Genomic DNA, 72,089 nt, shown 5'->3' on the forward strand with positions numbered 1-72,089 from the left:
CAGGACTGGCACAGTGAGGAGGGATACGTCACATGGTTCTACCGGGTGTCACATCCTCTTCTGAGACCCGACATTCCTGGCGCTCCTAGGCCAACACACGAGGAGATCCTGGAGAACCAGCAGGCCGAGGATGATCACGCCATTGATCTCATGCCGATCTGCCAGCGGATATCGATGCTTGGGCGGGACGCGTTGGGTCGAGGTATCATGGAGCGGGGCGGTCCAGAGGTAGTCGCCGTGATGGAGATGATCGTCACTGATGCGGACCGTGCGGCGACATACAGGCGGCAGAGGAGGTCTCAGGGCGAGAGGTTTAGGCACACCTAGTAGTGGTCGGGTTTATATATTTTTTGTTATCGGATTGTATCTTTAGCACACTATTTTTATTTTTTCGGTTTGTATATATTATTTTCATCGGATTAGTATTTTTTTTGTTTATTTATCATATTAGTATTTTCAGTTTATCTATTGCTTATTTTATTTGGCGTTTACGTTTAATTAAAATGCGAGACTATTTTAGAAAAAACATAAAAAAAAAACACAGTTTCTGCATAATTCGGAAATGAACTTCCGAAACCCCCCAAAATCTGAACAAAGGTGTTTTCGGAAGTTCATCTCCGCAGACACCCCCCATGAGGTGTTTTCGGAGATGCACTTCCGAATTAAGGAAATTTTTAAAAAAAAAAGCGCTTCGGAAGTTCATTTCCGAAGCAGGGGTATTTTGGGATTTTCGCTGGGGGTCACCCCCATAGGGAGGTGGCCAAAGAAAAATTCGTAAAAGAATTTGATTATATTTATAAATGTTAAACTTTTAATTAAAAAATTTTCAATTAAAATATTATTTTAATAATATTTTATTTAATAAATTAAATTTAACTCACATAAATAATATAAATATCACAACAAATTTTAAATTAAACTCATAAAATATATTATTGAATTATCTCTCACATTAGGCAGCAATATTATGCGTAGGAATGGCAAAACAAACTGTGGCCCACGCACCCGTCAAAATATGGCGGGTTGGGTTGAGATTTTGAGTCCGTTACCCACCAAAACCTGTCCCACCAAAACTCGTCTCCTGCCAAAGCCCGTCATGCCTATTCGTTCAGCCCGTCCCGCCTTAAGCACACACCTTTTTTTAGTTAATTCTATTAATTATAATTCTTGATGGTTTCATTTTATACATTTATTTGTGAATATATGCAATATTTTTTAAAGTAAAATTTGATAAAAATATGCTATATAAATATTTATTCTAAAAAATAAGTGAAAATTTTAATTGGAAGGTAAAAACCCTATTATTCTATTAAAAAAATATGCGGGCAAGACCGCCGCCCGCCAACCCGCCAATTTGGCGGGTTGGGTTAGATTTTATGCCCATTTTCAATTGGCGGGCTTGTTCGTCCCGCTTTTTTTTTTTGCATGCTTAAGGCGGGACGGGCGGTCCGTTTAACCACCCTAATTATGCGACACACCAATAAAATGTCACAGTACACTTGAAGTGTCTAAATATTTATTACTCTCTTTCAACTTTTCTCTTCTCGAATGCTTAAGGAAAAATCCACCGCAACTAGAATTTAACAAAAGTTTCAAACACCGCTCTGCTGACAACCACTAGTTTTCACTAGAATTTTTTTCACGGCTGCTTCTTTGTCTTCCTTTCTATTTCTCCTCCCCTCTCATCATGGAAGATCACCGTCTATTTTCAAAAACATGTTATAATCTCATCCCTATTACAAAGGAGAAGAAATAAAATCATCAAACAATAAAATCTTTTGTGCTTGACATCTTTAACAATGTTTGTGATATACCTCTAAGTCAACTACCAATCCCTCGTCTTAAAGGTGATAGACTTGCGATTAGAATACTGAAAGAGGAATACAACTTAGGGGTTGAAGCCTACAAACACCACCTTCATGGAAGAGCGCTTTGGCCCCAAAGGGCCAACGCCATTAACGGTTGCACACCTGAAGCTCAAACTCACGGATCTATGGCCTTTAATTGGGCAATAAGGGGTTTTACGTCATTAGGAAAAGCTTTCTTTGAATTTTCTTTTCCTTCTCTAGAATATGTTTCAAGAGTGAGTTCGGTTAATTCCTAGACCTTAAATCAGGGAATCCTCGCTTCTCCCTTGGTCTAATGACTTTGTCCCCTCTATGCTTAAACAAATTTCTGCTCAAGATTGGATACAGATACACAGTCTCTCCTAAGAATATTGGAGGCCACACATAATCTTTGTTACTGCAAGTAGTATAGGCACACCTATCTACATTGACTCTGCTTCCAACAAATCCTCTTTTGAACGACCATTTGGATAATTTGTGCGTGTATTGGTTGATCTTAACTTACTAAAAGAATTCAACTGCAAAATATTAGTGGAGTGTGTGGGATTTGATTTCTTCCTTGACATTGAATATGAAAAGGTTCCTAAATATTGCTCCTTTTGTTCAAGTATTGGTCAGTCAATAAGCAATTGTAAAACAAAGGATCAATATAATGGGAAAGAAAACGAGCCAGTTCATAAAACAGCTAAGTCAATGTATGTTCTAGTTGGAAGAAAATAGTCCATGATGAGGGCAACAAAATTGTTATGGAACCTATTATTCAGGATAATATAGAGACATAATGAATTATAAACACGAGGGAAATTAACAATGGTGGTGCCACCCTACACTCCACAGCAAAATGGAACTGCCGAAAGAAAGAACAGGACCATCACGAACATGGTGAGAAGTAGTGGAAATGAAAGCACTTACCTAAAGAATTTTGGGGAGAAGTTATGTCAACTTCAACATACATTTTTAACAGATGTTCGACGAACAAACTAGAAGGAATTACGCCAGAAGGATGTTGGCCTAGTGTAAAGCATAACTTAAGTCATCTAGATGTATTTGGATCCATAGCACATTTACACGTGCCTGATTAGTTGAAAAGAAAACTTGAAGACAAGTCGAGTTAAATGATCCTAATAGGATATCATTTGACTGGTGGATACGAATTGTTCGACTCAGTAAACCCTAAATCCTAAACCCTAAAGAATAGGACTGAAATGAAAATGTCAAGAAGGATTCAATAAGAATATTATGTGAAGAACCAACTACTGACGTTAAAAGAGAAGTTTGACAAGAAGAAATCAGAGGTCAAGCAGGCACAAGCAAACCTCAAAGAATAAGAAACATGCCTACAAGGTTGCAGGAATGTATGATTACATCAGATGATACTATTGATAATGAAGGTGAGCTGGTACACTATGCTTTCTATGTAGATGTTGAGCCATTCAATGTAACTGGGGCATTGAAGGACTGATCCGCTGTCGCGCGCAGATCAAAAATGAGTTATTTTGAATAAAACCGTAGATAGCGACAAGTGACTCGAATATCGTCTCACAAGGATTCTTAGTTATTACTAACCGACGGTAAATTGAATTAAAGGGGGGTTTAGGATTGATTTAATAATAACATAGTGAAAAAGTTATTAAAATAAGTGATTATGTAAATAAGCTAAAACGACAATCCTACTAATTCGGTTACCGACTTATCATTGGTTCAATAAACTTCAATCCCCTAAGCGGATTCTATTCCCCTACTGATTACAACATCAATTAACAAGCGAAATTGACATTATAAGATTTCATTCCTATTTTCCGAATAAAGCAAACAGATTAAGCAGAATCACGAATTAAGCAAGCGTGATTCTAACATACACACTTTAACGATTAAGCAACGATAAAGTACGATAAAAGTCAAGGAACATAAATCAATCGGTATAAATCAATAATATTATATATAACTCGAATTAAGCAAACAAGACATATAGATTAATATCGAAAGGGAAAAGAAATTGGATTAAAGATTAAAAACCTCAAAGTATTGGAAACCGTAACCAGCAGAAATTGCCTTCGGGGATCAGTTCCTCATCATTCGTACAAAGCTTTCAAAATTATTTGGTGAAAAGTAAAAAGTGAATAGTGATGACGATGAACAGTACCGCGGCTGCTACCCTAAGGGGAAATAGTACAACTCGTTTTACAAACCAACTGGGTCAAACATACGACCCAGGCCCAAAACTAATGACCCAAAACTTAAATAAACTAGTGCTGCAACTTCAACGAATTTTCTGGTCCTACGACAGTCCGATTCTGACTTTGACTCCAACATAATAATTGTAGCTCTTTCTCTTAGCTTTCCGGCGATTATTAGAACGCCTCAATTGGACTCCTAGAACTCCAGATATGATCGTTTCCGTGCAGACTGCTAAAGCTGAAAATTAAATACGAAAATCAAATAACAATAAAAATAAATTAAAATATAAAAACATTATAAAATACAAAAATAAGACAAGCAAACCATGGAAATGTATAAGTACAAACGTAGAGGAATGTGCATCAAAATGCACCGATCAAATTCCCCCACACTTGAACTTTTGCACTCCGAGCAAAATGAAAAACAAAACAAAGAAAGCACAAATACATCAACAGTTACTCATCCTAGGCTACAAATCTTCTTTGGGTAAGTTTGCATCGACAGGTACTAATCTTGCACACTAAGGACATCGTAAGAACACTAACCATAGTTATGCAGACATAAGCCTCCTAAATACACAAACCAATTCAAATCATATTATTATACCATAGCCTAACTTACTCATCCTTTTTGCTCTTTTTCATTCAGGCGCAATCACATTAAACCTGTTATCTCCACACACTTATAGCAAGACGACCGGTTAGTGAGTCTGATCCTTTTCTGCACGGGGTTCTGGTACTTACGTGGCATAACCCTTTGTTTACGCAGTTGTAGTTGCGGGGGATCGGATCGTAATCCTCCCTACCAAGTTCAGCACCAGAAACCGCTGAACCAACTAACAAAGAGTTTTGAAATATTTTTTTTAAGGTTCCACAACCGTTGGGTTAAGTGACCGGGTGAGGATCACCAAACTAAGAAGGTGCATTACCTTTTTCTTTTCTCTTTTTTTTTCTTTTCGAAACATTCACTTATATTCATCGGCTTCCCTGCGTAAAGTGTGTGAGAGATGGTGCCGACTGCTGAAATAAACTACTCAAGAGCTGTCAGAGAATGAGAATTTAAGGCTAAAACATAATAAAAAATTCAAATCGATTTCCATATGCAGGAGACTTACGGTGTTAAAACGATATCGATCTTGTGAATTTTTCCCAAGTCTCCGCAAACTCGACTCAAATCAGTCTATAGCCTAAAACTTTCAAAACGATGCATATTTTTTTATATTTTTTTAAACTGAAAACAAAACAAGAAAACAAAAAAAAACAAAAAATTTGAAAGAAAACAAAACAAGTAAATGATTCTCTCCCCACACTTAAGACATACATTGTCCTCAATGAAAGAACATAAATATAAAATAAGAGTGAGAGAAAGGAAAGAACACACCCGAGGAGTCATGGAGGATAAGTGATCACATAAGCAGCCTTTCCAAAAGAGATATCTTCTACATTCTCTTCTTCCAAAATGGGGATCTCATGGAGTAGCTTTGGGTAATGCCCATTGAACTTGGAATTTATATTAGTGTCTTCGCCTTTTATTCCAGGATCAAAGAAGAATCTTCGATAAGTAAAAGTTTCGAATGGGCATATGATCTTCTTTTCCACAACCTCAGAGATCAAAAGATTCAGGGGCTGCCTCACTACTTTTGTTTCACCTTCAACTTTAATTGAGACCCTATGCAAAATCATGGACGGGCTAATATCGGGAATTTCGGTCAATGTCGACCCAATCGCCTTCTTATGCTTCTTCAAAACCTGCAAAAGCTTATTTTCGTGATCAAAATCAAGGTTAGAAGAAATTATAAGTGGTAGCTTCTCATTCATCTCTAAATAAACATATTTTAGATTTTCAGGATTTGGTTTCAACTCTTGGGAATGTGGTTGTTCGATGGATGATTTGTTCCGGGCAGCTGGGGTGTCAAGAGCTTCAGCCGCATAAACGACTTCATGTATGACTTTATCTGCATGAGAAACATCAACCTGCAAGGCAGCCTCAATCTCAGCACAAACAGAGCAAATTTTAGTGTCAGTACAAACATCACAAAAGTAAACATCATCAAAATCGAACAATGATGGAAAATCATCTGCAAACAAATCTGTACAAGTTTCATCAACAGTTTCAGAAAGCAACTCTATTTGAAAAATAGATTGCTCTTCCAAGGGTTGTTGGTTTGATCCTTGAGCTTGTTGCATGGCATTCATCAAAGTGGCAAGCTGTCCAATCTGTGTTTGCAAAGTCTGAAGAGTAGAATCTATTTGTTATTGATACTGGAGATTATTTGCAGCCATTTGTTTGACAATATCCTCTAGTGAAGGTTCGGAAGGTGCAGAGCACACAACCTGAAATTCCTTCAGATGCTTATGCGAATCCTCAGCTGCAAAACCATTAAACCTAGGCAACAAATGTGTTAAACCATATTCCAATTCAAAAGGTGCATCACCCGCAGGATAGTCAATACATAAACTATTATAGTTCACATTAGGGACAGCCAACTGCGTCAAAGTTCTTTGTTCAGCCATGGGTTTAACAAACACCGAAATACCGATTATGTCCCATACAGGCAGAAACGAATAGAAAGAATAAAAACGATTAAACTAAATTCAGAAAAATATAAAAACACAAAATTTAATCTAAGTAAGACAAATAAGAATTTTGGGAATTTTTTTGGATTTTTTCAGCTCTATGAAAACAGTAAAAAATTCATTAAAAATAGAAAAACGATGAATTTGGAGATTTGAGGTTGAATTCCCTTACTCTTCAGGTAGGATCAAACTCCGTCTTCAGGTAATAATGTATATGTTTTTTCCTTTTTCTACTTCCAGTAGGCAAAAACTTTTTACAATCGAACACAATGTTTTTCAAAAACTGAATTTTTCGACTCTAAACGCGGATTGGCCAAAATCGTGAGGAAACTAAGGCCTAAACGCGAGAACACTAAACCTATGACTCTAAAAACGATTAATAATAACAAGAATCCCCGGCAACGGCGCCAATTTGATCCGCTGTCACGCGCAGATCAAAAACGAGTTATTTTGAATAAAACCGTAGATAGCGACAAGTGACTTGAATATCGTCTCACGAGGATTCTTAGTTATTACTAACCGACGGTAAATTGAATTAAAGGGGGTTTAGGATTGATTTAATAATAACATAGTGAAAAAGTGATTAAAATAAGTGATTATGTAAATAAGCTAAAACGACAATTCTACTGATTCGGTTACCGACTTATCATTGGTTCAATAAACTTCAATCCTCTAAGCGGATTCTATTCCCCTACTGATTACAACATCAATTAACAAGCGAAATTGACATTATAAGATTTCATTCCTATTTTCCGAATAAAGCAAACAGATTAAGCACAATCACGAATTAAGCAAACGTGATTCTAACATACACACTTTAACGATTAAGCAACGATAAAGTACGATAAAAGTCAAGGAACATAAATCAATCGGTATAAATCAATAATATTCTATATAACTCGAATTAAGCAAACAAGACATATAGATTAATATTGAAAGGGAAAAGAAATTGAATTAAAGATTAAAAACCTCAAAGTATTGGAAACCGTAACCAGCAGAAATTGCCTTCGGGGATCAGTTCCTCATCATTCGTACAAAGCTTTCAAAATTATTTGGTGAAAAGTAAAAAGTGAATAGTGATGACGATGAACAGTACCGCGGCTGCTACCCTAAGGGGAAATAGTACAACTCGTTTTACAAACCAACCGGGTCAAACATACGACCCAGGCCCAAAACTAATGACCCAAAACTTAAATAAACTAGTGCTGTAACTTCAACGAATTTTCTGGTCCTGCTACAGTCCGATTCTGACTTCGACTCCAACATAAGAATTGTAGCTCTTTCTCTTAGCTTTCCGGCGATTATTAGAACGCCTCAATCGGACTCCTGGAACTCCAGATATGATCGTTTCAGTGCAGACTGCTAAAGCTGAAAATTAAATACAAAAATCAAATAACAATAAAAATAAATTAAAATATAAAAACATTATAAAATACAAAAATAAGACAAGCAAACCATGGAAATGTATAAGTACAAACATAGAGGAATGTGCATCAAAATGCACTGATCAAATTCCCCCACACTTGAACTTTTGAACTCCGAGCAAAATGAAAAACAAAACAAAGAAAGCACAAATACATCAACAGTTACTCATCCTAGGCTACAAATCTTCTTCGGGTAAGTTTGCATCGACAGGTACTAATCTTGCACACTAAGGACATCGTAAGAACACTAGCCATAGTTATGCAGACATAAGCCTCCTAAATACACAAACCAATTCAAATCATATTATTATACCATAGCCTAACTTACTCATCCTTTTTGCTCTTTTTCATTCAGGCGCAATCACATTAAGCCTGTTATCTCCACACACTTATAGCAAGACGACGGGTTAGTGAGTCTGATCCTTTTCTGCACGGGGTTCGTGTACTTACGTGGCATAACCCTTTGTTTACGCAGTTGTAGTTGCGGGGGATCAGATCGTAATCCTCCCTACCAAGTTCAGCACCAGAAACCGCTGAACCAACTAACAAAGAGTTTTGAAATTTTTTTTTTTAATGTTCCACAACCGTTGGGTTAAGTGACCGGGTGAGGATCACCAAACTAAGAAGGTTCATTACCTTTTTCTTTTTTCTTTTTTTTTTCTTTTCGGAACATTCACTTATATTCATCGGCTTCCCTGCGTAAAGTGTGTGAGAGATGGTGCCGACTGCTGAAATAAACTACTCAAGAGCTGTCAGAGAATGAGAATTTAAGGCTAAAACATAATAAAAAATTCAAATCGATTTCCATATGCAGGAGACTTACGGTGTTAAAACGATATCGATCTTGTGAATTTTTCCCAAGTCTCCGCAAACTCGACTCAAATCAGTCTATAGCCTAAAACTTTCAAAACGATGCATTTTTTTTTTAAACTGAAAACAAAACAAGAAAACAAAAAAAAAAACAAAAAATTTGAAAGAAAACAAAACAAGTAAATGATTCTCTCCCCACACTTAAGACATACATTGTCCTCAATGAAAGAACATAAATATAAAATAAGAGTGAGAGAAAGGAAAGAACACACCCGAGGAGTCATGGAGGATAAGTGATCACATAAGCAGCCTTTCCCAAAGAGATATCTTCTACATTCTCTTCTTCCAAAGTGGGGATCTCATGGAGTAGCTTTGGGTAATGCCCATTGAACTTGGAATTTATATTAGTGCTTTCGCCTTTTATTCCAGGATCAAAGAAGAATCTTCGATAAGTAAAAGTTTCGAATGGGCATGTGATCTTCTTTTCCACAACCTCGGAGATCAAAAGATTCAGGGGCTGCCTCACTACTTTTGTTTCACCTTCCACTTCAATTGAGACCCTATGCAAAATCATGGACGGGCAAATATCGGGAATTTCGGTCAATGTCGACCCAATCGCCTTCTTATGCTTCTTCAAAACCTGCAAAAGCTTATTTTCGTGATCAAAATCAAGGTTAGAAGAAATTATAAGTGGTAGCTTCTCATTCATCTCTAAATAAACATATTTTAGATTTTCAGGATTTGGTTTCAACTCTTGGGAATGTGGTTGCTCGATGGATGATTTGTTCCGGGCAGCTGGGGTGTCAAGAGCTTCAGCCGCATAAACGACTTCATGTATGACTTTATCTGCATGAGAAACATCAACCTGCAAGGCAGCCTCAATCTCAGCACAAACAGAGCAAATTTTAGTGTCAGTACAAACATCACAAAAGTAAACATCATCAAAATCGAACAATGATGGAAAATCATCTGCAAACAAATTTGTACAAGTTTCATCAACAGTTTCAGAAAGCAACTCTATTTGAAAAATAGATTGCTCTTCCAAGGGTTGTTGGTTTGATCCTTGAGCTTGTTGCATGGCATTCATCAAAGTGGCAAGCTGTCCAATCTGTGTTTGCAAAGTCTGAAGAGTAGAATCTATTTGTTATTGATACTGGAGATTATTTGCAGCCATTTGTTTGACAATATCCTCAATTGAAGGTTCGGAAGGTGCAGAGCACAAAACCTGAAATTCCTTCAGATGCTTATGCGAATCCTCAGCTGCAAAACTATTAAACCTAGGCAACAAATGTGTTAAACCATATTCCAATTCAAAAGGTGCATCACCCGCAGGATAGTCAATACATAAACTATTATAGTTCACATTAGGGACAGCCAACTGCGTCAAAGTTCTTTGTTCAGCCATGGGTTTAACAAACACCGAAATACCGATTATGTCCCATATAGGCAGAAACGAATAGAAAGAATAAAAATGATTAAACTAAATTCAGAAAAATATAAAAACACAAAATTTAATCTAAGTAAGACAAATAAGAATTTTGGGAATTTTTTTGGATATTTTCAGCTATATGAAAACAGTAAAAAATTCATTAAAAATAGAAAAACGATGAATTTGGAGATTTGAGCTCGAATTCCCTTACTCTTCTAGAGTAAGGGAGTATCAATCTCACGATTTTTCTACTTCTAGTAGGCAAAAACTTTTAACAATCGAACACAATGTTTTTCAAAAACTGAATTTTTTGACTCTAAACGCGGATTGGCCAAAACCGTGAAGAAACTAAGGCCTAAGCGCGAGAACACTAAACCTATGACTCTAAAAACAATTAATAATAACAAGAATCCCCGGCAACGGCGCCAATTTGATCCGCTGTCACGCGCACATAAAAAACGAGTTATTTTGAATAAAACCGTAGATAGCGACAAGTGACTTGAATATCGTCTCACGAGGATTCTTAGTTATTACTAACCGACGGTAAATTGAATTAAAGGGGGGTTTAGGATTGATTTAATAATAACATAGTGAAAAAGTGATTAAAATAAGTGATTATGTAAATAAGCTAAAACGACAATTCTATTGATTCGGTTACCGACTTATCATTGGTTCAATAAACTTCAATCCCCTAAGCGGATTCTATTCCCCTACTGATTACAACATCAATTAACAAGCGAAATTGACATTATAAGATTTCATTCCTATTTTCCAAATAAAGCAAACAGATTAAGCACAATCACGAATTAAGCAATCGTGATTCTAACATACACACTTTAACGATTAAGCAACGATAAAGTACGATAAAAGTCAAGGAACATAAATCAATCGGTATAAATCAATAATATTCTATATAACTCGAATTAAGCAAACAAGACATATAGATTAATATTGAAAGGGAAAAGAAATTGGATTAAAGATTAAAAACCTCAAAGTATTGGAAACCGTAACCAGCAGAAATTGCCTTCGGGGATCAGTTCCTCATCATTCGTACAAAGCTTTCAAAATTATTTGGTGAAAAGTAAAAAGTGAATAGTGATGACGATGAACAGTACCGCGGCTGCTACCCTAAGGGGAAATAGTACAACTCGTTTTACAAACCAACCGGGTCAAACATACGACCCAGGCCCAAAACTAATGACCCAAAACTTAAATAAACTAGTGCTGCAACTTCAACGAATTTTCTGGTCCTGCTACAGTCCGATTCTGACTTCGACTCCAACATAAGAATTGTAGCTCTTTCTCTTAGCTTTCCGGCGATTATTAGAACGCCTCAATCGGACTCTTGGAACTCCAGATATGATTGTTTCCGTGCAGACTGCTAAAACTGAAAATTAAATACAAAAATCAAATAACAATAAAAATAAATTAAAATATAAAAACATTATAAAATACAAAAATAAGACAAGCAAACCATGGAAATGTATAAGTACAAACGTAGAGGAATGTGCATCAAAATGCACTGATCAAGGACTCGAAATGGATGCAAGCGGTGAATGAAGAATGAAAGTCAATCGAAGTCAACAACACTTGATCATTATTCGAATTGGCCCAAGGCAAGAAGGAAATCAATGAGAAGTAAGGAGAAGTAACTCGACGCAAGGCAAGACTTTTGGCGGAAGGATTTCTTCAGAAAGAAGGAATCGACTTCGACGAAGTTTTTTTTTTTGTAGTTTTTCGATTTTTGGATCGGTTTGCGATTTTTTTGATTGATTTGGATTTTAACACGCGTAGTATGCATGAGTGGTTTTTGCTGTTTGTTGTTCTTTTTGTCCTATAGTTGTATTTTGACATGCCTTGCATCTTTTATTGTACTTTGGTGTTTTTTCACCCCTTTCTATGTAATATTATAATATTAGTTGTCAATAAAAAAATAGTTGCATGGACAAGAATTCAAGTACATATAAGCACGTAATTTAACTTTAATTCAATCTCGATCAAGCCTTTAAATCTTGAGTTTATACCTACATTGGTTTAATATCAATTTAATTTTGATTAAATTGGTCATGTAGTTCAGTGGATTATAAATGAAATGTCGGAGATTCTAATCTGAAACCCTACGCATGATGTTTTTCTACAACTATCAAGTGAGCTAAATTAACAAGAAGTTATCAGTAAAATATTATTATAATATATAGTTTTTTTGAGGAAAATATAAAATATAACCATACATTTGTTTTGTATAATAAAAATACAAAAAATTTGAATAATGAATAAGAATAAAGTGATTTAATTAAAAAGTAATAATTTTACAAAGAAAAGATAATGGTTTAGCACCGCCTTATTCCGCAAATACCCGTTGTTGCGCCCTAATCCGCGAAGCCAAATAATTATAAATAGCAACAAACAACCAACAACAACCAACAACAACAACGTTGTTTCTCAATCAATCTTTCTTTCTCTCTCACTCTTTCGGATAATCAATCTTTGTCTGCCTCGTTCTCTTATTGCCTCCTGGTTGTGATGGATTCATCACCTACTCACATTTCATTTTCCTCGCCACATTCATCACCATCTTCTACTCACATTTCATTTACGTCACCCACACCTGCACCAAAACCTAATAAGAATCGAAAGATACACTTTTTAGATGATGACATTCCTCCTCACATGATCACACTGTCATCACCACTGCTGAAAAGACACTTAGAATTCATGGATGAAATCATTGAGCTTGGTCAGATGCGTTTGGAACTGTATCGTCTCATGGAGGAGACACAAGAAGCCATGGATGCTGAAAGAAAGAGTAAAATTGCAATCTTGATGTCATTTAGATAGTAACTAACAAATTATTGTTCCTTTCAATCCATTATGCATTCTTGATTATCTGGTCAGGTAAGGTATGTTGGTGTCACGATTAGGGTCAAAATCAGTCATCAGGTAAGCAAAGGTAATGTATTTGTGTTTTCCAGTTTGATTTGCTTCTTTTCACAGACATCCCATAAAGCTCAGTGTCAGCCTTTTATTTTCCGATTCATCTATTACAATGCTTGTGTCATGATGACTATCAGGTAATTACAGGTAATGTATTTCCGTTTACCCTTTACTTTTCTTCAATGCAATTATTAAATGAACATGTTGTTGTTTGTCTAATTTCAATATTTTTATTCATTTTGGCTGATTTTATGCTAATCTCTGATCTCTAGCATTTATATTGAAATTAGCAATATTTACCCTCAGTGTTTATACGAATCTCCATCTTTTGTTTTAGTCTAAAAAGTTACCCTTAGTGTTGCAGGTACCACACCCTTGCTACACTCATGTCATGAAGGGGTCAGAATTAGTCTTGAGATCATTAGAGGTAACCTTTTCAATAGACTACTACTAGATAGCTGATTGATCATATTCTATCATGTGTCCCTTTTGAATTCTGTAATTTTCTGTCTAATTCTAAGAAAATTTCTCATATCCAACATTATTTGCTTGGCCTTAATTATAGGTCCTTTTCTTGAAACCTCAATTTTTATAAGACCAACCAATCTCATTTTATGTTTGCTTAACTTAGTTTATAGTTTGCTGCTAGATTTTGATATCATTATACCATGTTTGCGTAACATGTAATGTAACACTTGGCTTGTTTTTACATGAGCTTGCATGCTAGTATTAACTAGTGCAAGAAGCATCATGAGTGATCATGACATGATTGACGTTGTTTTTCGTTTCACTGTTTCTCTTGGTCATATTTGATAGGGACAGCCATCAGTTGAGATTCAAAGGAAAGCGTTGACGCCGCAGGACATTCAATTGGTACAGTTTCGGAGGCTGTGTTCAAACTTAGGAAGGTTCTCAACCCCAAGAGTGTGATCAAACCAACATCACTGGCAACTTCAGCTCAACTGAAGGCAAAGAGATAAGTAGTTATACACTAGTTTATCAGATATAATAGGGAGGGATAATCCTCACATTAATCAATGAATGATGTGAATCTAAATTGTAATGTAACAATCTGATTTAGTTCAATCTCCTACTCTCTCTTTATGTCATTAATAGAAAGCAATTAACTATACTTGTTTCCATTGTCCATGAGTAACTACAAATAGAATAAGGCTCGCCACATGTCATCTACTTGTTTGCATTTTCATTGTATGTGGCCATTGCTAGCAATTTTGCTCGAATAGGTTATTTTCTATTTACCCTTAGTTTTATTCATTGCGATGATTAAATGTACTTGTTCTTTCTATAGTTTCAATATATCTTCCATATTAAATCAGGCTGCCTTACTTTTCTTGTTCAGTTCATTTTTCTGACTTTAAGGTTATCTGTGATTGGCTCCGTGATATTTACAAATTGATGCAGGGACACTTTTGAGTTACGTGGCTAGTCATGCTCAACAAGCTGCCAAAGGGTTCAAGGACCTAAAATTCCCCCGGTCTACCCTATTAGCAGCACAATCTGGTCTTTAACTCCAACTGTGAGTGGATGAGTGTCATTGAAATGGGGGCCTGCTGGAACATTGGAAATGGGAAGAGGGTGAAAATCGGTGCCCGGCCCCCGGGTCAAGCTGAGTTTGAAGTGAGGAGGCATGCCACAAATTTAATTTATAGTTCACCCTAGTGAATCCGCTAATTGTTGCTGAAGTAGGCTGGTTTGACAAATCTGACAACACCGTCGGTTCGTTAACTTCACACATCATCAGCTATACTGCCATGGTCAAGATCATAATTGCTGACCGCATGTCTGTGATTATGCACTGTGTTTCCTCCATACTTATAGCAACAGTTATTATCATGTTTGTCAACTGGAGAATGGGTTTGGTGGCATGGGTTGTGAGGCTCTGCCACTTCATAGGTGGTCTACTACGTATTCAAACCTATTCTGCCAAAGGATTTTTAGGCTACTACCCTACTACAAATTCAGACCTTGTCGTTCTTGCATCTGCATCTGAGTCGGCAACCAACACAAGGACTATAGCATCATTTTGTCATGAAGTACAAATACTGAAGAAAGCCAAAACATATCTGGACATCCAAAGAAAATGTACAGGAAAGAAAGTATCAAGTATGGGATCATCCAAGGCTTCTCCCTTTGCTTGTGGAACATTGCACATGCGGTTGCTTAGTGGTACACTACAATTCTGGTCGACAGACGGCAAGCCTCTTTTGAAAATGGAATAAGACCATACCAAATATTTTCTCTCACAGTTCCTTCTATCACAGAATTATACACACTGATCCCAACTGTCATTAGTGCCATCAATATGCTAACCCCAGCATTCAAAACCCTTGACCGTATAACTGAATTTGAACCAGATATACCCGATGACTCACAATCCGTGAAGATTGAAGGAACTGTCAAATTTGAAAATGTAAATTTCAAGTATCCTTTAAAACCTGCAGTCAATGCCCTTGACAATTTCAGTTTACAAATTGAAGATGGGTTTAAGGTGACTTCTGTAGGCTCGCCAAATTTTTAACATCCTCAATTCTTGGTGCCCTTCAGTAGCAAAAGACTCTAGGTTCTACAAGGTTTGGTGGTATCAGATGCAGCTACTATTGTGGTAAAGTTGCTGCCCAAGCAAACTGAAGGATAAGAGATAACTAGTCACACTAACAAGAGAATGAGCATCTCCTTATACACACTAGTTATCTTCAGTTCATTTTTCTGACTTTTAAGGTAATCTGTGATCGGCTCTGTGATATTTACAAAGTGATGCAGGGAGGACACCTTTGATTTGGGTTGCGAGTCATGCTCAACAATCTGCTAGTGTTCAAGAACAAAAACTTCCCTATTGGATGCACAATCTGGATGGGGTCTGTTAGTCTGGTAGCTTGCAGACCAAATGAGTTTACAAGATTGTTGCTCTCTTACCTCTGATTTGTGATTGTTTTCTTATATGATAAGACAAAGAGTGTAGGACTGTCATGTTTTTTCAAATATCGTTTGGTTTCAAATGTACACAATCAACATATTATTTCTTACACATTTATTTAGAAGAATGTAATACAATATAAACATCACAAAGAAGCATTGTTGCTTATTACATGAAAATTATTTTAAAATTGACTGTCAAGCGTGTTTAATCTTACTATCTTAAATATAATTCTTCACATTTTTTATTTCATAGCAAAAACTAAACACTGATCATAATGATGTCTTTTCACCACGAGGAAAAAAGAGACTAGAAATAATATCATCTTGTAGAAATGCCAATCTCACAACAGGTTCAGCACCTTCATTAGAATTCTAAATTAATTTTTAGAATTTATAACACATTTAAAAACATATTTTAATTAAGCCTATGCAACACACGGGTTATGTTCCTAGTATAAAAATAAAGGAGGATGAAATTTCTAAATTGTGACACATGGGATTTTTGTATGACGTGGAACAAACTAAATTATTTTATTAAGTCTTCCACGAAAACGCAGAATTAGACTCTAAATTGAGTTCTGAGTTCTGACTCCAACACGAAACTTGTATCTTATGCTTTCAGCTTTCTAACGCATATTAGAACGCACCAAACGGCATCCCGTAACTTAAGTTATGACTTGCAAAGTGAGAAGTGCCAAATTAATTTTTATTCAGCAAATAAGTAACAGAATTAAAATAAAAACAAAAATAAACTAAACTTGAAGAACACATGAAAAAGTAAAAATAACATTGAAAACTTTAGAATTTTCGTGACACAATAGTAAAAGAGTGTGTATCAAAATACACAGATGATCATTTGTAGATTTTGTGATGAAGCAAAACTTCATCTTGCTTCAAGGAACAATGGTGATGCACAACTTCAATCAAGGCCTAAAAGAAACAACTCTGAGTATTTAAGGTTGCTTCTGGAGAGTGACATTATTCATCATGGGATGAAACTTGGATCGCAGTATGAATCTCTTTACCCTTCTGAGGGAAGAGAAACTTTTTTCTTTGGCGATGACTTTGTTCGGTGAGTGTATCTTTGTGCATGTTTCAGTTTTTCACAAAATACACATTGGTTTAATAATATGGACTAAAATTACGTGCATAATAATTTTGTAAGAACCAAAACATGCCATTTACTTTTATAGGGACCAAAAACAAAAAGTTTGATATTTTATAGGGACCAAAAACATATTTAACCCTGATTTATTATTTATAAATACCCATGTTAAGGCTCCCACGTTGGACAGTATAGGGTCATATAAATACCCATGTTACGTAAAGGCTCCTGACCCTAAACACGTAGTTATAAGTGAGAGTATTCTTCATTTAAAAGTCGATTTTGTAGGTATAAGTTTGACCCAACCTACATAATCTAACATGGTATCTTAGTCTTGTTTAAGATTTCTTGGACCACCCGCTATCAAATTTTTGTTATTGGGTCACCTATCATTTATTTTCACGGTTTAGATGTGGAGTCCTGGGTGTGAGGGAGTATGTTAAGGCTCCTACATTAGACAATATATGACCTTAACATTGCTTATAAGTGGGACATTCCTCACCTTAAATCCATACCTATCTTAGGGGTCATTTTTTAAATGTACGGATTGAAGTCATGTGATGTTTTTTTTTACAAGATCAAAACAACAAATATTTATTTGATTAAATGACTAGAAATATGCGAAAAGTTGAGGTTGAAGAAGGTTGTAAATGAGATGTTGGGCCTAATTCTTTATGGAATTTCAGGTTGCATAACACATGGATTTATATTGGGACTCCGAATGTTTCATTTCTTGTTGCATTGGACACTGGCAGTAATCGGCTTTGGGTTCCTTGTGATTTCATTAATTTCCATGAAATACAAATTCCAATATTTCATTAATTTCTAAAATAACATGACTTCTTCTCATTGTAGTGTAGTGTGGTTTGTCATCATGCATAAACCGGGCTAATAATAGTTTGCGTTTGGTACAGTTTGACAAACAAGTACATGCAACCAGGGTTATCGCTCCACAATTCCAATCAGATTACTGCTATTATTCTAGGTTCGATACTGAATGATTCGGCTTTTAGGCTTACATGATTCTTACATCATTATAACTCGGCTGTTTTTCACATGACAGTTCGCACGAGTTGATTAACAATCCTTCGATGAAGTTCACTTTCTCTAAGAATCAATCTTTTATAATTCAAAGCCATTAGTTTTTATCAATCAGGTAAGTTAAACTTCCAACTCCTAATTTCTCTCATAACTTTTGAATATAAAGGTAAGTGTATTTTGTTGCAACTTTTGGCTCAGTATGTGGTGAGTAGTAGTACTCTTGCAACTTTGGCTTCTATTCATCAGAAGAAAATTTATCTTTATGCTGAGGCTGAATTTTTAGCAGCTTGAAATATAGGATATATGACATGGCGATACACTACACATTTAAAAATATAGGATATGACATGGCGATTCGCCTATTATTTAAAAATATAGGATACAATAACAAATATATTATTATCATTGAGTTTTCAAATCAAACAATGATGTGGATATTTTATTTTCCAGTTACAATTTAGTAACATTGTAATTAATGTTGAAAAATACCCATATTGTAATTGATTTGAATAATTCATGGGCCGGATATGAATAAGGTACTTGATTAAACTCTGTTCTTAAAATTTAAAATAGTTCTTCTTGTGAAATCTCTTTTATCTTCCCAATATCATTTCCCTATCTTTTTTCATGATTTTGATGATATACAAACTAGTTGTGCAGGGTTGTTTGGCTGTAGTACAGTCTGATTACGACGACTACATCACCATTGGACGAGAGAATACGGTATCCCACTGCATACCTTACATCAAACACAGTTTCATTTTCTTTCCCCATGCACAGTCTCTTAATTCGTTTCCCTTTTCATATTCTTTTATTGATTTTATACTTCTCTCCTTTTTTCTTCTCTATTATTCAGTCCAAGAAACAAGTTTGAGAGCACATGCATGTTTGCTGACAATGATTTTGTCTTTAATTGATATTTTTGTTTCAGAAAACTTCTTGATGGGCTATCATATGTCTTTGATAGGGAGAATCTAAGCTTTTGGCTGGTCTAGATCCAATTGTGAGTATTTCTCTCACTTTAAAAAACTCATTGGTTTTCTGCTCATTTAGAATGGATTCTTATTGAATTATTAATTTTTGGGCCATTTGCCAAAGATAGCCTTTCCTGTTTATCTTTTCTCTTAATATTTATTTAGGATTGTGGGGTTACCTTATATGTTAAATGTCTTCTATAGTTTATTCATTTGTTTCTATTTCAAGCAAACAAGGACACAAATAGTAGTATCTGCATTGTTTCTATAATTTTCTGCCCTGTGTTGTGACTGTTTTTCATGGTAATTTCTGCTTGATGCTAATGGCTAAGATTGCAGGTCAAGATAGCAGCATGAGAGCACACCAAATTTTACATCACTTTGAGTATGAGCAAAATAATATATCTGAACCATCCAACTTTTTTTAAGAGATTAGGTATAGGATTGTATTCATCAGCCATAAAATCAGCACAGCAAATATGAGATTCATATACAAGTATGATCAATTTACAACAAGATATTACTGAATTGTTCAAACCTCCGTAAATTTCTATGTTCAATACATACCAGAATCTTGAAGTGATCTACAGTATTCTGATATCTTTGAGGAGTTTCTAACCTGGTCCCATATTTTGGCTGAACTTTTTAGCCATTCATGCTCAGACACAGGTCTCATGAAAGATGATCGATTCACTGATAAAATCTGACAAAACAGGTAAACATATCATAATGAGTCCTAAATTCTATAGATTATTAAAACGAACTGGTCTGCAAGAAAGGAGGCAATATATTTATAGCAACAACAAAAACTTAGTAAATCATATAGGGAAGTATTTGTGGGATATTCATTCCGCGCATGTGGCGTTTGCATGGAGATAGAAAGAGTTACCTGATCTCGTATTTTCCTTAGAGCAGAAATGTAACTCTCAGCTCTGGGATTTTCTTTTTTTTCTTTACATGGGATCGTAAACAAATTTAGCGTGCTAGAATCTGTATCCCTATTAGAAGATGAAACTTGCTCATCAGAATGGTTTCTAGTAGTTTTTGTAACAAAAGAGGATGTTTTGAAATACTGCATGAGCTCCTTCCTCAGCAGCAAAATATTTTTAGGAGTCAACTCTTGATCTCTTAGCCTGTATTAGTAAACATAAAGTTAATGTGAGTGCTTCATTATACAACAACCTTATTTCTATTAGGTAATGAAGTGGATCCATACAATGTCAAACAGTGTAAACTTACAATCTGATTCGGATTGTAAAAATATTTCGATTTGATGACTAATTTATGCCAATTCTTTTCTGCAAATATATTCAGGCAAAAAGAAATTTCTTACTTTGTGCGTACAAAAACAGGAGTAGCGGTGTATTCCCTTTCAGGAACTTTGCTATCTTTCTCAACAAGCCCTGAGCTAGAAGACAGTAAGGATGGGTCTGAAATGTCACCCTTCAGCAAGTCAGCCTATATTATAACAAGCACAGCATGGTTATTCCTTTTCAATGCATTAAATAGTATAAGATGAAACCAATACCGTTGACACAGGCATCAAACACAACAATGAAGCATCTGCAAATATCATAAGCAAACTAAGAGCATTGCACATACCGTTGACATCAAATGCCACAAGTCGTCATCATGGACTCCGTCTGACACCACCAGCAGAATATGACATGTGGATGCTAGAAAAACAGCAAGCTAGAAAGATTCTTTTTAGCATCCCAGCATGATCAAATTGATCAGACACAGCGGTCGGTAATAAGTTTAAAAAAAGGACAATTGTGATCATGATTGGAAGTTTATACACAGAATTATATTTTCATTGAAAAAGTATTCTCTGCTTGGAAGTTTACCTGAATAGCCATAATCTCTTGAGCCAATTCAGCTGACAAAGATTCTCCACTCATCACCGAAATTGTTGAAGACCCATCAGGTTCCATCATCTCAGCTAAAACAGAAGCACTGAATACAGGCTACAAATACAAGGAATCAAGTGATTACACAAATAAGAAAATGAAGAAAACATTTAGAGCATCAATTTATCATGGTTAAAACCTGTGTATCAAGAAGAATAACACGTTCAGCCGATATCCTTGGTTCAATGCCCTTAGAACAATGCCTTGCCGTAGCTCTTTCCTCTACAGATTTGATGACAAAAGGTGGTAGCATCTCTACTACATGCCCAGATATCAATCAAATCAAAGTTAACAAATGTTCAAATAAATAGAAATACTAAAGTAGAGTACAAACTCATTCTAGTCCATAGAAAAAAAATACATAACATAGTTTACTCCTCAGAAAAAGTCCACAAATTATCATAAGAATTTAGGGGTGATCAAAACCAAACCAACCCAATAGAAAACCGCAAACCAAACCAAACCAAACCGAAACCGCAAAAAACCGCATTTGGTTCGGATTAGTTTGGGTCATCTATTAACAAAACCGCATGGTTCGGTTTGGTTTGCGGTTTGTAATTTATAAACCGAACCAAACCGAATCAAACCGCATTATGTTACAACCTAACTTTTACTTAACTCACATCCAACCCAAACTTAAATCTATAATACCTTAACCTTATGATTACGAACAATTTTCTCATCCTTACACATGATTTTAGTCCCGATCTTCTCAAATCTCTAATAGCATTATCGCGTCTTCTTTGCCACATACATCTTTCCTCTTTTTCTATAATCTATACTCTCTTATATTCTTTCTTTTTCACCTTCTCATTTTTAGGCAAATGTTCCATATTTTAGTTTCATTTTTATCGCACATCTTCTTCTCTAATCTCTCAACTCTTTTGTTTTTTCTTTTTCACCTTCACTAATCTCTAGTATCTTCTATTTTTTTGTTTCATTCTAATAATTTTTATATTGTTTTATACTATTATTTTATGTTTATTATTCCACTTTTGTCTAATTTAATTTTTACATATTAAATAGAAAGTTATTGTCAAAATATGACGGATTTTGTTGTTATTTAATAGTGTATGAATGTCTAAATACAAAGTTATGTTATCATCTATATGTATATGAATGGTTCAATAAAATGTTTCTAAAAAACCGAACCAACCGCACCGAACCAAACCGCATTAGGTTGGTTTGGTTTGGTTCGGATTTTTTTTAAAAGTCAACCGAACCAAACCAAACCGCACGATTTTTTCTCTTGCGGTTCGGATGATTTTTTTCGTCAAAACCGCCCAAACCGCACCGCGATCACCCCTATAAGAATTACAAAATCTTGAAGGACACATTAATAGTGGTTATAACTCAATAGCATAGAACAATTTGAACGAATCTATAGCGACACAATAGCACTATTACGTGTTGCGTAAAGGCTTTTGCGATTTTGGTTATTACAAATGTTGCGACGCTGATTATAGTTGTTGCAGTCTGAATTAACCACAATTTGAATATATATTCTAAAATCATTTGTGTGTAAAGAAACTAAACTAACCCGAAGAAGTTGAATCAAAAGCATAAAGTTCATTCATTATAGAGGACTTGCCAACTCCAGGTCCTCCAATCACTCCGATCACAGTGAAGTTCGTATTCTCAGTCAAAAACTACACAATTGCGAAAATCGAATATCAAATTACGGTTAATCTTTATAAACTTCGAATTGTATATGTTTTGATTGAAAGAATTATAAAGCAGAAAGTTCATACAGGGAGAAAGCGATCGGGTTGGAAATTCCAAGAATCGGAGAGAAGGTTGAGGGATATGGCGAAAGGGATACCGGAGTGGTGCTGCGTGGTATTTTTTCGTTTTTAGTTTCTAATTTGAAAATTACGATTGCAAGAATGTGACGTAACTGTTTAACTGTAAGAATTTAACAAATGTAAGTACAACAAGATTTTTTATAGCAAGCTTGAGAAAATTGTTCACCAATATAACTTGTAATACGAACAAAAAAATGAGAGAAATATAAAAAAGTTGGTAGTGATTTTGTGAGTAAATTTGGTTTTGATAAACATTACTTATTTCATTCCATAAAATATACTCAGGCCCTCCCTCATCTTTTTAATTGTTATTTTTTATTTATTTTAGGTATATCAAAAAATTACTAATTATTGTTATTTTTTAAAGAGAATATCTTACCTCACCTTTTGGTTTTCTCTTGCATCATGCGGCAAATTTCTTAAAATGACCTTGTTTATGTAGATGTATTATTGGAAGTACTTTTTTTGTTTAAACATTTTGTTCCGTAGATACACATATGGAAGCTTCCGTAAATGCACTTATGGAAGCATTTAATGTTATATTCGCATTAGACTCACCTCCTCCCCCATTCTTCATTTTTCTCATTCCAAACACTCAAACTCTTCAAACCTCAAAAATCAAACTTCCACAAAACTTTTTTTTTCTCTCTCGAGTTGGCCAATAACGTCAACATAAATTATCAACACATTCCAACAACTTCAAAACTTAATTTAATTGGGAAGTCTTTTGACTTTTCGAGTTATTTTAGAGTAATTGTAATAGAGTTAGAATTCAATTTTTAGGTGTAGAAATGATTGGATAGCTTTAAATATAGTTTAGAGACAATGTAGGTACTGTTTGATGTGTAAAAAGAACGATCAAGCCACAAAAATGGGGTTTTTAACCCTCTGCATGAGTCACCAGACGCCATTGTTGCGTTTTTGAGGTTTTCGAACCTTCCGTAGATTCATCTACGGTAGAATGAAATGTTGGGTCATTCTGTAGATGCACCTACAGAAGAAACTCAATTTTTTGAAACGAAAGGTACCTCCGTAGATGTATCTACGGAAGAACTTTTTTTCTTTACTTCTTATAGCTACAGTGTATGTAACTCGATTTTATTTGTATCACAATGCAGACAATATGGCCGACCAATCAGACTGTATTATACATGGGAGGACTGCACAACATGCATCCGTGCGGCATGAACAAATGCATGTAGTATCACAGGTGACTGATGGAGCTGTCGTTCCACTCGGGGGGCCTTCTCCATCCATTCCAGCTAAGGGCCTTCTCCATCTACTACTTCATCACGGAGGCCTCGGGATGACGCTGAAGGTTCCTCACAGATGTCCTCCGCAAACGTCGACGAAGAAGTTCTTCTACTTTTGTGTCTGTGCCAATGACGATCGATGCATGATCTTCGGTGCCACCTCCTTAGTTGCACGTGGATGATCTGGTGTCGGAGCTTGTCTGGTACCCAGGAGGTCCTATAGATGCATCCATGTTGACAGGGTATGCAAATCATTTAGCCACATATCTAGGAGAGGGAGGTAAATTTTCTTTGGTTATTACTTATTACTTTTTTCTTCAATTTCTGACTTTTCTTATTAATAACAGTGTTTTTTTTGGAAAATTTTAGGATAGGGATCCCCAGAGGTTCTACAACCACTGACAGAAGATTGTCGCTCTCGCGGAGCTTGACGAGTTGTAGTTCCAGGATATACTCGCAGCTTCTGGCCTGAGATACCTCTGTCGGGTCGGCTTCCACACAATACATAATGGAATGTTGATGGCCTTTGCAGAGAGGTGGCATCCAGAGACTTCGTCATTTCATCTTCCTCATGGTGATATTACCATCACTCTTGACAATTTGGCATGCCTCTTGCATCTACCTATAAGTGGTACCCTCCTTGGTCACGGTAGGTTGACGAAAGATGAAGCGATGGAGATGTTAATTGAGGAGTTGGGGCTGATCCTGATGACGCGTTTGAGGAGATAGAAAGGACTTGCGGGATGCACATGAGGTTTCACTTCTTGCAGCGGATATATGATGTCGAGCTTCTTGCGGCACATGAGGTTGCTAATGACGAGGAAGAGGTAAATAGAGAGCGAGTGCTGAGATGTTACTTCCTATATTTGATAAAAACTTAGCTCTTTGTGGACACGAGCTCGTCGTACACAGACGTCGCTTACCTGAGGTACTTATCGGATACCGCACGTGTTCATGAGTATAACTAAGGAGCGGCTACACTAGCGTACGACTACCATAGACTCAGAGAGTGATGCCTGTGGAAGGCAAGGACTGTGGCTGGCAGTTGTACCCTCTTAATGGTAACAATCTTATATCCTTCTAGGTTTTCTCAAAGTTTATTATATATTTATGATAGTATGTTTGATTTTCCATGGTTGGATATTACAGCACTACCTAGACATCATTGGCTGGGGAGAGGTGCCAGAAGGTGGAGAAAAACACAAGAAAGGGGGGTTTGAATTATGTTTTCAATAATTTTCCCTTTCTTTTGTTTCTTGCGCGGAAGCTTAGGAAGCTCATATTTATCAAAAGCTTTCCTTTATGATTTATCAGAAGCTTAGTGTTTTTCAGAAGCATTAAGCTTTCTTCAAAACCAGAGTTCTATTATCTTTTGACTAAATGATGATCCAAGTAAAGTAAGCAGAAGCAAAAAACACACGATATATTCTGATTCACTTGAGAAATTCTCAAGCTAGTCCAGTCCACCCTTCCGAGGTGATTTCGCCTTGAACTCAAGGTCTTAATCCACTATAACCAAACTGATTACAATTACACGAGCAACCATCGGTAACTAAAAATCTTACACGGAGCACTTTGATTTTTTTTATATCTGTATTTTGATTTCATTTATGTACGTTAATTTGATTATGTATTCGACATGTTGGCTGACGATTTTTACGATGTATTTTTTTGTGTACATTTTACTATTTCCTTTAAATTGCATTACTGTAATTTACTATAATTTGGTTTTCCCTTTTTGTTATAAAAATTGACTTCTGGAGTGAAATATATGTGATTTTAAAATATTGCAGAATGTTTTGTAGGTGAGTACTTTGTTCTTTATTTTACCTTTGTATACTGAAAGAGAAGGAAATAATAATTTAGATTTTTTTTAATTTAGAAATTCATTACCTGCGGATTTACCTGCATATTTACCATTCCTGTGGATTTATCTGCGGACTTACCAGCAGAATTTACAGCGGATTTACCTGCGGATATTTTCCTGCGGATTTACCTGCGGAGTTTCCTGCCGAAAATATTACCCATGAAGGTTTTAGCTGGGGACCAAATACCGCAGGAAAATCCGCAGGAAACACGTTTTCTGCGGAAATTTTGCTCAAATCCGCAGGAAAACAGAGTATTTCTAGTAGTGACAGTTTTGTTAGTTAAATATGTACATATGTCTATTTTATGTATATGTTCTAATTTTAAAAATGGATATGACATTCTACAATGCATAGATTTATTTGTCAATATTTATTCTAATTTAAGTAAACTTGCAACCAGAGTGGAGACAAATTTGTTGTAAGGGTTAGAGTTTCAAGCTTTTCAGCTGCTCGTTCGTGCTTCTCTTGTTTCATCTATAAGCAACCAAACCAAGAGGTTTATTTCCTTAATTACACTTTACTATATTTACTTTTGCACCATATTATGAATATATTTCTTAAAGTTTTGTGAATTTGATGACAACCTATTTTGGAAGTAAATGGCAAAGTGGTGTATCTTGACAAAACTTATCGTCCTATTCGTATTCTGGCAGATATGAAGCTTAAAATGGTTAACTTCATCAATGGCGAGGACTTTTAATGCATCTTATTTGTTATAAAGAATAAGATATGATATCCAATAGAACTTATAATTAGAATAAAAGTCACACACATTAAATAGGCTAGAAAATAAGCAAAAACTTATAAGCTAAACAAGTTTATGGCATTGATATGGCGGTGCTAAAATTGCTAATTAGACTGTAACTTAATTCTTACTAGTTAAATTAAGTTAAAGAAGATGTTTGAATTGATTAATTTAACAAGTTTGAATAATACCATGTCTTTTCTATATACTCCCTTAAATCAAGTTGTTAAATTAATCAATCCAAACATTTTCTTTAACTTGTAAAATAGTTCAATCTTCACAATCTTTGTAAATATATCTGTAATTTATTCTTCAGTAGGACAATATTCGATTAACGGTTCTTTTTTAACTATCAACTCTTTTATATTATGAAACCGAATGTCAATATGTTTGGACTATCCATGCAAAGTTGGATTCTTACTCAGTACAATAACTAATTTGTTGTAATAAAATATATTTGTCGGACTATTTTTATTTTGGTATATCACTTCTAAAATCATTCTCAACCACACTGTTTGAGTAACACAACTAGTTGATGCGATATATTCTTCTTCAATTATTGAAAGTGCATCAATATGTTGTTTATTCGAAGAACACAATATTGCACCAGTACCCAAATGTAATGCACATCATGATGTGCTTTTTTTTGTTTCTATATCGCTTTTCCAATCACTATTTGTGTATCCCACAAACTTCACATAATTATTATTAACATAAAAAATACCTCCGGTCAGAATACCTTTCATATAACGAAGAATCCTCTTTGCTCCTTGCAAATGACTAATGTGAGATTCTTCCATGAATATCTAAGCAATCCAACTCCGTATATTATATTTGCTCTTGTGGTAATCATATATCTTTTAATTCTAATCAAAATTTTATATTGGGTTGTGTTTACCCAGAATTTTGGTAAACAATGTAAAAATGCGAACCTTCTAAACTACAAACAATGCTGCTCATATATCTTTTAATACTATATCTTGACTAGTAACTACCGTAACGGTAGACTAAACACAGGCTACCACATGTCTAAACCATGCAGCCTTCGCCCATTGAACCTCCACGTGTTTTAGAAGAAACTGTATGATCTTATCCATTAGCTTCGACTTCGACAAAATCTAATTATAAATAAAACAACCAAGTTTCTCTAAGTCTTTCTCCTCTAAGTATAAAACACATATGAAACTTCGACCATATCTTTGCCCTGTCGAAAGTCCTTCGACCAGAGATAGCTTTTTGGACCACTTCAATTTATAACTCGATCAACAGTTAAAATTGGTATTTTGGCATTAGTCCTTTACATTATAGGTTTATACGCCCTTAGTTTCTACTGTAAGTAGGGTAGTGGAAATTTATGGATAACAGGTTGAGTCTACCCTCTTACCATCATTTCCTCTTGCCAACTTCAACTTTTCTTCAACGGGCATGTTAATTGGCTTTGAATTTTCCATCTTGAGCTTCTTCAAAATAACACATGCATACTTCTTTTTAGAAATAAAACTCCATATTTTGTTGGATGACTTCAATGCCAAGGAAATAGGACATTAGGCCCAAATCCGTCATTTCAAAAAAGCTTATCATAACCTCCCTAAATGTTGTAGCCATCCTTGAATTATTTCTGGTAAAAATTAAATCATCAACATACAGGCAAAAAATAAGAACATCTCCATGCTCAAAAATATTAATATATAACATGTGTTCAAACAAACATCTCTGAAAATTATTCCACACAAAATAAGAATCAATCTTCTTCTACCAAGCTCTTGGCACCTACTTCAAGCCATATAATGCTTTCTCCAATCCGTGACTTTTTCTTCCTTTCCTTTGACTACATATTTTGTAGGCTACTCAACATACATTTCTTCTTCCAAATTACTATTAAGAAATTCATACTTGACATCCATTTGATATATTTTCCAACTATTTTGAGCAGAGATCAAAATAAGCATTTGAATTGTATCCAACATTGCAATAGGAGAAAATACCTCAAATTAATGAATACCTGGTTTTTGTTTGTACCCATTAGCCACCAACCTCGCTTTAAGGCGATCATAAATTTCACCATTGGGTTTGTACTTTGTCTTGTACACCCACTTCACTCCTATAGGCCTTTTGTCTGTTGTCAAAACTGTCAAATCTCATGTTTGATTCTTCTTAATTGCATTGGTTTCTTTATTCATGCCTTTTCTCAAATTTTCATCACTTGAGGCTTTTTCAAAATTTAGTGGCTCACAATCTACAAATAAATTTAAATTGATAATATCTTCATCACATGGTTCATTATCGTTACTCAAAACACAATCTTGCAGTCTAGATGGTAATCTACGCGACCTTTGTTATTCGTTGGATGTTTATGGATCATGAGGTGTTGGATTATGTTCATTCTCGTCTTCGTAATCATTTGAAGTCACTATTGGATCCTTTTGTAACTTTAAGGACCAATCCCATATTCCTCCTTCATCAAAATTCTCATCTCGATTGGTAGTCCCCTTCATTGTCTCTAAATTGTAGAGCTTATAAGCCTTTGAGTTTGAACTATAACCAACAAAGATACATCTCTATCTTTTGTCATGTAACTTCTTTCTCAATTGATCCGGTACATGAGCATATGAAATACATCCAAAAATTCTAAGGTGTCGGATTGAAGGTCTTCTTCCACTCCAAGCTCCTTTAGGGGTCTTTTGTTGAACACATTTTATTAGACATCTATTCAAAATATAAACTGCAGTAGCCACTACTTTTGCCCAAAATTCTTTTGGCATTTGTTTGGATATTAGCATACATATCACGATATTCATGATTATTCTATTCTTTCTTTTAACAACCCCATTCTGCCGAGGTGTGTATCTTTTTGTTAATTGATGCTTAATTCCATGTTGCTCAAAGAAACTTGTACCAACGAGGTATTCTTGACCCCGGTCTGTTCTCAATGTTTTGATTTTACAACCACTTTTTTTTTATATAAATTCCTTGAATGTCTTGAAGGCATCACATATTTTTATTTTTGTTTCAAGAAATACACCCAAGCATTTTTTTGTAAAATCATCAATAAAAGTAGTAAAGTACTTGCAACCACCAGATGTTAGTATTTCCACTAAACACAAGCATGAATGAATTATCTGCAATAATTTCTTCGCACTCCAAGACATTCCAGTTGGAAATGAGTCTTTATGCTTTTTTCCTATTTGACAAGTCCCACATACTCCATTTGAAATATTCACCAAAGGCAAACTAGAAACATATTATTTTCGTGATAGGTAATTCAAGCAAGATAAATGAAAGTGACCAAATCTCATGTGCCACAACCAATCAGGAATAATATAACTCAAGCAAGGAAATTTTCCATGTTGAATTTTCAACGGGATATGCGGTTCAATGTCATTCTTATCATTGTGATAAATCTACCATTTCTGTAAATCAACGTGCAAAAACTATTTTGAATCTACATGTTATAATCTTTCTTTGAAAGTTGTCCCGTACTCAATATATTGTGATGAAGACCAGGAGTAGAGAAAATATCACCAATAAAGTTTTGTGACCCAACTTTCAACCCAATCGAAATTTGGCCTTTTCCAAAAATGGGAATATTTGAATTGTTTTCAAATTTTACCACTGACTTTGTTGTTTCATCTAGAGAATAAATAACTCCCTTTTCCACACATATGATTACTACTTCTAGTGTCAAAATACCAAATATTTTATTCTTCTAAAAATTCATTACTTGCAAAAAAAAATTTATGGATTTTTAAGGTACCCATCGATATTTTGATACGAACTTTCTGCCATATTTGTATATGCAATCAGCTGATTTGTATCCAAACTTTCCATAATGATAACATGTATAATTTTCCCTTTCTTTATTGTAGTTACATCTTCATTGACCATGGTTGTTAAATGCGATTGGTTGAAGTTGCCACATCCTCTTCCTCCGTAGTTTCCCAGGCCTCTTCTTCTATAATTTCCTCTTCCTTTATTATTATAATTATTTTGATCTCTTTCTTCTCCAGTAGGACTTGATTCAGAAGTGTTGTTGAAATTTACTTGAGCCTTAAGATTTTCTTCTTTTACTAATTTCTCAGTATCTTATAATATTTTATTGACATGACTCACAATGCTTCCCTGTAACTCTGCTACAGGAAAAAAATTATGTCGTGGGACTCAATTACTGTAGTCATCACATGATTAAACTTCTTTGGCATTGTAAGAAGAATTTTTTTCTATCACTTTGCTATCTGAAATATCTTCTCCATATACTCTCATCTTGTTGAAAAGATTTATATCATGAGAAAAATATTGTTCTACCGTTTCTGAATTAGACGTTTGGCACCTTTCATATTTTCTATGCAATGATTATAATTTGGACTTCTTAGCCTTCTCTACTTCTTTATATGACAACTTTAATATGTATCATGCTTCTTTAGGAGTCTCAACAATTGCTATTTTTCAAAATATTGAGTAATCAATTGCTTGATATGTGAAAGTGACAACTAGTCCATTCTCCGTCAACTTAGTGAATTGTTTCATTATTTCCAAAAAGTGATTCGGCCAACTTTCCGCCTCTTTTGTGGAAGGTGTCGTCCACTCCACTGACGTAATCGGAATAGGACACTCCGATTTCAAATAAACCTGAATAAAATGGAGCAATCTAAGATACCCAATACAAATGATGCGGCCAGACAGGTCTTGAGGTGGACGACTACGTAGTGGGAAAAATGTCACTAGGCATATTTTGTGGCTCCTTCTACAAAATCTTGCATATGTCCAACACCCATGTAACGTTGTCTTCTTTCTTATATTCGAGAAATGCAAATCCAACCAAAAATATCTTCTCCGTAGAAGTGACATTAACTATTTCTAGAAGCGGAAGCCTATACTTGTTGGTCTAGTACGTTGAATCAATTATAAGGACGGTTGGAAACGTGTTGAACAACTTGATACTTTCTGTATGAGTCTAAAAATTGTCACAAACACTTACTCTATCATCACACACTCCATACCTTGAAACATAATGGTTATCGTCCAAAAGTTTCAAAAGTTGTTGCATTTCGGATCTCAAACCCCTGCTCGTAATGTTCTTTTTATAACGTTCAAAATTTATGGTCTTTTCCATTTTAAATTTGCAAGTATGTTCTCGGCGCAACTTTGATTATCGACATTTATGAAATAATTTCTTTCTCCCCCCGCTTAAGTCGACCTACAATTGGATGATCTTGTAGCTTAGTGTCCAACACATTATTATGTTTACCACAAATGACACTAAACTGCCACGTATCATCCTCCCTACATGAATCACCCAATTTAAACGGGCACTCACATTTTCTCGATCCGGTGTCATCATGTTTTAACTACCAAACTTTTGAAACATATTTTCCACCTCTCTCGCATATCATCTTTACAAATGCTTGCCTACTACTAGTGTCGAGTTTGCTAGCTTCCATTCGAACCTAGTCAAGCATATGTTTACGAGCATTGAAAACTTGATCATTTGAAAATTGTTGCCAAACATCTATCTCTTTAACAATCATTTTACATTCATCATTCACTTCATCCGACTTAGCATCATCGTTAGGGATGACAACGGGTCGGGTCGAGTGCGGGTTTTACACTACCCGAATCCGCACGCGAAATCGGCACCTAAACCCGAATCCAAAAGCTATTCAGGTGGCAAAATGACACTCACGCCCACACCCGTTGGGTCCGAATTTTTTCACCCAAACCCGAACCCGCAACAAAATACATAAAATACATAAAGTCTGTTAAGAATTCTGGTTATGTAATAGACAGTTTAGGAAATGCACTTCCGAAATAATTTAGGTGAGTTTGGGAAATGCATTTCCGAAGCAACGCTTTATTTTGATGTAAAAAATAGCTCCAATGCAAGAAAATGAGGAATGAAATGGTGAAAGTTTACCTGAAATTGCAGCTTTTTATGCTCTCTTTGACATGATAATACATTTGAAACTTGGTTTGAAGGAGAAAAATGGATTGAGAATGGATGAAATTTTTAGAAGGTTTTGGTTATGGAGTGAAAAGAGGAGAACAAAATAGTTCATTCAGCAAGGTGGTATATAATGAATTATTTCGGAAATACAAATCCCAAAATACTCCTGAATGTTTAAATTTAACCTTCAAATGTAAATAGAGTGTTTTCGAAGATGCATCTCCGAAACGCCTTAAAATTTAATATGAGGTGCGTTCGGAGATATATCTCTGAAGGACATTTTGGAATTGACTTAATTACAATTTTGATCCCCTATTCTCTTTTCTTATTTATTTTGGTCCTCCTATTTTTAAAACCACGATTTTGGCACCCTTTAAGTTTTATGTTGAAAAAGGAACAAAATAAGGATTAATTTTGCAGAAAAAAAAAGTAATAGAGAATTAAAATTTAAAAAAAAAATTAAAAAAGAATTAAAATAATAACTTCTAAAATAGAAGGATCAAAATCGGAAAAAAAAAAGATAAAATATAAGACTAAAATTGTAATTAAATTTTTTTTTTGTTAGTTTTTTTCACCCTAAAAAATAAAATAAAAAATCCCAAAAAAAAAAAAAACCTCATATGTTAAAGCCATTGAAGATAATAACAGCGTCTGGGTCATTAGACCAAATTATTGTAACAATTTAAAACATAATTAATATGTCATTTTAATAATAATAATAATAATAATAATAATAATAATAATAATAATAATGATTTAATGAGAGATAAACTATTTTTACAAAGCAAAGGTGCACCGCCTTATTCCGCGAATAGGATAGTACCGTTGCGCCCTAATCCGCGATGCCAAACATTATAAATACAAACAAAGAAACAACAACATTCAATTCATTTCTCTCTCTGACAATCTTGTTTCTCAATCTTGTTTTGTTCTCTTCTTGCTGTGTTCAATTCTGGTTGCGATGGATTCACCACATTCATCACCACGTTCTCACATTTCATTTCCGTCACCCCCACCGGCACCAAAACTTAATAAGAAACGAAAGTTACAATTTTTAGATGATGACATTCCTCCTCAAATGATCGCACTATCATCACCACTGCTCAAAAGACGCTTAGAGTTCATGGATGAAATCATTGAGCTCGGTGAGATGCGTTTGGAACTGTATCGTCTCATGGGGAGACCCAAGAAGCCATCGACGCTGAAAGAAAGAGGAAAATTGCAATCTTGATGTCATTTAGATAGTAACTCTCAACTTATTGTTCCTTTCAATTCACTATGCATTTCTGCATTCGTTCTTGATCATCGGTCAGGTATGTTGTTTTATTTCCCAAAACTATTTTTGATCCATCTGTTAGGTTAGGTATGTTGTTTTGTTTCCCAATACTATTTTGAATCGATTATGACTTCCTAACAGTAAGTTGTTCTTTTTTCCTTTTTCACAGACTTTCCATAAAGGTTAATGTCACTCTTTTTATTTCCCAAAATTACTTTAAACTGATAACTAACTTGATTGTCAGGTACCACACCCTTGCTATGCTCATGTCATGAATAGATCAAAATCAGTCTTGAAGTCATCATTAGAGGTTATGTTCTTGTGTTGCCTCTTTTCATTTATAAGACCAATCTCATCTTATGTTTGCTTAACTTAGTTTATAGTTTGTTGGTACATTTTGATATCATTATATCATGTTTCTGTAACATGTAATGTAACAGTTGACTTGTTTTTCTATGAGCTTGCATGTTAGTATTAAGTAGTGCAAGAAGCATCTTAAGTGGTCATGACATGATTCACTTTGTTTTTTGTTTCACTGTTTCTTTTGGTCATATTAGATAGGGACAGCCAGCAGTTGATGTTCAAATGAAGGCGTTGACGTTGCAGGGCATTCAATTGGTACAGTTTCGGAGGCTGTGTTCAAACTTAGGAAGGTTCTCAACAACCAACATCACTGGCTAAAGCTCAACTGAAGGCAAAGAGATAAGTAGTCACACACTAGTCCTCACATTATCTAGTTGTTGGAAACTGTCGTATTAATCAATCAATGTCATGAATCTAAATTGTAATGTAACAATCTGATTTAGTTCAATTTCCTAATCTCTGTTTATGTCATTAATAGAAAGCAATTAACTATACTTGTTTTCATTTTCCATGAATAACAACAAATAAAATAAGGCTCGCCACATGTCATCTATTTGTTTGCATTTTCATTGTATGTGACCATTGCTAGCAATTTTGCAGGGATAGGTTGTTTTTCGATTTACCCTTGTTTTCTTCATTGCAATGATTAAATGTACTTGTTCTATCTATACTTTTCTTGTTCAGTTCATTGTTCTGACTTTAAGGTTACCTGTGATCGGCTCCGTGATATTTACAAATTGATGCAGGGACACTTTTGAGTTGGGTGGCTAGTCATGCTCAAGAAGCTGCTAAAGTGTTCAAGGACCAAAAATTCCCCGGTCTACCATATTAGAAGCACAATCTGGTCTTCAACTTCAACTGTGAGTGGATGAGTGTCATTGACATGGGGGCCTGCTGGAACATTGGAAATGGGCAGAGGGTGAAAATTTTGGGTGAGAGTTGGTTCCCTGCCCTCGGGTCAAGCTGAGTTTGAAGTGGGGAGTCATGCCTCAAATTTAATTTATAGTTCCCCTAGTGAATCCGCTAATTAATGCTGAAGTAGGCTGATTGACAAATCTAACAACACTGTCGGTTCGTTAACGTCACGCATCATCAGCGATACTGCCATGGTCAAGATCATAATTGCTGACCGCATTACCGTGATTGTGCAGTGTGTTTCCTCCATACTTATAGCAGCAGTTATTATCATGTTTGTCAACTGGAGAGTGGGTTTGGTGGCATGGGCTGTGATGCTCTGCCACTTCATAGGTAGTCTACTACACTTTTTAGCCTAGTCTGCCAAAGGATTTTCAGCAACCAACATAAGGACTATAGCATCATTTTGTCATGAAGTACAAGTACTGCAGAAAGCCAAAACATATCTGGACATTCCAAAAAGTATATGAAAAAAAGTATCAAGTATAGGATCATCCAAGGCTTATCCCTTTGCTTGTGGAACATTGCACACGCCATTGCTTTGTGGTACACTACAATTCTGGTCAACAGACGACAAGCCTCTTTTGAAAATGGAATACGACCATTCTAAATATTTTCTCTCAAAGTTCCTTCTATCGGAGAATTATACACACTGATCTCAACTGTCATCACTGCCATCAATATGCTAACCCCATCATTCAAAACGCTCAACCATATAACTGAATGTAAATTTCAAGTACCTTTTAAGACCTGCAGTCAATGTCCTTGACAATTTCAGTTTACAAATTGAATATGGATCTAAGGTGGCTTCTGTAGGACCGAGTAACGCTATAAAGTCTTCTATTTTGGCCATTTTACTGAGTTTTTATGATCCAGTGGAGGGAAAATTGAGTTCTTCTTCATCTGTTTTAACGCCTATCAAGCTCACCAAATTTTTAACATCCTCAATTCTTGGTGCCCTTTAGTAGCAAAAAACTCGAGGTTCTACAAGGTTTGGTGGTATAAGATGCAGTTAGTGTTGTGGTAAAGCTACTTCCCCGGCAAACTGAAGGCTAAGAGATAACTAGTCACACTAACAAGAGAATGAGTATCTCCTTATACACACTAGTTTTCTTCTCTTTCTCAGTTCATTTTTCTGACTTTAAGGTAATCTGTGAAAATTTGGCATATATCAGTACCTAGCACGACATCTTTGTTTTCCAACTTTTATGCTCATTACGTTTGGAGGCAAGAACCAAGTCATTTCTTGAAAACCAGAATTTCATGCCTTCAGCTATTGCCAACAAGGCTGTAAGTTTTATCTAAGAATTCAATGAAGCTAATAAACAAGATGTCCCTTAAGCCTCCTGTATATCTGTGTGTCCTCATGAAAATGAATGTTGATACAAGTTGATTTAATGATGGTTTTACTAGATGGGGTCTGTTAGTCCGGTAGCTTGCAGACGAAATGAGTTTATAAGATTGTTGCTCTCTTACCTCTAATTTGTGATCATTTTCTTAATGAATTTACAAGATTGATGCTCTCTTAACTCTGATTTGTGATCATTTTCTTAATGATTTACAAGATTTGTTGCTCTCTTACCTTTGATTTGTGATCATTTTCTTAATGAGTTTCAAGATTGTTGCTCTCTTACATATGATTTGTGATCGTTTTCTTATACGATAAGACTAAGAGTGTAAGACTGTTATGTATTGATCTAAACTCTTGTTTTTTCAAATATACACGATCAACATATTAGAAGAATGTAATGTAATACAATATGAACAGCATCCCAAAGAAGCATCATTACTTAATACATCGAAATTATTTTAAAATTGACTATCAAGCGTGCTTAATCTTACTATCTTAAATATAATTCTTCACATTTTTTATTTCATAGCAAAAACTAAATCTTAATCAAAATGATGTCTTTTCACCACGAGAAAAAAATATACCAGAAGTAGTATCATCTTGTAGTAATGCCAATCTCACAATAGGTTCAGCACCTTCATCAGAAGTTAGAACACCATTACCATGATTCATATCAGTTTTCACATAACCAGGACAAATAGCATTTACGCAAAAAGAAGGATACTTATCGGCCATAATTCTTGTGTACGCATTAAGACCAACTTTCGAAATAATATACGCTGAGTTATATGTTGGCCAACCTTTGGCTTCTAGTGAACCCTCCTTATAATCCTTAAGAAATTCATTCAAAATTTCATCAATTTTTTCTTCGGATAAATTTAGGATATCACTTAGTACTTCTTTCGGTCGTCCATTCGGCATAATCTGTGAAAAAAACAAGTATCATGAAAATAAATAAATCTTCATATAAAAAATGTTTCCTATTTAGTATACCATACATACCTCCAACCTTCCCATAGATGAAGAAACGTTAACAATTTTTGGGGAGGTGGAACATTGAAGAAGAGGAACAAGAGCTTTGGTAAATTCTTTGGTTCCATAATAGTTTGTTCTAAGGCTTTTCTCAGCTAATACATAGTTTTCAAAAAATATTTTTGTCCAATCAACTTGGCTAGGATCTACCTGCACAATCCATTATTGATAGTAATTTCCATCAATCTAATTTTAAATAAAAGTTTCTAAGCTTTTGAAGTGATAATCACATAAGGGATGGAGGGAATAATACCACAACACCTAGGGAAGTTAAAGCCTTTCCATCTATATGTGCTCCTACAATTGCAGCATTGTTTACCTATATACAAAATCTCTAATTATAGTTTCACATATTTTTGGTCAATCAAATTGAGTAAGAGCCAGCGAACACAACATTGACACAACAACACTGGTAATAATTTGAAAAAATGGACAAATTAAACTTAATCACAAATAGCAGTGTCGGTGTTCATCACAAACACACATTTTGCTAGAGGTATCGGTGCTATGAGGTCAGAGCTGTAACTCGTAACAAAAAAAACCCAAGAATAATATCTTACCAAGATATCCAGCTTACCAAATTTGTTTGTAATGAATTCTACAAATGATGCAATACTTGCAGAATCTGTAACATCGAGTTGATGAAAAACCACTTCACCAGAAAGTGCAATCTCTTTGAGTTTCTCAACAGCTTCAAGACCCTTTTTCTCATCTCTCGCTGTCAACACAACTTTGAGGCCATTAGAAGACAATTGTTTGCATATTGAAAATCCAATTCCCCTATTGCCTCCTGTCACAACTGCAGTCCTACAAATCAGTTAAACAAATTATGTTACAAAAATTGATGTTGAAAATTGCTTGTGATACCTTTTCTATGAAGAAAGTGAAAAAAAATCAGTGGTACCTTTTTGTTGATTCTTCCATTAGTCCGAAAAAATTTAAGTATTAATTTTTGAGAGGTTATTTGTAAGACTCTAACACAACTTAAATATAATTGCACACTGTAAAAAAAAGTAACATAGTTTGCATATTATAATTAACTTTCAGTTAATGTTTTAAGACAAGACAATAAGATAAAATTTTAATATTGAACTGTCAAAAACATTAATGTTTCTAAAGAATCAATGATGTTACATAGAATAAATAGTTGTGGTTACATATTTATATAAATAAAGAATAATATTTATTGAATTGAAAATCTCTTTTTTTAGAAACAGAATATCTTTTGCGCATAATTGTAGAGAATTTAACACTACTTCGTGTATAGGACCGGGTCGAAAACCCTTATTTTAAAAGAACTGAAAGTAATATCAATATTGTTATGAATATGTTAGTAGATATCTATTTATTAAAATGATTTGCAAGTTTTTTTTAACAAAATAACTTATGATTTTAGTTTTCACCCCAGTATCTAGGCTATTGGACTGACTAATCCGATTTGGGGTTTATTTCTGACATCAAATAGTTTCAGCACCCTTTCGCTCGCAGTTGCGGGAGATCGAATTGTTGTCCTCCTTACCAAGTCTTGCGCCAATCACTCCTAGAACAACTAAAGATTGATAAAATAACTTATAATTTAAGATATAAATAATGTTATAGTATGTCTGTTTGACCTAATTTTTTTTAGGACTAAAAACTAATTTATAACAAAATTTAAAAAGATAAAGTTTACAAAAATTCATGTCCGTCTCGCTAATGCTCGCATCTGAAAATCCTAAATAAAAAAAAAAAGGTAAGTGTGGCAAGACATAAATGGTAGAAGCGTGAGCCTAAAACTTTGGCTCGTTTTAAAGAAATTTAGAGAAAACAAACATGTCAGACAAAATCGATTTTTCTCTCGTTTTTTTAACAAAAATTCAAGGAAATTCTCTTGAACCATCAACTACTTGAAACTAAGCGTCTGCCGAGTTTCTTTCCCTTGAAACAATAACTATCTAAATCTTCTTGAGGTTTTTCCAACTTCAAACCTAATTTTTGAAAAGAAAAAAAAAACAATATAACGATAATTTTTTCCTTCGTTTAAGTCATAACAAACAAACATAAATAATATTATTTGTTGTTTCTTTTCTAACTATTCTAATATTTTCTTTAGTTAGTAATACAAGTACGATAGTAAGTATAGTTTCTATGCACATTATAGGTGATTATCTTACAGATATATTACCCAGCTAATATGAAAATTTGTAGCTGGTTAACATCAAATTAGTAAAAAAAAGAAAAAAAGAAATTAGAAAGAAGAAAAGAGAATTAATTGGCTTCTTGATCTTGCTAGCATATATTAATTAGTATGTGTCATTGAGCATGAATTAAGCTGATGATTAGGTTGTTTACATTGATCATATTGATCTGTTGATTCATTTTTTGGTGGTTCAACTTGTGAGGCAGTGATGGGCATGTTGATTTGTCCATGTGGCATCATATCTTGAAGATTATGGTGATGATGATGTTGTTGATGATGATCAGTTCCAACCATGTCATGTTGAATATGATGATGTTGATGTTGATGTTGTTGTTGATGTTGTTGAGGTTGTTGATGATGAGGATATAATGTGTATCCTTGTGGCCATGCTTGAAGATTTGCATCATTTGGATTTGCCACGTGGCATTCACCTATAGCTCTTGGATCAACATTTGAACTTGTTCCTTGTGAAAATGAACCGTACACAGTAGAGGACAAATCCCTAAACATACAAATTCCAAAATAAATTAGGGCATAGATTTGAATTTGAACTAAGGAACACAAATTCCAAACACCACATTTAGTTAACTTAGCCAACAATATGTATGAAATTGTAGCATAGTCAATAAATTGTGCCTAAAACAAGTACTTTTTGAGGCATTAAGGGCCTATTTTAGTAGCTTGGGCACACTAAGTGACTAAAAATAAATTACAATGATTAACTTTTATTATTATTTATTTAATGATTCTTTTGATTTTATTTTTAAAATGTTTATTTAATGTTATAGTTTTAAAACTTTATTGCAAATATATTTTGGCATATGTTTATTTGACTCCTAATTATTGTATTTAATGTTTATTTAACTCTTTATTAGAATTTAAGTTTAATCTAAAGAATTTTATAAAATCGATTTGTAAAATGAGACGTGTCACTTTATATAAACTCGTGTTATATTTTATTTTTAACTAATGGAAGATTTTAATTTTTTTCAATACACACTCTCATGCTCATCACTATTATTCTTAGCATAACGAGTAATTTGAATTGCTGATATGTGAGTTTTTTTTCTTCTTCGATACACCTCCTCAGACCTAACACTATTGTCACATGGAATAGATAATGAGTGGTTCAATCGAAAAACTATTTGATATCATATTAAAATTAGATTTTAAACTCATTTATATAAAACCCGCTCTACAGGGATCAATGAGGCTAAACTTCAATTCTAATATGATATCATAACCTAGTTCAACTAAAATATTGAGTCCTTATATCAAAAGTACTTATAATAAGATGGTGGTCAGACGATGTATCTTGTTGAAATATATGTAGCGTCATAAATGTGTCAACGGTGGTACACGTGTATGGATGGAAAAACTTTTCTTTGAGGAGGAGCATATAAGTGGATGAATTGATACTTTAGAGGGGGATTGTTGTGAAAGAAGTGAGAGTTATGGGTTCTACATTGCTTGAAAAAGTGAGGTTGAATAATATATAAGTCACATGACCCATAAACCTATTTTCTTAAGATTTTGGATGAATATGTGATATCTCTCATTTATGAGGTTCCTTTTTACCAAATATAATACTCCCACAATGTTGAACATATAAGAGAAATGACAATATACCCATTGTCTCAAGGTTTTGGATGATATGTCGTGTCGAAATCTCTTAAGATCTTAAACATTTAGATCATTAATGCTCTCAGCGCTCTCTGAATTCTGTTCAACAAATAATATCAGAGATTTATTATACTAAATGGGAAAGAGGGTATGAAATCCTAGTGTAGATCAGAAGCAATGATATGGACGACTCACACTAGTAGACGAGATTAATTGACTCAAGTATGAGTAGCTAAGTCACACATCGATTGAAAATAAAAGAAATATTGAATATATATATATATATATATATATATATATATATATATATATATATATATATATATATATATATAGTTATAAAGAGAAATAACTCATACAAGTTTTTAATTAGTATGTAGCGTTGATGTCACTTAGGGTGTATTTGGAAAAAATAACGGTTGACTGATAAGTTAACTGATAGCTTATATCTTATGGCTGATGATGGACACTTATAACTGATAAGATAAGTGATGTGTTTGGTAAAATTAGCGATTCAACTAACTTATAAATGTAAAATGTCATAAAAATGATTTAATAGATAATTATTTCATTTTAAATTAAAATAAATTATAAAGGATAAAAGTAAATATTTTTCAAAATAATAAGAATAAAAATAGGAAAAAAATGATAAACTGTAAATTAAAATACTATTTGAAATAGCACCTAAAAATTAAATTATCTGAAAAATCAACTATAAATTATCAAAATAAACTATAAATTTGTGATAAAAGAACTCTTATAAGATATGTTTAAATATAAACCATAAATTATAAACTATAAACTAAAAAAATGGGTCTTACCGGAAATTAAAATTGTAAACATTTATGCTCTCTTAACTCTCCCAGCAATTATGGGAGCAAGAACAATGATGGAGGTCCTCCTTACTTGCCATCATTAATTTCCAATAATAATAAAAAAAACAAACTCTTTATTTTCTCGACTTTAATGAATATGAAATGCTAAATACTATTTAAATTTTTTTATTTTTGAGGAAAATTTATGCCTATGAAACTTGTGTATCACATCAATAAATGACGATACTTTAGTGTGTCACTTTTATTATAATTACTCATGTGAGTTTCTAATAAACATATTTATTTTAATATATTAAATAGGAGTTTAAACATAGTTATAGAAATTAAACAGTTTAAAATGAGTTCATCTTTTTAATCAATGTATAAAAGTTACACTAGTAAATGTCTATAAGCAAGGACATAAAGCAAAAATCAATAAATTGAAACCTGAGAGGATCCATAGGAGCTGATGCATCAAAAATATTTTGATGGTTCTGACTACCATCTTGCAGCCATCCTACATTTTCGAAAGTGTTTGGCATTCCCTGCCATCATTTTTTATAATTTTAATTCAACTATAAATACTAATTTATTATAAAAAATTCAAAAATTATTAAATTCCATTTATTTACCTGAATACCAGATGGATCATACGAAGATAGATGATTATTCAACAAAAGTTCCTGCAACAATGAAAATCATGCATGATTTTAATAATAAATAAATAACAGATATAAATAAACCACAAACAAATTTACTAAAAAAATGAACTTTTACCAATCAACGACAACACACTTCTTCAAGATAAATATAAGACCCATTTATTTTATCTTTATAAAACTAGATTTTTTTTTTTTGTATTTTTAAAGATGATTATTATTTGTAAATTGAAAAACTAATTTTAATAATTTATCATTTTTTTTTGTAAGCAAAATTCTATTATTAGAAGAACCCAAGTTCTCAAACTTGATATATTTATAATATAATTATTAAAGATTAAAACGTAATTAAAGTTATAATTTTTTAAAAAATATGTATTTCAAAAATAATTTTTTAAGAAAATTATTTGAAATTGTTTCAAATTTAAATAATTTTTTATAATTTGAATAGACATAACAAATTATAACAAAAAAAATAAAATATCTAAAATTACTATTTAATTCAATTTTTCAATTGAAATTTTTCTTAAATAATTCTTAATAAAGTTTTTTTAACAAAACTATAACAGTTAAAAAGTAAGTAAAAAAATTGAAAAAAATAAATTTATGTTAAGTAAATAAAATAGATTAATAATTTTCATACCTTTCTCTGCATGACACGTGCCAATATTTCTACTACATTTTTTTCACTGGTTTCAAGCTCTGCCATAGATGTCATCTTTAATGGGTCGGGTTCGTATATCCTGTATTCATTGTTCCAATATTAGAACAATTATTAAAAATTAAAAATAAAGTAAAATAATATTTTGGAAAAATATTACTGCAAAAATTAATCATCAATTTTTTATTTTTTGTCATGCAACCTTATCTGCTCCTCTGCCATTTGAAGTTGTTGTTGTAACCTACTTACTTCTTGTTGGAGTTCCTAATCAAAAAGAGAATTTAAAAATCATGAGAAAATTCTTGTCTAAATCATTGATAATGTTGCATAACTAATTCAATCATGGAGTGAACATGCTTAAATGAAAGGGTTAGAGCTCTCATTATTTTCTCATGCTTAAATCATATTATTTTCTTACCTCAATCTCAGAGTTAATGTCTCCCGGACTTGATTGAAGCAGTAGAAGAAACATTATAGGAATGGAGAAAAACAAATAGTTTAGTACTATGAATTTGGTCATCCAAAATTCTATTGTAAATTAATTCAAACAAAGTTCAAAGATTTAGCATTTGTACTAACTTGGACATATGAAGAGCTATGTCATTTTCACTCCTCAACTGTTGAAGTGTCCTGAGCAAAAACTGCAATATTCAAAATAAATAAGATTGTTAAAGTATTAATATTTGGGTAGAGGCTTTTTTAAATACACATATATAGTTTCTGAATTTACCTCCTTATTTTGAATACCCCTGCAAATAAATAAATAAAAATTAAATAAATTAGTAACACAAGATCAAAGATTAAGTAAATATTTTACCATAGTAATATTTTTTTATTAAACTCTAAAATAATTAATAAAAAAATTGTTGATATTTATAAATATAAATAAATTTAAATTTTACTTATATTTATGTAATAATATAAATAAATTATAGATATTTATAACACAACAACTTAAAAAATATATAAAATTAATATAACCATAAAAATGGAAAATAAACAAAAGAAAAAAATAGTAAGAGAAATATGGAGAGTATACCTTCTGTATGGTACCTCAGGAAAACTTACAGCACTGCAAGAAACAAATTACTATAAATAATGAAATTAAAAAGCCAAATTTAGTGTTTAGAAGTTTAGAACAACCCTATAATTCACACAACAAAATGAAGTTATTAATTTGTTTAGAACATACTTATCTCTTTCTTGATCAGGAAGATTAATATAACGAGTTAAAACATCCTCTATCCTGATTACCACAACAATAAAAATATAATTAATTATTGCAAAACTCACCACCTTTAAGACATAAAATATTTAAATATAAAATAAAAAAATGAATTAATGCAATAATTATGAACATTATCAATAGAGGAAGAAGTGATAATTTAAATATTAGAAATTAAAAAAAATTATATAGACAAATTACAATTTACAAGAATATTAAGGTTTTAAGAAGGATTAAAACCTACAAACATTGATAATTCTGAGTAATAAAAAAGGTTTAGTGTCATACTATAAGGAATTTGTTCAAACTTCAAATACATGAAATTTAATTAAATTTGTTCTTTTGAACAAAATTTATTATTTTCATGGAAAATATTCTACTAAAAAATTGGTCAAGATCCTAATCCATAGGACAAGAAAGAAGATCCTAAACCACAAAACAATGTTGTATCTACAAACAAAGATGATTCAATAACAATCTTAACTTTGAACATGTAGAACTAATAATCTTAATTTTCACAAAATCTTGGAATCATCCTTAAGAAGAGAAGAGGCAGAATAAATCAAATGATTATTAGAAAATGGTGTAATGCATACCTTCTTTTACCGGAAAAATGACTAAGACGATTTGATGGAGAAAACATTATAAGTGCAATATCAATATCACATAGGATAGATAACTCATAAGCTTTCTTAATGAGACCATTTCTACGTTTAGAGAATGTAACTTGTCGATTTGTTGTATTCTCTATTCTTTTGATCTCGAGTTTAACACGACCCATCTTTCGATGGTGAAATCGTCTCTAACAACTCTAAACTTTTTCGTTTTCATGCAAACAAAGCATTCGTAGAAGGAAATCTAATTAAAATGGCCTCTTTTTTCTTTGAAGAAGAAAAGAAAAAAAATTATAAATGAGAACATGCATGAATAAATGGGTGAGAAGGAACCGCGGGATAGGAGAGATTGGGAAGGTAATGGTTCTAAATGGTGAGAGAGGAGAAAAGGGAGGGAGGCAGAGAGTTTTATAACACAATTCATTAATTTTATTTAGTTGAAAATTAAAAAATAAAATAAGATTTTGAAGAGGTAATTCAATCGAGAAATAATAGCATTAAGAGTCTGTTTGATAACACAGATCTATGAGCTTATTTTTTTATAGTTTATAACTTACAAGCTCATATAATATTTTAGACCTTGGTAGTGATATTTTGATCACGAGTTTATATCTTATTTTGCTAATTTATAATTTATTTTTCAGATGTTATTTCAAATAGCGTTTTAGTTTATGATTTTTTTATCCTTATTATTTTAACAAAAACTCACTTTTATGTAGAGTTGTTAAATGGGCCGGCCCGATGGACCAATATGTATAAAGGGGCTAGCCCGGCCCGATTGCTTAATGGGGTACAAAAAATGAGTCCGACACATTTTTCAAAGACCCGTGCGGCCAGATGGGCCAGCCCGACCCTAATTTCAATGTTATAATTTTTATTTTATAAAAAAGGATGTAATTGATAAAAGCAAATAACTTAAGTAGAGAGTCATCATAAATGTATATAAGGATGTTTAAAATAATTAATTATAATTATATATATATATATATATATATATATATATATATATATATATATATATATATATATATATATATATATATATATATATATATATATATCAAAAAGCATCTATGTAAAAGTATAAAGTAACTTAATATTATCATCAATACTTCTCAAATTTTCTCTTCATCTCACAACCATTTCCTTGGTCACATCATCTTGAAAATATATCTTCATCCTCATTAACTTTTCTTTATCACTTGAAAACACATTTATGCAATCATATCATATCTCAATATTTTTTTCTCAAAATTAACCAAAATCTTTTTTTTAATGGGTCAGCCTGAAGCCCGCTTGGCCCGACCTTACCTTACCCATGAAAAACATAGGCCCGATGGGCTGGCTCAAAAAGACAGGGTCGTATTTTTTTAAGGTATTTTCAACCTGGCCCGCGCTAAATTGTTGGGCTTATGGGCCGGCGGGATGGGCCGAGCCCATTTTGAAAGCTCTTCTTTTATCCTCTATATAATTTATTTTAATTTAAAATAAAATAATTATATATTAAATATCTTTTATGTCATTTTACATGTATAAGTTATTTAACCTCTAATTTTACCAAACACTTTAATTAGCTTATTAGTTATCACTCTCAACTATTAGCTATAAGATATAAGCTACCAGTCATCAGCCATCAGTTATAAGATATAAGCTATCAGCTAACTTATCACTCAACCGTTATTTTTATTAAACAAACCCAGAATAACCGCTCCCGTTTAACATGAAAAAAAATAATTTATCTTTTATTTTGTAGTTGTTATGGCCATTTAAAAAAGGATTATATAATGTGCAATTGACATTCATGATTTGGGTTTATCAAGAACTAAATCGGTATTGTAGTGTTGTGCATTATTTGTTATGTTGGAGAATGTATTAGTCGTGGCGTAGATAATTTTGAGCGTGAAAACGAACAAAATACAATGAAGTCGCCACAAAACTTTTTTTTATTAAAGGAAAACGTTGAAAATAATACTGAATAATATGGTTATCACAAAACTAAATAAACTAGGCCTGTTTCTATATTATCATAAGTGAAGTCGGCAGATGTTGCTGCGCGAAAAATACTCCAGCGACAAAAACGTTGGAAAGCAATGAATTCGCCCTCCAAAGTTTACTTTTAAAAAGGGAAAACATTGATAAAACCCTTAAAGAACGAAAATATGGTTATCACAATCAAATTTAGGTCTGGGAGTCGGTTATACGTAGAGTATGTGTTACCAGCCTACAAAATCAGTTAAAAAAAAATACATCTAATTTTGTGAAAGAATAGTGTTAATCCTAATGTTTTTTATTTCTCCTAATTATTATGACATACTTACAAAAAAGGGGAAATCGATTATTTATTAGGGTGCTTGACGAGATTTGACTCTTTCTCCTACGTATCTCTCGGCAGATGTTGCTGCGCAAAAAATGCTCCGGCGAAAAAAGCGTTGGAAAGCAATGAAGTCTCCCTCCAAAGTTTACTTTTAAAAAGGGAAAACATTGATAAAACCCTTAAAGAACGAAAATATGGTTATCACAATCAAATTTAGATCCGGGAGTCGATTATACGTAGAGAATGTGTTATCACCCTACAAAATCTGTTTTAAAAAAGTAAATCTAATTTTGTGAAAGATTAGTGTTAGCCCTAATGTTTTCGATTTCTCCCAATCATTATGACATACTTACAAAAAAGGGAAACCAATTATTTATTAAGGTTCTTGAGGTGATTTGACTCTTTCTCCTACGTATCTCTCGGTACGATGCATAATTCAAAGCTACGTAGTTTTTGCTAGAAAAATTGTGTTCGTTGGTTTATGTTAAATAAAAAGAGATTTGATCGCTCTAGGATGGAAGAAAAGTTGTTAGTTGGTTGATTTTAAATAAAGAGGATTTGATTGCGCTAAGACGGAAGAAAATTTTTTCATTGGTGTATTTTAAATAAAGGGGATTTGATCGCGCTAACTAGGAAGAAAAGTTGTTCGTTAGCCGTAGTTTCTTTTATGAGGAAGACGACTGTTCAAACTAACAAGTTGTACGACTTGTGTCTTCATACTCGAGCATAAAATGTTGCACATTTATTTAATAATTTTTTAATCCAATTTGAGTTTATAAAAAAGATGAGATTCAAATCATCAAGTTGTACAACTTGCCTCTTGAAAACTCAACTAGATGTACTTTTACTTAACTATTTTTTCTTTAAGCTTTCATGACTATTAATTTGTTAAAAGACAAGGCTTAGGACAACTAAGTTGTTTACACAGAAAAGGAAGACGAGGGTTAGAACAAACAAGTCGTAAAACTTGTGTCCGAGTCTTCGAGGGTAAAAGGATATATGTAAATTCATTTATCCATTTTTAATTTAAGTTTTGGTTTGAAAAAGAGGAGATTCAAAGCGATCAAGTTATATAATTCATGTCTTAAAAACTCGACTATTAAGATAGATGTACTACTATTTAATCATTTTCACAAATGATTTGATTATTATTAATTTTATTAAAATTACGAGATTTATTAAAAAAAAAATTTCTTTATATTTTTTATTTCGAAAGCAAATTTTAAAAATATCAAATTATAACAAAGATGTCATATATAATTAATATTTTTTGAATTAATTTGTTTATTTAAATTGATATTTTTTTTGATAAATATATTTTTATACTTTTAAATCTAACTAGCCAAATTAATAGAAAATAAAAAGTCACAATTAATTAGGCATGATTGAAAACTACCAGCCCAGCATAAATACCATTCAAGGTACCACCCCCTACAATTAGGAGTTAAGATCCTCTCCATTTTTCTTCTTCATTTTCCTTCTCCATTATTATAGTTTTGAAGATATTTATAGTCTATTCAACCGAATTATCCAGTTTAATCCGGTTTGGTCGTGCGGTTCGATCAGTGATCTAGTAGTTCGATCGATAAACCAGTGACCCAACACCTTCACCGGTTCGATGACCGGTCCGGTTTTTAAAACACTGCTCCCACGTTAGTCCAATTTTCCATTTGACAAAAAAATAATAAAACCTAGATCTGAATGGAAGCATCCCGCCCCCGCCTTATTCTCTTTCACTCGGTCTTCTTCCTGTTGTCCAAACGTACCAAACCTCTGTTCTTCTTATAATTTCTCCTTCAACTCGAAAATGAGATCACAAAACGTATCGATCATAGGGAAACATTATACCAACAATGATGCTTGCTTTGTGTCTACTGCGGTTTGAGGCTGGTTGCGGCGTTGCGTTGTTGATGAAGAACAATGTTGTTTTTCGATGAGGTGTTGACGTCACTGCTGTGTTGTTGACGAGACCGCGCAATTTCGATGAATGAAGGCGACGACGAGTTGTTATTGTGATTCAGATTGGTGATTTGCGATGAAAATGTTTGAAGCGGTTGCGATTTAGTTCTGAAGATGCTGATGAGGATCGCAGGGTTCGTCGAAGTGATATTGTGATGTTGCCGAATCTGCGACGATTTGTTGAAGGTGTTGGAAGTTGAAGCTGGTTGAAACAATTTTCGAAGGAAATTTATCACGTTGCAGATTCCTTTCAGTTATCAAAATGTGAAGGTGAATTGAATTTAAATGGTGATTTATTGTTGGTTAAAGGTTTATGGTGATGGTGTTTCAGTTTGTGTATGCTGCGATTTTGGTGAATTTTGATTTGCTGGTTCGGTTTGTGTATGAAGGTTGAAGGGTGTTTGGATTGTGAAATGAGAAAGAAGATTGAAGGATATTTGCTCTGTTTTTTCAAGTTTTTGGAGGAGGATATTTGATGAATAAATTTGGCAGAGTTTCACTGCATTTTGTGTCCTCCTTTTTTCTGTGACTGAATGTGTGTATTTATAGCAATATGAGAGTGAGGGTATTGAAGGAAATTAGGAAGAAATAGGATAAGATCCAAGAGACGTTTGCTGTGATTTGGAAAGAAGATGCGTGAATATGGTAATGAGAGGAAGGAAAATGTGATCTTTTCATGAGCCATGAGAAAAGCTTTATTATTTTTTTTTGTCTTGTAGTGTAAAGGAATTGTGAATTTTGGATATAATTTTTGCTGACTCAAATCGTGTAAGTCCTTCAAGTGTGGACCCCTTTGTTTTCTTCATGGCTTGACTTCAAAATAATAATGTGCCCTCCGATTGAATTTGCAAATGGACCAAAGACTTGGACAAAGGTTTAGAGGCTTGAATGGCTTATAATTCCACAACTTACTTGGACTTAGACCAATCTTGATTATGAATCAAAAGCAATGGACCTTCAATGAATAAAAATGGACCCAATAACTTCTCCTTCTTTTATTGCACCTACAAAATAAAATAAAAACAAAAAATAATAGGAAAAATTGATTTTTATTTTAATAAAAAATTTAATCCAAAAAATTTAAATTGAATAACAAATTAAAATTTAAATCGAGAGGTTAATAACAAATGAACAATGATACTATTAATAATAAAATCAAGCATAAATGAAAACAACTATATTTTTTTTTTGATTTTTTCAAATAAAATGCAAATGGACACGTAAAATGTGAGTCAAAAATTGGGGTATGACAAATAGATCACCTATTTTTGATGCCACTAACTATAATAATTGGATAGCTTGAATGATTGCTATTCTTAAATCCACGGACAACAAAATATGGAAAGCTATTATAAAAGGTTGGAAATATCATGTGTCTAACTTTGAAGATGGATGAAAGTATTTTCTAGGTGCATAAGTATTGTTGCAACGTCTCCGCAGGGATGAGTGCAATATAACCGCTGTTCCACAATTAAAACTATTTTAAGGAAACGTTTATAAGGATTTTGGTTATGAAAGGTATATTGCATGAAAAGTATGTATCAACGGTAAAAGATGGACAATTTAACGGTTAAAGCAACATGTCAAGATTAGATTTCATTAACTTATTTCATATGTATTTTAATAATCAAGCACGTGAACTTGTTACTAATAAATATAATCACGTATCCCTCATCAACACCGCATATGTCTAATCGGTGTTGTGGATTTTATCCTATTATTTAATTGATGATCTCTCAACCTGTTAAATAATACAATATCATTAACCTTTTATACTAATGAATATCAACTTCAAATATATGTCTAGCATTTGGTATTTGATAGATGAAAATATTAGGTCAAGACTTAAAAGATATTTCTCAATAATAATTCAAATCATAAAAATAACATAAAAGCAAAAAGAATCACCTATATTTATCATCAACTTGTTCACATACAAAGGATAAAAATAAATACATACTATGTTGGTTAAATACCTCTAATCTTAACACAAGGGATTTTGCTACATATCTTCATGGTACATTGCTTCACAAAAAAAGGAAGGAGATGAATAAGCATCTAAGTTGAATGATCGAACAAGGTTGCCTATTCATCTTCGATTAATTGATTTTTGGATCTTTGGTGTGTTCTTCACTCTCAATGTGTTTCTAGGATAGAAATGATGTAAGATATTATGGAACTCCTTAGAAATATTTGTTCAATTCTATTTATACAAATTATGTTCATCTAAATTCACCCGGTGGCCAAAAGCATCGCCCAAAAAAAAGTACATGTTGATTCACATCAGCCAACTCACAACCTCAAACCGCCCTTAATTCCTCTCTCCCCCGGCAAACCAAAACCTCGCCCGACAGACTACGTTCCTCAAAATCTCCTGACGCCCAAGCTTTAATATGAAACTGGCTAGTTATTGACTTTCGGTTTTTTGGCTCACTCCTATCTCGCCCCAGCCTCGTTGGCCGAGCTCGCTCCTGTTTCGCCACTAGAGCGCTCGACAAAATAGCCAGAATTCTTCTTCTAGGCTTTGTGACTTATTCTTTGATTTTGTGCCATTTCTAAGGGTTTTATGCACACTTAATGCATAAATTAAAGATACCAAACTGTTAACATAAAAGATACAATCTTTTAAACACGGGGAAATAATTTATTAAAAACAATGAAATGGAGCTTTAAAATTCCAAGTTTTCATATAGAATTATAAGCATAAATGACATTTATCAAGAAGGAACTTCAATTCTGAAGACAAGAGATAAGTGATCCAATGTTGAATATGAAGAAGCTGTTGGAAACTCCAAAGCTTTGAATGTTGTTTTCAATCGTGTGGACAATAACATGTTTATATTAATAAACATATGTACTAGAGCCAAAGAGGCTTAGGAGATCCTCATAAGTGCTCATGAAGGCACATTTAAATTTTGTATGTCAAGTTTGCAGCTACTTACAACAAAATTTAAGAATCTAAGAAAAAAGGAAGATGAATCCATCTCTGACTTCAACATCTACCTTCGTGACATAGTCAATAATTCTTTTTCCTTAAGAGATAAGATGTTTGAAGAAAAGTTGCCTAGAATAATTTCTAAATCTCTACCAAAGAGGTTTGATATGAAAGTTATTAATATTTTAAAGTATCAAGACATAAGCAACATCAAAGTTGATGAACTAGTTAGATCTCTACAAATCTTTGACATGGTAGTAAATGACAGGTCCGAAAAGAAAAATAAGAGTATAACGTTTGTATCTAACACTGAAGAGGAGAAAGATCAATGTGAGAATGATACTAAAGAAAGTCTTTTAAATACTATAGCCCTTATTGGTAGAATGTTTAACAATGTCTCAAAGAGACTGCACAGAAGATCGAGGACAAATGTCAAAGATAAAATGTCAGATAACTTCGTGAACATCGGCCTCTAGTGCACGAGCAAAGATGAAGATAAACAAAACAAAGGCAAATGATTATAATGTTCTGAATGTGAAGTTTTGGTCACGTTAACACTGTGTGTCCCACATTTGTATATATATATATATATATATATATATATATATATATATATATATATATATAATGATGAAGACACTTGGTCTGATGAAGATTCTGAAGAAAAGTGAAGAAGAAACCGCTGATAGGATGATGACCTTCATTGAAAAATATGAATATGATAATGAGTCTAGTTATGAAGACATCTTTGATGAAGAGATAGTTGAGACATATGAACTTTTGTACATCAAATTGGAGGAAGGATGTATGACAAGAGAGAAACATAAGAAAACTATAAGTGCTTGCCTTATGGAAAAAGAGAAACTTGTTTTAACCATCACTATTCTTAAAGAGGAAGTCACCATGTTAAATTCCAAGATAGAAAAATGACAAAATATATTTGTATGTTAAACAATGGCACAAATATGTTGGAAGAAACCCCAGAGCTTAAGAAGATGTCCAAGAATGTGAAGGGAATAATATTTGACCATAGCTCCATGAACAAAGAAACTGAAATTTCCACAAGAAGTTTGTTCGCCTTGAGAAGAAAACTAATTTTCTAGTGGTGGACCATATGTCTCAACAACCAGTTTAACTTATGTACCCTCAAAAGAGAGGCTACAAGAGCTCTTCTTAGACATGTCACTACTATGAAAGATATTTTCATATAAGACCCTGTTGTTATAGAATATATGGATATCCTAAGTGCTATTGTCAGCCAAGGAACAACAGAAAAACAAGCAAAAACATTATGGCAAGGAAAGTGTGGAAACATAAAGAAAATACCATAAGTCTAATAGCTCATACATCTCTTAAATTTTCCTCAAGAGGAAATTTGTACTTTGATAGTGAGTGTTCCAAGCACATTACGAAGCACATTACGGGTGAAAATAACTTTCAATATTAATATTTATTATATCAATAAGGAATCTTCAAATGTCATAAAAGAAATTTGTGTTTTTTTTTTAGAGTAAAGAACTTTTAAAAATTGCTAATATTATCTTGGAAAATAAGAATATTAACGCTAAGATATATATATATATATATATATATATATATATATATATATATATATATATATATATATATATATATATATATATCAGACATACAATACAATGAAATTAAAATCTATAAACTAAACTCCTTTATCTAATTCTAACATACTCTAAAACATCTATTTAATTAAAAGTATTATTATAACTAATACTATACTCATCATTCCTATAACTGAAAAATCTAATTAGTAATTTCTCTTCTAGTACTATAATAATTGGTATTAGTAAGAAACTGTTGTTAGACAAAAAGCATTACTGAGTTTGAATCTATAAACATCTTAATCATTTTCATTGCAACTTTCAAAGTTTTTCTGATACATATTAACAAATAAAATTTTAAACCTGTCCAATTTATATCAATTACTTGAAGATTCAAGAGATAAAGAATATTTTTTAAATGTCTATGCCTTACTCAAAAGTTGCTGAAATTTAGAAAGAAAAAAAATGAAGGGCAGGTAACAATAAGGAAAATATTGTTTGGATGGCAACAACGTGGTGTCTATGGAAAATAAGACCCGATATGCAGTTTTATTTCAAATAAAGTATGCAAAGAATATAGTGAAGAAGTTTGGCTTGAGATGGCAAGTCATAAGAAAATGTTGTAACACTTATGAAATTCACTAGAGATGAGAATGGTGTTGATGTAGATCAAAGCTTATACAGAAGCATGATTGACAGTCTACTATATCTCACAGCAAGAAGACTTGACATCACATTTTCTGTAAGTGTGCGTGCTACAGAAAACACTGGTTTGTTTAAGTTAGGTTTTAAGAATAGTTAATTTTCATATTATAGACTTATTCATCAATTTGAATGCTTGTATTTCTTTAGTGAGGTGTTTGGAAAAACAAAAAATCTACATAATATATAATAAACTCTGGGTACTTTCGACAACAGTTATCAACTATAACCGTGACCAAAAGTAATTTAATTTTTTTAATTATTTGTCATTGTTGGGTTTCAAATCCATTACATACATGTATATATCACAATGGTTTCTAAGAATAACCGTTGTGATATGGGGCGCGTGCCCTGCCTCACAATGACATTTTTCCAAACCGTGGTGGAAACATCGAACTTACAACCACACCTTACTTAACAACAAGATGGCACGCGTGTTGGTACCCCTTTTTCAACTGTTGTGTAATGACTATTTTGTAGTAGTGTTAGGGCGCAATTAGTATTTGCATGTATGAGAACTTAGGCATGCAATTATTCAGCCAAACTGTATCTTCCTTTTGATCGACCATAACAGTTTTCATGAATATTTACACACTACATCTTTTGGGATTTTGATTAAAACACATTTACACAACAGAGATTACTTTTGTAACTAGGTGTTTTAACCAACTAAACATAAATCACTAGACACTTTTAATTCAATAAATTATTGAGAGTTTATATCTTAGGATATAAAAAAATTGAACTCTTGACATGAATTAAAAAAAATATCTATTGTGCCAAGACATTAAATAATTGATAGTATCAGTGATAATATGTCATTGACATTGTTTTAGTACACTGTATGCATTCTACACCACATATACCACATAATTATTAAAATATTTCAACATATTCTCCTATAAATACTATCTCATATTCCATCATTTTATCATCTTCACAATATATTTCTCTCTTCTTCTATCATTTGAACATCAAAATGAAATTTTCTGCTATCAATTTCACTATCATCTTGATTGCAGTAATGATCTTGAATGTGACAGGAAAAACCTGTAGTCGTCCGCCAAACTGTAGGTTTGCATCCAACAAGAAGGCAACCACTTTTGTTCTTTCAGCTACTCTTTCTACTTACAACACCACGACCCCCACTTATGATCCTTCATCCTCCGACACTAAAAATGATAATCCATAGAGTTATCATTGAAAATTATGTGTTAAATTTTTTTCAATTAAATAAAAATATTTTCTTGGAATGATTAGCAGTTAGATCCGGGAATATGTTTAGGTTCATTTTCGTTGCCTTATGAGTATGTTTTGTATTATGGGTTGAATACCCCATGTGTTCCTTATTAATAAATGTGTTTGTTTTGTTAATTTTATTTCTATTTTAGAGTCTAAGACATATATGATGATAATGTTGCTGTTACATAGTTCATTTGGTTTAGCTATATCTCCATTATCATGAAACAACCAGACTTCATTGGAAAGAAAGACTAACAAAGCATTGAATAGAAAAAAAATTAATCTCAACCAAACTTTAATATATGCTTACATCAAATAGATTGAAAATAGTTTTGAATTGGTTATGTATAACAAAGACAAAGTAGTTGAAAAATTGTGAATGATTGTTTTTAGTACTTAGAACGTTAATGTTGATCTTAGAAGCTACAGTGCAAACTAGAACATTAGCAATTTTATTTATTCCAAAAAAGTGATTTTTATTTTGTTCAACATTTTGATTTATAAAACTTAATCTTGTTTTAAAGAAATCATTTAAATGCTTAAGGAGAAAGTTAGAGAACATTAACTTTTTTTTATCAAAAGAAGAACATTGGTTGTGAGGGGAGAAAGAAAAACAAATAATGTTTATACTTACAATAGTCAAAAAAAATATAAATTATTTTGATAACCACATATTTATATCTTTTCTTTTGTTTAGCATAATATAGGATATGATAAGAGAGTTAAAATAATCAAAGCTACACGCTTAGATATACATGAGGAGCACTTGCTTAACATAAATAATTTTTTTTCTAAACAAAATGAATTAATAAAGGACACAAAGAGTGCACTACCTATCAATACAACACAAAACCGAACAAAAAAGAAACGGTCACAAAAAAAAAAAACCAAAACAAGTCACAAACATAAATAAAAGTCATATGGAAACACATACAAACATGAAAAATATCTAAAATAAAAAAGAATTAAATATTATATATTTTTAAATAATTAAATAATATGTACTTTAAGAGTACCTCCCTAAATGATTTTTATTCGGGTTAATTTGTGTCTAAGTATTTTTCAGATATACATATGTTGCTAAAAAGATTTACACACTTTTATGTAGACAATAAATCACATTGAATAAAGGGAAATTCTTTAATAAGGTTTTGTGTTTGTGTGAGCAATGATATGAGTAGGTTACAACTAGCTTCATGTGATAAGACAATTAAAAATGTAATAAAAACAATTGTTCTCTAGATTTTGTGCTATACCTAGAAAGGAAATAAGGACACTTGAATAATGGACTCTCGTGACTCATGAGGTAGCATTTCATTCTTTCACAGTATTTTTCCTAACAAACAATTAAATTTGATATATTTCTCTTACATCATTGTATCATATAAGAGTCTTTTACATGTATATATCATATTTGCCTTTAAAAATCATTAGTATATTTGTCTTTTACACTAAACTTTTTGATAGTGTTGTAACAGAAAAACCATAAAAAGAAATTCAATATTAATATTTATTATATCAAAATGGAATCTTTCAAATGTCATAGAAGAAATTTGTGTTTTTTTTAGAGTAAAGAACTTTTAAAAATTGCTAATATTGTCTTGGAAAAATAAGAATATTAACGCTAAGATATATATCAGACATACAATACAATGAAAATAAAATATATAAACTAAACCCCTATATCTAATTTTAACATACTCTAAAACATCTATTTAATTAAAATTATGATTATAACTAATACTATACTCATCATTCTTATAACTGAAAAATCTAATTAGTAATTTCTATTCTAGTACTATAGTAATTGGTATTAGTAAGAAACTGTTGTTAGACAAAAAGCATTACTGAGTTTGAATCTATAAACATCTTAATCATTTACATTGCAACTTTCAAATTTTTTCTGATACATATTAACAAAGAAAATTTTAAACCTGTCCAATTTATATCAATTACTTGAAGATTCAAGAGATAAAGAATATTTTTTAAATGTCTATGCCTTACTCAAAAGTTGTTGAAATTTAGAAAGAAAAAGGCAAGTAACAATAAGGAAAATATTGTTTGGATGGCAACAACGTGGTGTCTGTGGAAAATGAGAAACGATATGCAGTTTTATTTCAAATAAAGTATGCAAAGAATATAGTGAAGAAGTTTGGCTTGAGACGGCAAGTCATAAGAAAATGTTGTAACACTTATGAAATTCACTAGAGATGAGAATGGTGTTGATGCAGATCAAAGCTTATACAGAAGCATGATTGACAGTCTACTATATCTCACAGCAAGAAGACTTGACATCACATTTTCTGTAAGTGTGCGTGCTACAGAAAACACTGGTTTGTTTAAGTTGGGTTTTAAGAATAGTTAATTTTCATATTATAGACTTATTCATCAATTTGAATGCTTGTATTTCTTTAGTGAGGTGTGTGGAAAAACAAACAATCTACATAATATATAATAAACTCTGGGTACTTTCGACAACAGTTATCAACTGTAACCGTGACCAAAAGTAATTTATTTATTTTAATTATTTGTCATTGTTGGGTTTCAAATCCATTACATACATGTATATATAACAACGGTTTCTAAGAATAACCGTTGTGATATGGGGCGCGTGCCCTGCCTTAAAATGACATTTTTCCAAACTGTGGTGGAAACATCGAACTTGCAACCACACCCTACTTAACAACAAGATGGCACGTGTGTTGGTACGCCTTTTTAAACTGTTGTGTAATGACTATTTTATAGTTGTGTTAGGGCGCACTTGGTATTTGCATGTATGAGAACTTAGGCATGCAATTATTCAGCCAAACTGTATCTTCCTTTTGAGCGACCATAAAAGTTTTAATGAATATTTACACACTACATCTTTTGGGATTTTGATTAAAACACATTTACACAACAGAGATTACTTTTGTAACTTGGTGTTTTAACCAACTAAACATAAATCACTAGACACTTTTAATTCAATAAATTATTGAGAGTTTATATCTTAGGATATAAAAAAATAGAACTCTTGACATGGATTAAAAAAAATATCTATTGTGCCAAGACAGCCTCTCAAGATATCAAATAATTGATAGTATCAGTGATAATATGTCATTGACATTATTTTAGTACACCGTATGCATTCTACACCACATATACCACATAATTATTAAAATATTTCAACATATTCTCCTATAAATACTATCTCATATTCCATCATTTTATCATCTTCACAATATATTTCTCTCTTCTTCTATCATTTGAACATCAAAATGAAATTTTCTGCTATCATTTTCACTATCATCTTGATTGCAGTAATGATCTTGAATGTGACAGGAAAAATCTGTAGTCGTCCGCCAAACTGTAGGTTTGCATCCAACAAGAAGGCAACCACTTATGTTCTTTCTGCTACTCTTTCTAGTTACAACACACCGACCCCCACTTATGATCCTTCATCTTCCGACACTAAAAATGATAATCCATAGAGTTATCAATGAAAATTATGTGTTTAAATTTTTTTCAATTAAATAAAAATATTTTCTTGGAATGATTAGCAGTTAGATCCGGGAATATGTTTAGGTTCATTTTCGTTGCCTTATGAGTATGTTTTGTATTATGGGTTCAATACCCTATGTATTCCTTATTAATATATGTGTTTGCTTTGTTAATTTTATTTTTATTTTAGAGTCTAAGACATATATGATGATAATGTTGCTGTTACATAGTTCATTTGGTTTAGCTATATCTCCATTATCATGAAACAACCAAACTTCATTGGAAAGAAAGACTAACAAAGCATTGAAAAGAAAAAAAAATCAATCTCAACTAAACTTTAATATATGCTTACATCAAATAGATTGAAAATAGTTGTGAATTGGTTATGTATAACAAAGACAAAGTAGTTGAAAAAATGTGAATGATTGTTTTTAGTACTTAGAACGTTAATGTTGATCTTAGAAGCTACAGTGCAAAGTAGAACATTAGCAATTTTATTTATTCCAAAAAAGTGATTTTTATTTTGTTCAACATTTTGATTTATAAAACTTAATCTTGTTTTAAAGAAATCATTTAAATGCTTAAGGAGAAAGTTAGAGAACATTAACTTTTTTTTATCAAAATAAGAACATTGGTTGTGAGGGGAGAAAAAAAACAAATAATGTTTATACTTACAGTAGTCGAAAAATATAAATTATTTTGATAACCACAAATTTATATCTTTTCTTTTGTTTATCATAATATAGAATATGATAAGAGAGTTAAAATAATCAAAGCTACACGCTTAGATATACATGAGGAACACTTGCTTAACATAAATTATTTTTTTTCTAAACAAAATGAATTAATAAACGACACAAAGAGTGTACTACCTAATAATACAACACGAAACAGAACAAAGAAGAAACGGTCACAAAAAAAAAAACCAAAACAAGTCACAAACATAAATAAAAGTCATATGGAAACACACACAAACATGAAAAATATCTAAAATAAAAAAGAATTAAATATTATATATTTTTAAATAATTAAATAATATGTACTTTAAGAGTACCTCCCTAAATGATTTTTATTCGGGTTAATTTGTGTCTAAGTATTTTTCAGATATACATATGTTGCTAAAACGATTTACACACTTTTATGTAGACAATAAATCACATTGAATAAAGGGAAATTCTCTAATAAGGTTTTGTGTTTGTGTGAGCAATGATATGAGTAGGTTACAACTAGCTTCATGTGATAAGACAATTAAAAATGTAATAAAAACAATTGTTCTCTGGATTTTGTGCTATACATAGAAAGGAAATAAGGACACTTGAATAATGGACTCTCGTGACTCATGATGTAGCATTTCATTCTTTCATAATATTTTTCCTAACAAACAATTAAATTTGATATATTTCTCTTACATCATTGTATCATATAAGAGTCTTTTACATGTATATATCATATTTGCCTTTAAAAATTATTCGTATATTTGTCTTTTACACTAAACTTTTTGATAGTTTTGTAACAGAAAAACCATAAAAAGAAATTCAATATTAGTATTTATTATATCAAAATGGAATCTTTCAAATGTCATAGAAGAAATTTGTGTTTTTTTTAGAGTAAAGAACTTTTAAAAATTGCTAATATTGTCTAGAAAAATAAGAATATTAACGCTAAGATATATATCAGACATACAATACAATGAAAATAAAATATATAAACTAAACCTCTTTATCTAATTTTAAAATATTCTAAAACATCTATTTAATTAAAATTATGATCATAACTAATACTATACTCATCATTCCTATAACTGAAAAATCTAATTACTAATTTCTCTTCTAGTACTACAATAATTGGTAATAGTAAGAAACTCTTGTTAGACAAAAAGCATTACTGAGTTTGAGTCTATAAACATCTTAATCATTTGCATTGCAACTTTCAAAATTTTTCTGATACATATTAACAAAGCAAAATTTAAACCTGTCCAATTTATATCAATTACTTGAAGATTCAAGAGATAAAGAATATTTTTTAAATGTCTATGTTTGTCTCAAAAGTTGCTGAACTTTAGAAAGATAAAAAGGAAGGGCATGTAACAATAAGGAAAATATTGTTTGGATGGCAACTACGTGGTGTTGTGGAAAATGAGAAACGATATGCAGTTTTATTTTTCAAATAAAGTATGTAAAGAATATAGTGAAGAAGTTTTGCTTGAGATGGCAAGTTATAAGAAAATGTTGTAACACTTATGAAATTCACTACAGATGAGAATGGTGTTGATGCAGATCAAAGCTTATACAGAAGCATGATTGGCAGTCTACTATATCTCACAGCAAGAAGACTTGAAATCACATTTTCTGTAAGTGTGCGTGCTACAGAAAACACTGGTTTGTTTAAGTTGGGTTTTAAGAATAGTTAATTTTCATATTATAGACTTCTTCATCAATTTGAATGCTTGTATTTCTTTAGTGAGGTGTTTAGAAAAACAAACAATCTACATAATATATAATAAACTCTGGGTACTTTCGACATCAGTTATCAACTGTAACCGTGATCAAAAGTAATTTTTTTTAATTATTTGTCATTGTTGGCTTTCAAATCCATTACATACATGTATATATCACAACGGTTTCTAATAATAACCCTTGTGATATGGGGCGCGTGCCCTGCCTTACAATGACATTTTTCGAAACTGTGGTGGAAACATCGAACTTGCAACCACACCCTACTTAATAACAAGATGACACGCGTGTTGGTACCCCTTTTTCAACTGTTGTGTAATGACTTTTTTGTAGTAGTGTAATGGCGCACTTGGTATTGTTAGAACAAGATTTGTTCTGATCAATATTCTTAGTTTTGATGATAACAAGGATATGAATTTTGTGTGAGATAATGTGGTACTCTAATACATTGCAATTTCCCTTTCAGGAAATATATAAAGAGTATGCACAAATCAGCGCTCAAAAGCTTTGACTTAGAATGTTCAGCATGCAACATCAGAACATGGTCTGGCAAGACATCAGAAGATGGTCAAGGCAGAATCAGAACATGGGTCTATGGAAGCATCAGAAGAACTTGAGTTCAGAAGCAGAAGCAGTGAAGTTCTCATGGTATCACGCTTAGAAGCACTTCAAGGTCAGAAGACAAGAAGATGCTATGCACCAAGCTGTTTGACTCTGATGATATTCAAACGTTGTATACACAAACATCAGATCAGAAGCAAGTACAGGTGGCAGGCTACGCTGACTGACAAAAGGAACGTTAGAAGCTATTAAAGGCAACGTCAGTAGACACAGCGTGAACAAGGCTCGAGGTAGTTGCAAAAGCGTGAAACATTAAATGCAATGCTTTACGGAATACGCAAAGCATTAAATGCTCCCAACGGTCATCTTCTCAAGTGCCTATAAGTATGAAGTTCTGATGAGAAGCAAGGTTACATATTCTGAACAAACTTATTCTGAAAAACTTGCTGAAACGCTGTTCAACTTAAAGCTCAGAAACTTCATCTTCATCAAAGCTCACTACATTGCTGTTGTAATATATTAGTGAGATTAAGCTTAAACCTTAAGAGAAATATCACTGTTGTGATTATAGCTTTTCAGAAGCAATTGTAATACTCTTATTTGATTACATTAATTTGTAAGTAACTAGAGTGATCAAGTGTTGATCAGGATACTCTAGGAAGTCTTAGCTTGTGTCTAAGCAGTTGTATTTAGAGTGATCACGTGGTGGTCAGGATACTCTAAGAAAGTCTTAGCTTGTGTCTAAGCATTTGTTCCTAGAGTGATCAGGTTGTGATCAGGATACTCTAGAAGACTTAGTCGTGGACTAACTGGAAAACCATTGTAATCTGTTGAGATTAGTGGATTAAATCCTCAGGTGAGGTAAATCACTCCGTGGGGGTGGACTGGAGTAGTTTAGTTAACAACGAACCAGGATAAGAATAACTGTGCAAATTGTTTTTATCGTTAAAGTTTTTAGACTACACTTATTCAAACCCCCCCTTTCTAAGTGTTTTTCTATCCTTCAATTGGCATCAGAGCGCCGGTTCTAAGGTGCAAGCACTTAACCGTGTTTAGAAAAGATTCAGGAAAAGAAAAACGCTTCAGTAAAAGATGGCTGGTGAAATTCCAACAAATCCATCTGCATCTACATCTGGCTCTGCTGAGCAATATAATGGTAACAATGGTTATACTAGACCACCAGTATTTGATGGTGAAAACTTTGAATACTGGAAAGATAGACTGGAAAGTTACTTTCTTGGTCTAGATGGTGAACTATGGGATCTTCTGATGGATGGTTACAAACATCCAGTGAAAGCTAGTGGCGTAAAGCTTACGAGGCAAGAAATGGATGATGATCAGAAGAAGATTTTCAAGAATCATCATAAATGTAGGACTGTTTTGCTGAATGCTATCTCTCATGCTGAATATGAGAAGATATCTAACAGGGAAACTGCCTTTGATATATATGAGTCATTGAAAATGACCCATGAGGGAAATGCTCAAGTCAAAGAGACTAAAGCTCTTGCTCTAATCCAGAAGTATGAAGCCTTCAAGATGGATTGAGGGTTCTGGATAAAGGCTACACCAAGGCTGATCATGTAAAGAAGATCATTATAAGCTTACCCAGAAGATGGGGTCCAATGGTGACTGCATTCAAGATTGCAAAGAATCTGAATGAAGTTTCTTTGGAAGAGCTTATCAGTGCCTTGAGAAGCCATGAAATAGAGCTGGACGCAAACGAGCCTCAAAAGAAAGGTAAGTCTATTGCTTTAAAATCTAATGTTAAAAAATGCACTAACGCTTTTCAGGCTAGAGAAGAAGATCCTGAAGAATCAGAATCTGAAGAAGAAGATGAACTTTCCATGATCTCCAAAAGGGTAAACCAACTCTGGAAGAGCAAGCAAAGGAAGTTCAGAGGCTTCAGAAGTTCAAAGAGATTTGAACGTGGAGAATCTTCTGGTGACAGAAGATCTGACAAGAAGAAGGCTGTCTGCTATGAATGTAATGAGCCTGGACATTACAAGAACGAGTGTCCAAAACTTCAGAAGGAGAATCCCAAGAAGAAGTTTCACAAGAAGAAAGGTCTTATGGAAACATAGGATGATTCTGAATCAGAATCAGAATCAGACTCTGAAGCAGAACAAGCCAACTTCGCGCTGATGGCTACAGAAGATGATGGATCAGAATCTACATCAGAATCAAATTCCGAAGAGGTATTTTCTGAACTATCTGGAGAAGAGTTAGTTTCCAGTCTAACAGAACTTCTGGAACTCAAAGCTCATCTTAGTATCAAATACAAAAAGCTGAAGAAGCAATTTGAATTCGAAACTAAGAAGCTGGAATTGGAAAATTCTGAACTGAAGGAAAAAGTTTTAAATCTATCCAAAAATAGTGGATCTCCTTCTGAAATAGAAAAATCAATTCCTAGCATGAATCATATTCTGAAAGAATATGAATCGAGCTTCAGAAAGTTCTTATCTAGAAGTATTGGCAGAAGTCATCTTGCTTCTATGATATATGGTGTTTCTGGAAACAGAAGATTTGGTTTTGGCTATGAGGGCGATACCTCACATAAATTTGAACCTGTTGATGATCTGAAGATCACATACAAGCCATTGTATGATCAGTTCAAATATGGCCATGCACATGATATTAGGCTCACTTCACATGCACAGAAGTTTAACACTGTTCACACCAAGAAGCATGTGACACATCCTAAGAAATATCATGCTGACAAACCTAAAGAATATCATGCTGTTCCTCCTGTTAAATATTTTGCTAAACCCAAGTTCAATCATAACTTGAGGAGAACTAACAAGAAAGGACCCAAGAAATTATGGGTACCTAAGGAGAAGATAATTTCTGTTGCAGATATCCTTGGAAGCAAAGAGGACAAAAAGAAAAATGTCATGGTACCTGGACTCTGGGTGCTCGCGACACATGACGGGAAGAAGGTCTACATTCCAAGACCTGGTGCTTAAACTAGGTGGAGAAGTCAAGTTTGGAGGAGATCAGAAGGGCAAAATCATTGGCTCTGGAACCAAAAGTCTTGGTAACTCTCCTTCCATAACTAATGTACTTCTTGTAGAAGGATTAAAGCATAACTTATTGTCCATAAGTCAATTAAGTGACAGTGGTTATGATATGATCTTCAATCAAAAGTCTTGCAAGGCTGTAAGTCAGAAGGATGGCTCAATCCTATTTACAGGCAAGAGAAAGAACAACATTTATAAGATTGATCTTTCAGATCTTGAGAAGCAGAAGGTAACTTGCCTTATGTCTGTTTCTGAAGAGCAATGGGTCTGGCACAGAAGATTAGGACATGCTAGTTTGAGAAAGATTTCTCAGATTAACAAACTAAATCTGGTCAGAGGACTCCCTAATCTAAAATACAAATCAGATGCTCTTTGTGAAGCATGTCAGAAGGGCAAGTTCTCCAAACCTGCATTCAAGTCTAAGAATGTTGTCTCTTCCTCGAGGCCGTTAGAACTCTTGCACATTGATCTGTTTGGCTCAGTCAAAACAGCATCTGTCAGAGGGAAGAAATATGGATTAGTCATCGTAGATGATTATAGCCGCTGGACATGGGTAAAGTTCTTGAAACACAAGGATGAGTCTCATTCAGTGTTCCTTGAATTCTGCACTCAGATCCAATCTGAGAAGGAGTGCAAGATCATTAAGGTCAGAAGTGATCATGGTGGGGAATTTGAGAACAGATTCTTTGAGGAGTTCTTCAAAGAAAATGGTATTGCCCATGATTTGTCTTGCCCTAGAACTCCACAGCAAAATGGAGTTGTAGAGCGAAAGAATAGGACTCTACAAGAAATGGCCAGAACCATGATCAATGAAACCAATATGGCTAAGCATTTCTGGGCAGAAGCAATAAACACTGCATGCTATATTCAGAATAGAATCTCTATAAGACCTATTCTAAATAAGACTCCTTATGAATTGTGGAAGAACAAAAAGCCCAACATTTCATATTTTCATCCTTTTGGATGTGTGTGTTTTATTCTGAATACTAAAGATCATCTTGGTAAGTTTGATTCTAAGGCACAAAAGTGTTTCCTTCTTGGATATTCTGAACGCTCTAAAGGCTACAGAGTATACAATACTGAAACATTGATTGTAGAAGAATCAATCAATATCAGGTTTGATGATAAGCTTGGTCTTGAAAAACCAAAGCAGCTTGAGAATTTTGCAGATATAGATATTGATATACCAGAAGCTGTAGAACCAAGAAGCAATGCTGCAGAAGCTGGAAGTCTCAGAAGCAATGGATCAGAAGATCAAGTTGTTGCTTCTTTAGAAAATCTCAGGATTTCTGAAGAACCAACAGTCAGAAGATCACCTAGACTCGCTTTAGCTCATTCAGAAGATGTGATCCTTGGAAAGAAAGATGATCCCATCAGAACAAGGGCATTCCTTAAGAACAATGCAGAATGTCAATTAGGTCTTGTTTCTTTGATTGAGCCAACTTCTGTTGATCAAGATCTAGAAGATCCAGACTGGATAATTTCCATGCAAGAAGAACTAAATTAGTTTACAAGGAATGATGTATGGGACTTGGTTCCTAGACCAAAAGGATTTAACATCATCGGCACTAAGTGGGTGTTCAGAAACAAGCTAAGTGAGAAGGGAGAAGTGGTAAGAAACAAAGCCAGACTGGTTGCTCAGGGGTATAGTCAGCAAGAAGGGATTGACTACACAGAAACCTTTGCACTAGTGGCCAGGTTATAATCTATTCTTCTATTAATTTCTTTTGCCACTCAACACAACATCACTCTTTATCAGATGGATGTCAAGAGTGCCTTCTTAAATGGTTATATAGATGAAGAAGTTTATGTCCATCAACCCCCTGGTTTTGAAGACTCCAAGTCGCCAAATCATGTTTTTAAATTAAAGAAATCATTATACGGATTGAAGCAAGCTCCTAGAGCTTGGTATGAAAGTTTAAGTTTTTTCCTTCTGGAAAATGGTTTCACTAGAGGAAAAGTGGACACTACTCTCTTTTGTAAAACCTTTAAAAAGGATATTTTAATATGTCAAATATATGTAGATGATATTATCTTTGGAACATCTAATGCTACACTTGGAAAGGAGTTTGCTGAGTCTATGCAGGCTGAATTTGAAATGAGCATGATGGGAGAACTCAAGTATTTCCTTGGGATTCAAATTAACCAAACTTCTGATGGAGCCTATGTTCATCAAACGAAGTATGTGAAAGAACTTCTGAAGAAGTTTAATCTTTCTGAAAGCAAAGAAGCCAAAACTCCTATGCATCCAACATGTGTTCTAGGTAAGGATGAGGTAAGTAAGAAGGTAGATCAGAAGCTGTACAGAGGTATGATTGGATCTCTTCTATACCTAACTGCTTCTAGACCTGACATTCTCTTCAGTGTTTGTTTGTGTGCTAGATTCCAATCAGATCCAAGAGAATCTCATTTAACTGCGGTTAAGAGAATTCCGAGGTATCTGAAAGGTACTACTAATGTTGGTTTAGTTTACAGAAGATCCAGAGAATACAACTTAGTAGGGTTCTGTGATGCTGACTATGCTGGAGATAGAATTGAAAGGAAAATCACTTCTGGAAGTTGTCAATTTCTTGGAAGTCATCTGATCTCATGGTACAGCAAGAAGCAAGCTACAATTGCCCTCTCAACAACAGAAGCAGAATATGTTGCTGCTGGTTGTAGCACACAAATGCTCTGGATGAGAAGTCAGCTAGAAGATTATCAGATATATGAGAGTAACATTCCTATCTTCTGTGATAATACTTCTGCTATATGTTTATCAAAGAATCTTATCTTACATTCAAAAGCTAAACATATTGAGATTAAACATCATTTCATAAGGGACTATGTTCAGAAGGGTATTATATCTTTAAATTTTGTGGATACAGACCATCAATGGGCTGATATCTTTACAAAACCCCTTGCTGAAGATAGGTTTAAGTTCATTCTGAAGAATATCAGTATGGATTTATGCCCAGAATGAGAAGATGAGAAGATCTTATGTATGAGTATCTTTTGATATGAGATTGGATTAGTCTTTTACAAGAAGTTCTGATTGTAATCAATTAGAAGTAGTGATTCAGTTATTACTAACGTTTCATTGTCTAAGTTGATTCAGAATCTCTTTAAAAGTAAAACAGCTGTAACTGGCTATCCAGATGGTAAACACGTGTTCACTATTTCGGGACAAGCGTGCGTGCAGTTGAGGGGACGCCTACTTAGGTAACTGTGCTAATCACTTCTTTTGTCATTATTATCTCTCCTCACGTCACGTAACATTAAATGCTATCCATCAATTCAGTTTATTTCTTTTTCGTTTCATATTCCTCAAACGTTTCTTTTCCCTCTATTTATTTCTATATCTCTGTGCATTCTTTGTCATCTCTGTTTGCTCTCTCTCTCTCTCTCTCTCTCTCTCTCTCTCTCTCTCTCTCTCTCTCTCTCTCTCTCTCTCTCTCTCTCTCTCTCTCTCTCTCTCTCTCTCTCTCTCTCTCTCTCTCTCTCTCTCTCTCTCTCTCTCTCTCTCTCTCTCTCTCTCGTTATATGCATCTTGCATAAATCCTAGCTTATTTCATCTTCAAACTAGCATTCATCATGAATCAGTTTTCAAGTTCCTCTCAACTAGCGTTCAACAAACAAGAGGTTACTCCGCTGAAAACTTGCTCCACTCCTCCGTCAGAAATGGAAGTTTTGTGTAAATCTTCTATGGACGCTGGTGACTTGAGTGCTTATGGTTCCAAACCAAATGCAAAAACAAAGGCTCAAGGGTGGTCGATCTATGTGAATAGAACGGTTGGAAGAGTTGATTGGTTCAAGGTTGAGAATCAAATCTCGGGGATTGCTGACATTGATTTCAAGACGAATCTCTCAAGAGACTCAGGAGTCCAAGAAGTCTCAAGTCAGATCTCTTCTGAGATACTGTTATCAACATTCTCCTTCCGTTGAGCTTCTCGTCTGGACAGGCATGCAGAGTTTCAAGCTTTCATGGCTAGACAAACTGAGAACAACGCAGGGATTCATGATATGTTAGCTAAGATTATGTCTAAGCTAGGTTTGTAGTCTTTAAGTCTTTGTAGTTTTCTTTCCTTGTTGCATCTGCTTTTCTGCATACATCTTTTGTAATTCTGGTTGATTAATCAAATGAAAAGTTTATTTCTGTTTCTTTCCTTTGTCGTTTTTCTACATCTGAATCTTTTTATGTTTTTGATGATATGACAAAAAGGGGGAGAAATTATATGATAAATGATCTGATTAATATTATCAGTTACCGGGTAAAAAGGCCCCACATTACTAACGGAACTTGCAAAGTTCTATGCTTTTAAGTTGTGTTGTTGCAGGAACTAAAGATCAACATAAGAAGCAACAAGATGAGGAAAAGCAATTCTATAGAGAATAAAGCTCTTGGATTCTTGCAGCAAGCTGAGTGCTATGAAGCTTCAGAATCAGAAGCAAGAAGGAAGAATGTTCAAATATTCTGATGATAGAATATACTCTGAAACAATATGTCTATGTGCTCTGATACATATCATATGACTCTGATACATATTATGTGTTATGAAACATATTCTATGTTCTGACTCATTCATGCTGACTTTTGTCGTTTAGTTTTGTTCTGTAACATTTCAGGATGTAGAGATGCTCTGATGATGCTCTGGTACATTCAACAATGTTCTGATACAATCTAGCATGAAGTGATGTAAGAAGAAATTCAAGCTCTGAAGCTGTCCTAATGGAAGCAGGAATCAGAAGCTGTGAATGTTCTGAAGATCAAAGAAATTCAAGTTCTGAAGCTGTCCGATGGAAGCAGGAATCAGAAGCTGTGAATGTTCTGAAGATCAAAGAAATTCAAGTTCTGAAGCTGTCCGATGGAAGCAGGAATCAGAAGCTGTGAATATTCTGAGGATCTAAAGAAATTCAAAGTTCTGAAGCTGTCCTATGGAAGCAGAAATCAAAAGTCATGAATGTTCTGAAGATCAAGCATATGTGAACGTCTCTACTGAAATACTCAGGGAAGTCTTTTATTTATAAAATTCTTCTAGTATTAATTTCAGGGGGAGATTATTCATCTCAGGGGGAGATTGTTAATCTCAGGGGGAGACATATTCACATGCTTATGCTATAGCTGTGTAATTGTCTTTAGCCGTCTGCTCTTTCAGATCGCAAATTCATATCATTTATATATGTTTTTGTCATCATCAAAAAGGGGGAGATTGTTAGAACAAGATTTGTTCTGATCAATATTCTTAGTTTTGATGATAACAAGGATATGAATTTTGTGTGAGATAATGTGGTACTCTAATACATTGCAATTTCCCTTTCAGGAAATATATAAAGAGTATGCACAAATCAGCGCTCAGAAGCTTTGACTCAGAAGGTTCAACATGCAACATCAGAACATGGTCTGGCAAGACATCAAAAGATGGTCAAGGCAGAATCAGAACATGGGTCTATGGAAGCATCAATAGAACTTGAGTTCAGAAGCAGAAGCACTGAAGTTCTCATGGTATCACGCTCAGAAGCACTTCAAAGTCAGAAGACAAGAAGATGCTATGCACCAAGCTGTTTGACTCTGATGATATTCAAACGTTGTATACACAAACATCAGATCAGAAGCAAGTACAGGTGGCAGGCTACGCTGACTGACAAAAGGAACGTTAGAAGCTATTAAAGGCAACGTCAGTAGACACAGCGTGAACAAGGCTCGAGGTAGTTGACAAAAGCGTGAAACATTAAATGCAATTCTGTACGGAATACGCAAAGCATTAAATGCTCCCAACGGTCATCTTCTCAAGTGCCTATAAGTATGAAGTTCTGATGAGAGGCAAGGTTACCAATTCTGAACGAACTTATTCTGAAAAACTTGCTGAAACGCTGTTCAACTCAAAGCTCAGAAACTTCATCTTCATCAAAGCTCACTACGTTGCTGTTGTAATATATTAGTGAGATTAAGCTTAAACCTTAAGAGAAATATCACTGTTGTGATTATAGCTTTTCAGAAGCAATTGTAATACTCTTATTTGATTACATTAATTTGTAAGTAACTAGAGTGATCAAGTGTTGATCAGGATACTCTAGGAAGTCTTAGCTTATGTCAAAGCAGTTGTATTTAGAGTGATCACGTGGTGGTCAGGATACTCTAAGAAAGTCTTAGCTTGTGTCTAAGCATTTGTTCCTAGAGTGATCAGGTTGTGATCAGGATACTCTAGAAGACTTAGTCGTGGACTAAGTGGAAAACCATTGTAATCTGTTGAGATTAGTGGATTAAATCCTCAGGTGAGGTAAATCACTCCGTGGGGGTGGACTGGAGTAGTTTAGTTAACAACGAACCAGGATAAAAATAACTGTGCAAATTATTTTTATCGTTCAAGTTTTTAGACTAC

The 72,089-nt window shown here is 33.4% G+C and overlaps 3 protein-coding genes across 4 annotated transcripts; all 3 read right to left on the reverse strand.

Moving 5' to 3' along the window:
• Positions 1 to 19,702: 19,702 nt before the first annotated feature.
• LOC131620610 (uncharacterized) lies at positions 19,703 to 23,130 on the reverse strand. Of its 2 annotated transcripts, none has more exons than XM_058891743.1 (8): positions 22,917 to 23,130; positions 22,706 to 22,814; positions 21,305 to 21,420; positions 21,103 to 21,222; positions 20,858 to 20,947; positions 20,589 to 20,713; positions 20,145 to 20,388; positions 19,703 to 19,958 (listed from the first exon to the last, which is right to left on the reverse strand). In XM_058891743.1, exons 2-8 carry the CDS (start codon positions 22,740 to 22,742, stop codon positions 19,812 to 19,814), a joined length of 879 nt encoding a protein of 292 aa, XP_058747726.1. In that variant the 5' UTR covers positions 22,743 to 22,814; positions 22,917 to 23,130; the 3' UTR covers positions 19,703 to 19,811. The 2 variants fall into 2 exon arrangements, with proteins under 2 accessions (XP_058747726.1, XP_058747725.1); XM_058891742.1 differs by having other exon boundaries at positions 21,305 to 21,423.
• A 14,098-nt stretch (positions 23,131 to 37,228) lies between these two features.
• Positions 37,229 to 38,638, reverse strand: LOC131617258 ((+)-neomenthol dehydrogenase-like). Its single transcript, XM_058888592.1, has 5 exons — positions 38,619 to 38,638; positions 38,275 to 38,521; positions 37,968 to 38,033; positions 37,685 to 37,864; positions 37,229 to 37,606 (listed from the first exon to the last, which is right to left on the reverse strand). Exons 1-5 carry the CDS (start codon positions 38,636 to 38,638, stop codon positions 37,229 to 37,231), a joined length of 891 nt encoding a protein of 296 aa, XP_058744575.1.
• Positions 38,639 to 39,819: 1,181 nt separating this feature from the next.
• On the reverse strand, positions 39,820 to 45,819 carry LOC131617256 (agamous-like MADS-box protein AGL104). The gene is made up of 11 exons (XM_058888591.1): positions 45,473 to 45,819; positions 44,844 to 44,897; positions 44,691 to 44,723; positions 44,382 to 44,400; positions 44,231 to 44,292; positions 44,070 to 44,097; positions 43,854 to 43,915; positions 43,634 to 43,733; positions 42,964 to 43,014; positions 42,779 to 42,876; positions 39,820 to 40,395 (listed from the first exon to the last, which is right to left on the reverse strand). Exons 1-11 carry the CDS (start codon positions 45,655 to 45,657, stop codon positions 39,993 to 39,995), a joined length of 1,095 nt encoding a protein of 364 aa, XP_058744574.1. The 5' UTR covers positions 45,658 to 45,819; the 3' UTR covers positions 39,820 to 39,992.
• Between the last annotated feature and the right edge of the window lie 26,270 nt (positions 45,820 to 72,089).

The sequence above is a fragment of the Vicia villosa genome, linkage group LG7 (genome assembly GCF_029867415.1).
Source record: "Vicia villosa cultivar HV-30 ecotype Madison, WI linkage group LG7, Vvil1.0, whole genome shotgun sequence".
In the NCBI taxonomy this organism is placed as follows: Eukaryota; Viridiplantae; Streptophyta; class Magnoliopsida; order Fabales; family Fabaceae; genus Vicia; species Vicia villosa.

What these genes read in the sequence shown, in the direction of transcription:
- LOC131620610 (XM_058891742.1), bottom strand. Translation starts at nt 22,742, where the DNA reads ATGAATGAACTTTATGCTTTTGATTCAACTTCTTCGG. An exon ending in TTATTCTTCTTGATACACAG is followed by an intron (nt 21,223 to 21,304) that starts GTTTTAACCATG and finishes TTGTATTTGTAG; the next exon opens with CCTGTATTCAGTGCTTCTGT. An exon ending in TGTGGCATTTGATGTCAACG is followed by an intron (nt 20,714 to 20,857) that starts GTATGTGCAATG and finishes GTTATAATATAG; the next exon opens with GCTGACTTGCTGAAGGGTGA.
- LOC131617258 (XM_058888592.1), bottom strand. Translation starts at nt 38,638, where the DNA reads ATGGAAGAATCAACAAAAAG. An exon ending in ATGGAAGAATCAACAAAAAG is followed by an intron (nt 38,522 to 38,618) that starts GTACCACTGATT and finishes ACTGATTTGTAG; the next exon opens with GACTGCAGTTGTGACAGGAG. An exon ending in TTGGTAAGCTGGATATCTTG is followed by an intron (nt 38,034 to 38,274) that starts GTAAGATATTAT and finishes TTTTGTATATAG; the next exon opens with GTAAACAATGCTGCAATTGT.
- LOC131617256 (XM_058888591.1), bottom strand. Translation starts at nt 45,657, where the DNA reads ATGGGTCGTGTTAAACTCGAGATCAAAAGAATAGAGAATACAACAAAT. An exon ending in ATGGCAGAGGAGCAGATAAG is followed by an intron (nt 43,734 to 43,853) that starts GTTGCATGACAA and finishes CAATGAATACAG; the next exon opens with GATATACGAACCCGACCCAT. An exon ending in GCTCCTATGGATCCTCTCAG is followed by an intron (nt 40,396 to 42,778) that starts GTTTCAATTTAT and finishes TTGTATGTTTAG; the next exon opens with GGATTTGTCCTCTACTGTGT.